Below are 72,089 nucleotides of genomic sequence, written 5' to 3' on the forward strand. Positions count from 1 at the left end.
TATTGGTGAAATGCAGTTCATAGGTGGCAAGACAGGCGATATCTTGTCATCTTGTTGGGCGACTGACATGTCATCCCTACCCCTACCCTGACATCAGTGTCCATGACAATTTCACATCTCTTCTGAGAGTCGGCCAGAGACTCAGTCAGGTTTCACATTATTGAAACCTGACTGAGGTTTCAATCAGTCCTGTTCTTTCACATTATTATATCCTGAACATCAGCACTTTATTCCTAAATTGCACTTCTGGTCAGATGCCAACTGCATCTTGGTGTTAAGTACTTGTACTTGTTCAATGACAGTAAAGTTGAATCTAAATCTAATCTAAAAAAAAAAAAAAAAAAAAAATGGCTGTAACTGTAAAGATGTTTAAATTGCATTTAATGTACTTTCAAAATTTCAAAATCACTAGACACTGGTTTAATTACTGTATTGAAATAGTAATGTGTAATTATTAGCTTTAGCAAAGTAGTTCATTGTTTACTCCTGATGGGCAACATCTGCAGTGTATTTAAAGATTATTTAGTTTAAGCCTGGAGAAATTTGTTGATTGGTTGAGTTGAAGGTTAAGGCAAAAAGATGAGTTTTAAGTTTAGATTTTAAGGGCTCAACAGAGTCAGACTGTCTGATGTCAGCAGGGAGACATACTATTATTAAGTTCATCTAAAAATGAAAACTATTCTTTTCGTCCAGATTCTGTCACATCGACCTGCTTTACTGTGACCTACACTGTGCTTTGTTTCAGAGCAATGACATTCAATCTCCAATCGAATCACTTATTCATTCACTGTATATCTTCATTTATTTCACTAACCTGAAGAAAGAGGACTTCTACTCAGTTTCCTAGAACTGAAACATCAGACAACATTGAGCAGGTAAAGATTGGAATTAAAAAACTGTTACATTAAAAAGCATAGGAGGAGGAAAACCTTTAAGTGCAATGTACTGTAATATAAACAAATATTTTTTTCTCTTGTCTCTTTATCAGCTAAACTCTGGTCCTGTGTATGATGATATATCAGCTCAACCAGCAGAGCAGGATGATCTTCACTATGAAAGAGTTCACTTCCTACAGAAAGACACAGATCTGCTCTCCACCACCGTCCGGCCACATCAGCACCAAGAACAAGAGCATGTCACCTATGCTGTTGTCAACTTTAGATAAAACAGAATCCCTGAGTGAGCGTCTGTTGTCATAACAAATGATTCAAACTCTTTTTAATGACTTTGCTCGTCAAAAAGAAAAGAATATACTGTGTGTCATGGACTGATGGCTTTTGGACTCTTTGTGTTTTGTTCTCTTGGTTTCCTGTGTTATACTTCTGTTGGTCATTTGGTTTTGCTTCTTTATATGATTTGGATTGTAAGATTAAAGGACTGTCTTGCATTATTGGTTAGCTTACAGTGTTGTGCACTTGGGTTTATATCCATGTTTATTCTTGGACAGTTTAATCTATGCTAGGTTGAATTAAGAGTATTGTGTTTTCTGGATTTTGGTTTTCTATTGCTCTGTTTCCCTCCTGTGTTCCTGCACTTCTCCCCAGTTCCTTTTTCCCTCCACACCTGCCCTGCATCAAGTTCGTTAGCCCTGCCCTGTACACCCGCCTTGTATCAGTCTCGGCAGCCCTGCCTTGCTTCCTGTCTTTCCCTCAGCCTATCATCTCCCAGCCTGCCCTTGTGTCCGTAGTCACCTGTTCCCTATTTGCTCATTAGTTCAGTTTGTATTTTAGCCCTGGTTTTCTGTTAAGTCTTTGTTAGATCCTCTTTTCTGTTCTGCTCAGTTTGCACTGCTCTGTTCTGTTTAGTCTGTTCAGTCGGTTCCATTTTTTTGTGCTTGTCCTGTATTCGATTTTTTGCTCAGCTCAGCCAGCTTTTTGTTTTTTGCCCACACATCTCAAGAATAAAGATGATTTCCCATCAGCCTCGCTCAGCCTGCAGTCTCTGCATAACATTACTCATAACACTGTGTTTAACAAAACTGTAATACACTCTTTCTCACATGCTGCACCTGTTATGTACTGGCAGATCATCTTACATTTTTGTACATGTAATATATGCCTCTTGCATGTTACATTAAATTCATTAGTTGTGCTTTAAATGGTCACTATGTCTAACAGCAAAATCTTTTAATATAGAATATAATTTTGTCAGTAATTTTACCTTCATTTAATAGTTGTAAGGTGTACATATTTGTGTTATTTTCATTATTTTACACTGTTATCTTATATTTAATATTTAATACTTGGCTACATAGTATCCAAGGTAACGATGCAGCTATAAAGCCCATCACTGGGGGAACAAGTCAGACCGGGCTTGTATCCCTCAGGTGAGTGTGTGACTATTAAATGGAAACCTGTAAATAATAATGTATCGCTGACCTGAGATAGACTTTATTACTAATTATAATTATATTGTTATTCAGAGTGATTATCTATGTGAACTGATTCATTTGTATCAATAGTGTGTTTGTGTAATCAGTAATATAGTGAGTTTTTGATCCTGGTCAAGGTTGGACCGTTGGCCCTGTAATTTGTTATTTAACGGTTATTAAGCTTCGTCACAGAAATAATTTATTAGTGCTGTAAGTTTCCTTTGATTATGATTTTATTCACAATAGTTTTACTGTGACCGGGCTTGTATCCCCCACATCCCGAAGTGCTTGTAAGCAATAAACAGACATCATTGAATCGACATCGGAGCTGTCTGGGTGTCTTCGTCGGAGTCAACTGATGTTACTAACTGTCAGCCGTTAGTCCACCATCATCATCATCACAACACAACGCAGCTGTCACTACTATCAGCGATATAAAGGAAACTTAACGGGGGCATTATAAACTGTGAGGCTAATATAGTCCCCCTTTACATACAGTTTTCCTTCATTTGATTAAAAAAGTGGAGATCCCCCATCTTAACACATATTTCCCAACACTGGACAATATTATTCACAACCTGAACGGGTGTTGAGAAAAGGTAACCAAATGCCTCAGCTCAAACTGCTCAGCTCATGTTTTGTACAGTAATGATGGCGCCATCAGCTGGACAACTGCAAAAGAGCAGAATGAGAAGCCAGAAATTTCTTTTGCATGTTACATGTTGCATGCATTTTCTTTTGTTCTGTCTATATATATGCAGGTGTGTCACCTGATGTACTTAAGTGCTGATTTCGCAGCTCACATCTGTTGAATGAATGGATAATGTCCAAAGATTTGTTGGTTTAAAGATTTAAAGATTTGTTGGTTTGAAGTTTACACTGAGAGGTCAGGAAGTGTTGTACCTCAAGAGATTTTGGTAGATATTTTTAACGGTCATACTTAATAAGTAAAGTAGTTGAAGCAGAAATTGAAAATAGCAAATTTTAGAAAAATACAATGTAATAAAATTTAACAATCTGGTCAGACGATGAGTTTTTTAGTGGGAAAATCCAAATATCGATTAAATTTTGGTGTCTTTTTTTTACCCCTCCCAGTGAAAAAGAGATGTCATCTCCAGTATTCTAGACAGCAGGGGTATTTTGTGTTTAGAGAAAAGGAAGTCTGCACACTTCACTGAGCTTCACACTCACATTTGCATTCCTTAAATAAAATATTATTGACACAGCACATGACAGAAATACCAACGGTGTTGGTCTGTTTTTTAACTTCAGATTTTTTATCAAATGATGCATCACATCATATCATATGCATATATGGATCATAATCACTTTAACAGTGGTATGAAGAACTTCTACATTTACACAGACTACCTATCTGTCAGAGGGCATGATTGGAACCCAAACATTTGTGCTTACATTATCAGTGTAAGGAAATTCACTGTTTGCATCAGACCACGCTTTCTCTCTCTTGAGTCCAGTCGCTCAAATGTTTTGATAGTGTGACTCACTGCCTCCTAAACACCCACACCTTAAAAACCAGGCAGTGTACATATTACTATAAACCTATACACCTTTTCTTAGATCAAATGTATTCAGAAAATAACTTCAGTGGGTAGATTAGTAGGAATTTGATGTTTCCAGAGAAATGAGAAATCAATGACTTTCCAGCAAGTGATCTGTCTATTTAATCAAGTAAAAGGAGGTTTTAATGACATAAAGCAAGAAATATCAATAATTTATCCTACAGTCTACTGGAAATTATGTATGAAATATTTGTATTTTTTTGTTAAGCAGTTTCACTTAATATCACAGCACTGTTCATTTTACACTGACCAGCAACACTTACACTCAACAGCAGATCGTTCCCATGAATATGTTCTGTGGCATACTAAAATATCTTATCTGCGGATTTCCTCTTCGCTCAAGTTTTTTTTCATGAACCAACCACAGATAACATGTTCTTCTGATTGCCTGATACCCACAGCTCTCACTCTAACGACATGTTGATGAACAGATAATGCAATTTATGTTTCGTGTTGCATGAGGGGCCAATACTCTGAGTAGGAATTTCACAAATAAACAATGATAATTATGACAAAAACATATATGTGATGAAGTGTGCAGTTAAAAGTTAAAGTTTTTTCCTGATGCAAATACAACCTAACTCCTACAGGACATGGATGCTTTACTTGCGGTTTCCTTTTACTGAGAAAAATAACCACATAACGAGGGAGGGAGAATAATTTTTATGTCACACCTACATGCAACCACTCTAACACTGAAGAACAGTCAACTCCTCAATTTAAACTCTGCAAGGACACAGCTGTTGATACTGTATTGACCAGTTGGGTTACAATTTTAACTTTTTGGATAAAGTTTCATGAATGCAGCAAATACTTTTATGCAATCTCCTTTCTGTGTAGAAGATCAGAGATTACAACAGCCATGTTGCTGGCAGAAGCTGGATGTGTGTTCATGGGTTTCATCCTGTACATCTCAGGTATGAATTTATCACAGTTAATACTAATTAACTGTCAATAGTACATGAAATGTTACACATTAAGTGTGTTTTACTGAGTGAATTCTAACTATTGGCTGAACTGATCAAAGAAAAAATGAATAATGACTTGCAAATTGATTTACAGAAAACAAAGGATGTAATGCCTTCCAACTGTCAATGTTTGCTAATGAAAGCTTCTTTTAAAGGGGTTCAGGGACGAGCAAACAGCATCTGTGCCTTAAAAAAATCATCAGTGAATCTGCCCTGCTCAGCTCAACATCCCACTTCAAGCATGAAATGGTTCACTGTACACCGGAATCGCTCAGAGTATGTTCTGAATGAGCTCTCTACAGATGGAAATCGTGTAACATACAACATGTCTGAAGAAAGTAACTACACTCTAACGATCAAAGATCTGAGAGAGAGTGATGCAAAGTTTTACTGCTGCAGCAACACTACAGAGACACCAGAACTCTGCTGGCACAATAGAACTAAGCTCCGTGTTGCAGGTATGGTGGTTTTCACTTAAGTTATACTTTAAGAATGAAATCCGAATATGAATTCTTACGTTATTCACCGTCATTCTCAGACTTGCAGGTGAAGGTGATTCCTGCCACAGAGGGACAGACAGTATCACTGATATGCAAAACCAGTTGTCCTCCGACTGAAAACCCTGCAGCCTACATCTGGTACAAGAACGGAGAGTTACTCTATCAGGACTGGTCTCCCTGGTACCACCAGCTGGTCAGCAGTGAGGAAGCAGTCAGATACTCCTGTGATATCAAAGACTACGAGCATCTCAGAGCTCCTGAAGTCTCAGTGGGTGAGTGGCAACATTCGGCTCCTTTTCATCTTACAAAACTTCAAGTTAAACACTTTCAAGAATATTTTTACTATTTAAGCTTTGCTTTAAATTGTAAAGCCTATGAAATACCGTAACTAAGTGTTTACCATTTAAATCAAGAAAGGCCATTTGTTTTTGTTCAGATTCTGTCACATCGACCTGCTTTACTGTGACCTACGCTAAAGGAAGAATGTGTTCTGAAAAGCAGACATCAGTGAATGAGTCCTGCTCCATCACATATCCCGGAGGTTAACTTTCTCCAAACATCCACAAACATTTACACAAACACCACTCCCACCCCCCACACCTAGAACACCTTTAAAACAATATTTTAAGAACAGACATCTAATTGTCATATATTTGCTTTCTTTCTTTTCTAATTTTACTATGTTACTGACATGCTTACTGCAGTTCTACACATTATTGTTTTTGGCACTAACCACACTTCAATAACTTTTTAATCAATATATAAATACATTAAATAATTTTTATTTAATTCACACATAAACTGTTGGAAAATGTATTTAAAATCTCCTAACAGAAGTAGGTCACCTTTAAAACAATATTTTAAGAACAGACATCTAAATGACCATGAATAATTTATTTTCATGTCAATATTTTCATGTCATATCTTTGCCTTCTTTATTTTCTATTTTTTACTGTTATTGACATGTTCACTACAGTTCCACACATTCTTCTTTTCTGCACTAACCACACTTTAATAATTTTGAAATGACTATATTATTTTTATTTAATTCAACATGACACACATAAACTGTTGAAAAATGTTTTTAACATCTCCTAACAGAAGTAGGTCTACAAAGGACTGCTGAGGTGAATCATACTAGACTGACCTGTAACACCAGCTGTCCACTGGCTGACAACCAAACTGCCTATAGATGGTACAATAACAGCCAATTAATGTCTGAGAAGAAACAGCAGCTTTTAGTTCTCAACTTCTCTGCTGATATCTTCTCCTGTGCTGTCAAAGACCACGAGGATCTGCACTCTGCTGAAGTCTGTGAGTATAAACCAACTTACAGTCTGTTATTACTGTTATATTATAGGATGGCACATTTGTCTTTAGTTTGTATGCTTATTGGGCAACATGAAATATATTTCAGAGTTGTCAATTCAACCTCATTTTGATTTTCTGTGTAGTGTTATTAATCTATTATCTGACTTATGATTTAGTCAGTGATGGAGTTGATCTGCTGGTAACCAGTGTGTCTTATTAAAGACAACATGAACTGCTGATTAGTGTTTGAGTTGATATGACTCACTTGTGAAGCTGTAAATCACAGTCTGTATAATGACAACACATAATAATTACACAATAATTACACATTAGAAATTTAAAAATACTTAACCGTTTCATTTTAGAGATTGTGTCATGAACATATACACATTATTATACTAACCACAAATATCCTGACTTACTATTAAGCCTACAGTAGGCTTAGTATGTATGATGATTGCATGAGATGTAGTGACACTACTCATGCATTATTCACTGCCTGAAAAATCCCCAATCACTATGCTGATGAGGGTCTCTGGGTGTCACAAATAGGCAAATAAACCCAAAGTTGCTCTGGAAAGTAGGGTTGGTCACTCTATTCTGTGATGCAATAATGATCTTGCAGATATTAAAAAGTTGCTTTCACAACCTGTGGACACTAGATGTCCCTGTGCGACCATGTCTGATCAAAGAGTCAATGAGGGGAAACAGGAGCATTTTCTCATCATAAAGCTATTCATAAAACTACAAATTGGACTATATCTATAAATTGATGAAACCATTTCTTTCTACAACACTCAACTGTAAAGAACAGAAAATGTAACTGAATTTACAAATTGCCTTAGACTGTTTTTTCTGTGACTCTGAATGAACAAAGGTGCCTGAGAGGAGTGTGCTCTTGTCAACAGTTACAACTTACTGCACATGCTCACAGTGGAAAAATGCACAAACCTTCAAAACTGAAATAAAATTGTTTTATAATATATGACTTATTTTTTGATAGGGTTTGTGGTCTACCTCAAGATTTTATGTGTTGTTTATTTGCAAAAATAACAAGAATGAAAAAAACATAATGCATTAAAGAAGTAAAAATACATTGTGCTGGTGAGATTTTAAAAAACCCAAAAGGGCTCATAAAGACAGCTCACCAAAATGAAAAAAAACTGCATCTGAAGTTGAAGTTCGAATGAAGAAAAGAAAACATACATACTATAACATATATGTATGTATTCAACATATACTGTACACTTCTTTTTACATTTTCCAAATTGGATAAAATAATTGATTGAAGATATTTAAAGACATTGCAAAAGAATGACAATGGTGGAAACTGAATGAATAGTCATTCGGACATTTAACCTAAAAACTATTGTAAGTCTATTCAGTCTGTTCTGTCTATTTCAGGTGTTGAGGATAAGAACTGCTCGAGTGTGAATTATGTCAGGAGGAGGATCTGTGCTCTGGAAGACTCTTCAGTGAACATTTCAAGTAATTACTCGTATCCTAACAACCAGAGGCCCAAGTCTAAATTATGGTATAAAATAACAGCAGGTGGTGAGGAGGAAGTTGAAAAGGTGAATAAGCTTGCAGGTCGTGTAGAGTATCATGACAGTGTGAATAACCAACACATCCTGAGAATCAAACAGCTGAAGAAGAACGACTCTGCAAAATACATATTCAGATGGGGACAACATCATGGAGGACGGAAACAGCGGTATTTTCCTGGAGTGACTTTGGTTGTCACAGGTAATTCTTACATTTAAATGCTTTGTAATGATGCAGATTGCAGAGTGGGTTTGTCTAAAAAATAGAAATAAGAATGATTGATTGATTACAGTGCTTTTTTGTTTATTTTTCCTTATTGGAATTTTTTTTACCTTATTGGAAAAATAAACAAAAGCTCCAGCTGAAATATCAATTTGTCTAGTTAGGTGATTAAGGTAATTAAATACCAGAGACACAGTATTTTTCTTGCAGTCCAACCACCTTTAATAAATCAGTAAAGCGTTTGCATACGAGCTCCCTGAGCTGTGCAGCAAGAGGAACACCTTGAACAGCTCACACAAACACTTTATACTTTCAGCCTCTGCTCAACACAACTGTTAACACACACATTGTGTGCGTAGTCATACTCCTCTGTCTGCAGACACCTGTTTCCTGTAAGATAATCAATAATAATTCCATATATTGTGTCATGCCTGTCTTGTACAATTTCCAGTTTGCATTTTGTTCATTTTTCTAACTATCACTTCTTAGAATCGGAGTCAATGTGTATCATTCACTTCACATAAACTTTTCTATTTCTTCTTTCCTAACAAACTAGACATTAATTTGCCGACATTAACAAGGTGCGAGACATTTTACTTAAAACAGAACAATGTGATTACGACATATAAACGTCAATATACAAGGTCAAGAGTGCATCATGTTATTTAAAGACAAAATCGATCAGTTGATCACACTTCTACACTGGATTAATGATCATCAAAATACAATAATATAGTAATTTCTCCAACAGTACACTTCTAATATCATTATTTCCTCCACACTTCCTCCACCAATGTTACAGGTTTGACAAATGAGGAATTTGTTCATTTAGGAATAAGGACTCATTATTTAGGTATGATGACTTATGGATATCTTTTTCTTTACATTTACTGACCAATCTAACCATTTTTCAGGCCTGAGAGTGAAGTTGCATCCTGCTGTGGTGGCAGAGGGCCAAAGAGTCACACTGACCTGCATGACCAGTTGTCCTCTGACTGACAACACAACCTACATTTGGTATTTGAACAAACAACCTGTGAACCTGCCGCACAACAAAAGCAAACAACTGGTACTAGACCCAGTCAGAAGTCATCATGCAGGAAACTACTTCTGTGCTGTGACATCTCACAAGACCTTCAACTCCCGTGAAAGGACTCTTACTGTTGAAAGTAAATGCACAGTAGCTGCAGCTGCAGGAGCTGTTGTTGCTCTCCTAGTTATAACACCTCTTTTTGTCTTCTTGTGGATTAGGAGGTAAGCAAAACCCTGCTCTGTTGCAAGAAATTACATTTAATTTCTAACCTGAAATCACTTATTCATGTATATATATTCATTTGTTTCACTATCTAGAAAAAGAATGACTTCAGGTACTGAAGCAACAGTCAACATGGAGCAGGTAAAGAACAGAAATTTCAAAAACATTTTGCACAACGTTTAATTTTTAAAGTCGAAATTACATTAAAATTAATTTTCACAGAGAACTCTGTATATATGTCCTTGGTATTTGTTTTGACTTATATACTTGTGTACTGTAAATACCAAAAAGAAGAAATTCAATTCAATTGTGCCTTAATAGCTCCCCCCACATTAGTGTTCTCCAGCTGACAATGATGGTTTGGTAATTTGATTGGTGCGACATCTGTGTGAGCAGCCACTAAAATGGTTCATACATTGTTAGTCCTTGCTAGTCATTGTTAGCTGTTACTTGGTCCCATCTGTGATTTGAACACTGATTACAGTACGTTACTCAGTGTCCTGATTAAATTCATGGGGGGCTACTGATATTAAAGGACCCATTGCTTTTAGTTTCAACTTATGGTTTTGACAGTCTGGTCATTTTCCATCACCATACTGTATATGGACCTGTGAAAGTGAGACAGCTAACGCTAACTAGACCTCCTCCTTTTAATAATCTGGGACAAACACAGCACTGAGTGTGCAGAATGACTTAGCAGGAGTTGAATAACATGAACAAAAATGACGTCTCGTGGGAATAAGTGCTAACATTAACAAGCTAGTTTACATAGCTCTCACTTTCTGAGTGGAAGCTAGTTAGTCTAGCTTTCTAGTTTCCAGTTTCTGGGTGAAATACAAACTTCACAGCATGATGGGTCCTCCCAAATACTGAATATTGTAAATAGACAGATGTCTTTAATCACTAAGAGGACTTAACCAACACTATGTGAACTTGTTGATAAGGGGAAAAAACATTCTGATACAAGATGTCCTGATACAAGATATTTTTTCCCTTTATCAGCAACATCAGAGGCTATACAGAGTATGACGTGCTCTAGTCAGTTGAGCAGCAGCAAGCTGACAGTGTGTCTCCTTACAACGACAGCATTCAAATGTCAGTCAATTGCTACAAAGGGAAACACCCACCCACAGGCCTGAAGCTAAGACATTGTTTCTGCAAATATGTCCAAAAACAGTTTGATCTTCTTTTGAAACATTGAGAATTATACACGATATCTGCAGTTTCATGATTGTTTATATTTTCTTTCACAAAATGTGGAGAGAATTCAAATTTCAGTTTGACTTTAATGACAAGTCAGTAAGATGTAAAACTCACATTGTAGGTCAATTTTACTTAATTAATTAAAAACACTTCGGGCCTTCATAGACTTTCAAGTAAGAAAGTAGGATTTTTTACCTGAGTGTGCAGGATTTGCGGTTCCTTCTCAAAGAACAGAATATTTTAAATTCTGCTGCATTGGAAAAACATCACCTTCATCTGTCCTGCTTCCCCTCAGATGGGATGATCCTTCAAGTTACACAAAACAACACAGAACTACATTGTACAGTACCATTAGTTTTATGGGTCCAAATTTTGCAACGTAGATGTGCTGTAGAGCTAAAATTTCTTCTACTGCAGTCCACATTACACAGCTACATTAGTCTTCCAACACAAATCAGCCATTTGTAAATCATTGGATATGGATCAATCATTCATTCATTCATTCATTAATCATTTATCATTGATATCATGAAGATTCCTCTGACCTAAAATCTATCTGTAAAAGAAAATAAACATATTTTGGACAAACTAAGTATACCTCTAAGGCTGTGAGGTCAGCAGTTACTCCTTATTATTAAAGGTTTAGTGCCCCACAATGTAAACTAATATTATTTGTCTTGTCTTCTCATCAGTTAAACCCTGGTCCTGTGAATGAAAACATCTCAGCCCAACCAACACAGCAGGATGATCTTCACTATAGCAGAGTCTACTTCTCTAAGACCCAGACACATCCTCTCTACTCCAATGTCCAGCCACACCAGCCTAAAGACCAGGACGACGTCGCTTATGCTGTTGTCAACTTTAGACCCAACAGGACCCCAAAGTGATCAATGATTACAACTGATTCAAGATCCACTTAGTGACCTTGCTCATCTTGAACAGTACTATTTTCAACAACCCTTCAGTACACATATAGTGTTGGGGTGTATCTGACACACCACAGGTCTGATGTTAATAAATCTTGGTGAGATGTTTCGCAGTGGGAAACCTTTCTGCCTGATATATGCCAGACTTCAATGTCACATTTCAAGGTTTCTAATCTCTGGCACCATTACACTCCACTCCATGTTTAGCAGCAGTTACCCAAAAGTACTGAACACTTTGAGACAGCAGATCGAGTGTATCTGAAAACTTTTTCAAATTTGCTAGAAATAAGACAAAACTTGTAATATAGAGAATAATTATTGTGATACATATGTGTTTTGGCTTTTGTCCCTCATCAGTGGAACACAAAGAACATTTAAATGAGATGAAGTATGAAGTATATATTTGGACCACATTTTCTCATGCTGTCTTGCTTTGTGCAGATTTTTAGATTTGTTGTGGATTGTTGACGGACATGTTGCATCATTGAGAACAGAATACTTATAGTAGATCAACCAATGGCATTGCCAGACCACAATGCAATGCCATGTAAGCTTATTGAAGCGTATTGTGTTTTTTTCTGATGTGCTTCATGTTGTATTACTTTGCTTGTTTGATTTGCAGCTATAATTGTAAAAAAAGCTTTTGTAAAACTTATTTTGCTCTCAGAAACATGTTCTACTCTGCATGTTCTGCAGTGTATGATATGATCATAAAAACTATGTCTGCAGCTTCCTCTTCACAAGTGTTTTTTTTTCACCATGAAACAAACACAGACAGCCTCACACCTCTCTGACCAACGCTAACAACTTTGACACCTTTTTATGATGAAAATTTGATGCTATTGAAGTACAATAAAGTAAATATAAATGTTTTCCGTGTCAAAATATGACATCAAATAACTAAACAACTGCTGCACTACATAGATTGTTTATCTGTGGTTTTACTAAGAATTGTAATGAGGAAGGAGGTTTATTTTTGCTATCAGAGCTACATGCAGCATGTCTGCCAGCCGCCCTCACACTGACCAACAGTCCATTCTGGCTTCAGTCATTTGTCTATAAACCTGCTCTTAATTTAGACTCTTCAATAAGGTCAGCAGTTATGATGTAGCAGATACAAACACTGTTATACAATCAATTCATAGACCCAGTATTGGTGGCAACATTAATGTTATTATTTACACCTGTAATTTTTCTGCTTTGTCAATCAAAGTGTTTGCTGTGAAAAAGGTCCACTGATTAGAAGCGAGGGACTAAAACAACCATGTTGTTGGCAGAAGTTGGATGTGTGTTTACTGGTTTCAGCCCCAACATCTCAGGTATAAATGTTTATCCTCTCTGATGTAATGATCATTTACAGTAAACTGTACAAATTTGTAGAAAATTGCAGATTAATTTACAGAAAACAGAAAGGAAGAATAAAAAAACAAAAATGCTATCAAGCTTTCTTCAGATGTCCCTCATGTAAAACATATTATACTATTATTAGTCCTATTCTCCATGCTCTGCAGTGTTTTAAGTTACCATAAACTTCTGCAGTTTCCACCACAGAAACCACCATCACCGTCCATAGACAGCTTCACATCTCTCTGTTCTCACTTCAGCAGTTTTTACAACTTTTCAATGAAAATATAATGCAGTTTAACACTAAAATATCTGGCATGAAGAACCAATACACCATAAAAACTGAAAATAACAATAATAATTGTGATGAGATACAGAGTAAGAATACAATGACATCTATAAATTAAAGTCAATGTTTTCCTTTTCAAATTATGACATCAAATAAATACTGAACTATGTAAGGTAGATTCTCTAATAGAGGTTTGACTAAGAATAACAATGAGGAAGGAAGTGAATTTTAGGTGTCAGAGCTTCATGCTGTACATCTGCCCGCAACTCTCACAATGACCAACAGTCCATTCTGTCCTCTAAAGTCTTTACTCTGCTGTTGATTTTGACCATTTATTTATAGATTTGATGTTTTATGAGCTTTCATAAACACAGCAGGTGTGGTAAGGCCATTAAAAAAATAATATAATCAACTTTATGTTTAGAAGCGGAGGGACTACAACAGCCATGTTGTTGGCAGAAGCTGGCTGTGTGTTTATGGCTTTCATTCTGTGCATCTCAGGTATGAATTATTGTTTATCTATTCTTATAAATGACCGTAAATATGATATATACAATATGAGATTATTAACTGTAATCTGTAGAAAAGATAATGTTTTACTTGATTATAGGAGTTAAAATGTGCACAACTTGAAGAAAACTGCAGATTATACATCAAATGTCCTTCATTTACAATATTTCATACTATCAATATTTAGTGATTAGTACTAGAAGAATGTTATAATTATGAATCAATTCTTCTGTTAAAGGGGTTCAGGGACAAGCCAAAAGCATCTGTGCCTTAAAAGGTTCATCAGTGGATCTGCCCTGCTCAGCTCAACATCCCACTTCAAGAGTGAAATGGTTCACTGTACACCGGAATGGCTTCACAAGGCTTTGAACTTTCAAAGTTATCAGATTGTTTAGTGATATCTTTTGTAGTTTTCAGCAATTTAAGCCCAAAGTCAGGGGTGTTTCAGACTTTTGCAGGTCTCACCAATGTGTCATCTGATCAGGCACAGTGGAGAGCACAGATAATTTTAGACCAGAAATGTTTTTCTAAACTGCTGTCACTCCCACAATTTTATCTCCTCACGCTCATATCTTGCCTCAGTATGTTGCCACAAGCCTCCTCTCTCTCAAAATGTAAATACATTTCACATAGGACTTATAGTTTTTGAGATCTGAACCTTAATTGATAGAGAGTCCCTGTCATGTTCTCATTGACTGCAATACAGTCTGCAGGATGTGTGTCTCCTCTCACTGCAGTTTCTTAAACTTACAGATTCTCTCTTACTTCAAACACTTTTTACACATATCATTCATTCTAATGTTAAACTAGTCTTGCTTTCACTAATGATGTACAAATCTCTGGGCTTCAAGCTCTAGTTTGAGACAAATCCATTTTCATTATCAGAATGGAGATTTTTTTCCTCTCATTACTGGGAATGTCTGTTGGCTCAGTGGTTTAGAACACGGTTCTCATGATCAGCTACCCCTTAGATGACAAGGTTGTGTGTTTGATACCTGCTCACTGCAGTGCTCCTCATAATATTGCTCTCATGTACAAAGTTGCTTTACATCTCTATCATGTATCATGAGTCAATTCCATTTTAGCTTACTTTAAAAAAAAAAAAAAAAAAAATTGGAGATCCCTCATCTTAACACATATTTCCCAACACTGGACAATATTATTCACAACCTGAATGGGTGTTGAGAAAAGGTAACCAAATGCCTCAGCTCAAACTGCTCAGCTCATGTTTTGTACAGTAATGATGGCGCCATCAGCTGGACAACTGCAAAAGAGCAGAATGAGAAGCCAGAAATTTCTTTTGCATGTTATATGTTGCATGCATTTTCTTTTGTTCTGTCTATATATATGCAGGTGTGTCACCTGATGTACTTAAGTGCTGGTTTCGCAGCTCACATCTGTTGAATGAATTGATAATGTCCAAAGATTTGTTGGTTTAAAGACTTAAAGATTTGTTGGTTTGAAGTTTACGCTGAGAGTTCAGGAAGTGTTGTACCTCAAGAGATTTTGGGAGATATTTTTAACTTTAATACTTAATAAGTAAAGTAGTTGAAGCAGAATTGAAAAGAGTACATTGTAGAAAAATACAATGTAATAAAATATAACATTTAATCTAGTCAGACGATGAGGTTTTTAGTGGGAAAATCCAAATACCGATTTAATTTTGGTGTCTTTTTTTACCCCTCCCAGTGAAAAAGAGATGTCATCTCCAGTATTCTAGACAGCAGGGGTATTTTGTGTTTAGAGAAAAGGAAGTCTGCACACTTCACTGAACTTCACACTCACATTTTCATCCCTTAAATAAAATATTATTGACACAGCACATGACAGAAATAGAGACACATATAAAACAAATAATAAACAATACACGCATTCTCCAAGTTCTGTCCTTGTTTTAACATGAGGTAAATATATATATATATATTATATAAAAAGTGGGGCACTCTATGGAGCCTGTCAATAAAATAAATGTTATAATCTAAAAAACTAAGTTTTAATAGACAGCAAGTCTTCAGCTGCACCAACAAAACTTTGGAAAAAACTGGAAGCAAAATACATAAAGACAAAATTAATAATCACTTTCTTCATCTTGATTCAATTCTCATTTTTGCATTCTGAGCAGCAGAATGACCAACACAAACCACGGTGTTGGTCTGTTTTTAAACTTTGGATTTTTTATCAAATGATGCATCACATCATATCATATGCATATATGGATCATAATCACTTTAACAGTGGTATGAAGAGCTTCTACATTTACACAGACTACCTATCTGTCAGAGGGGATGATTGGAACTCAAACATTTGTGCTTACATTATCAGTGTAATGTTGTTGAGTAATGTGTTTAGTTTGTGTAATAAAAAAAAGAAAATTCACTGTTTGCATCAAACCACGCTTTCTCTCTCTGTCTTCATTTCAATCTCACATGACATTTAAGTCCTGAAACAACTACTTGAGAATTGAGTCCAGTCACTCAAATGTTTTGATAGTGTGACTCACTGCCTCCTAAACACCCACACCTTAAAAACCAGGCAGTGTACATATTACTATAAACCTATACACCTTTTCTTAGGTCAAATGTATTCAGAAAATAACGTCAGTGGATAGATTAGGAGGAATTTGATGTTTCCAGAGAAATGAGAAATCAATGACTTTCCAGCAAGTGATCTATCTATTTAACCAAGTAAAGGGAGGTTTTAAAATGACATAAAGCAAGAAATATCAATAATTTATCCTACAGTCTACTGGAAATTATGTATGAAATATTTGCTTTTTTTTATTAAGCAGTTTCACAGCACTGTTCATTTTACACTGACCATATCAACAGCAGATCGTTCCCATGAATATGTTCTGTGACATACTAAAATATCTTATCTGCGGATTTCCGCAGATAAGAGTTTTTTTCATGAACCAACCACAGATAACATGTTCTTCTGATTGCCTGATACCCACAGCTCTCACTCTAACGACATGTTGATGAACAAATAATGCAATTTATGTTTCATGTTGCATGAGGGGCCAATACTCTAAGTAGGAATTTCACAAATAAACAATGGTAACTATGACAAAAACATATGTGTGATGAAGTGTGCAGTTAAAAGTTAAAGTTTTTTCCTGATGCAAATACAACCTAACTCCTACAGGACATGGATGCTTTACTTGCGGTTTCCTTTTACTGGGAAAAATAACCACATAACGAGGGAGGGAGAATAATTTTTATGTCACACCTACATGCAACCACTCTAACACTGAAGAACAGTCAACTCCTCAATTTAAACTCTGCAAGGACACAGCTGTTGATACTGTATTGACCAGTTGGGTTACAATTTTAACTTTTTGGATAAAGTTTCATGAATGCAGCAAATATTTTTATGCAATCTCCTTTCTGTGTAGAAGATCAGAGACTACAACAGCCATGTTGTTGGCAGAAGCTGGATGTGTGTTCATGGGTTTCATCCTGTACATCTCAGGTATGAATTTATCACAGTTAATACTAATTAACTGTCAATAGTACATGAAATGTTACACATTAAATTTGTTTTACTGAGTGAATTGAAACTATTGGCTGAACTGATCAAAGAAAAAATGAATAATGACTTGCAAATTGATTTACAGAAAACAAAGGTTGTAATGCATTCCAACTGTCAATGTTTGCTAATGAAAGCCTCTTTTAAAGGGGTTCAGGGACGAGCAAACAGCATCTGTGCCTTAAAAAAATCATCAGTGGATCTGCCCTGCTCAGCTCAACATCCCACTTCAAGCATGAAATGGTTCACTGTACACCGGAATCGCTCAGAGTATGTTCTGAATGAGCTCTCTACAGATGGAAATCGTGTAACATACAACATGTCTGAAGAAAGTAACTACACTCTAACGATCAAAGATCTGAGAGAGAGTGATGCAAAGTCTTACTGCTGCAGAAAGACTACAGAGACACCAGAACTCTGCTGGCACAGTAGAACTGAGCTCTATGTTTCAGGTACAGTGGTTTTCACTAATGTATTACTTTAAGACTGAAATCAGAATATGAATTCTTACATTATTCACCATCATCTCAGACCTGCAAGTGAAGGTGATTCCTGCCACAGAGGAACAGACAGTATCACTGATATGCAAAACCAGTTGTCCTCCAACTGAAAACCCTGCAGCCTACATCTGGTACAAGAACGGAGAGTTTCCCTATCAGGACTGGTCTCCCTGGTACCACCAGCTGGTCAGCAGTGAGGAAGCAGTCAGATACTCCTGTGCTATCAAAGACTACAAGCATCTCAGAGCTCCTGAAGTCTCAGTGGGTGAGTGACAACATTTGGCTCCTTTTCATGTTACAAAACTTCAAGTTAAACATTTTCAAGAATATTTTTACTATTTAAGCTTTGCCTTAAATTATAAAGCCTATGAAATACTGTAACTAAGTGTTTACCAGTTAAATCAAGAAAGGCCATTTGTTTTTGTTCAGATTCTGTCACATCGACCTGCTTTACTGTGACCTACGCTAAAGGAAGAATGTGTTCTAAAAAGCAGACATCAGTGGATGAGTCCTGCTCCATCACATATCCCAGAGGTTAACTTTCTCCAAACATCCATAAACATTTACACAAACACCACTCCCACCACCCACACCTAGAACACCTTTAAAACAATATTTTAAGAACAGACATCTAACTGACCATGAATCATTTATTTTCATATCAGTATTTTCATGTCATATCTTTGCCTTCTTTATTTTCTAATTTTTACTGTTACTGACATGTTTACTACAGTTCCACACATTCTTCTTTTCTGCATTAACCACACTTTAATAATTTTTTAATCAATATATTATTTTTATTTAATTCAATATGACACACATAAAGTGTTGAAAAATGTTTTTAACATCTCCTAACAGAAGTAGGTCTACAAAGGACTCCTGCAGAGGTGAATCATACTAGACTGACCTGTAACACCAGCTGTCCACTGACTGACATCCAAACTGCCTATAGATGGTACAATAACAGACTCTTAATGTCTGAGAAGACACAGCAGCTTTTAGTTCCCAGCTCCTCTCCTGATATCTTCTCCTGTGCTGTCAAAGACCACGAGGATCTGCACTCTGCTGAAGTCTGTGAGTATAAACCAACTTACAGTCTGTTATTACTGTTATATTATAGGATGGTATATTTGTCTTTAGTTTGTATGCTTATTGGGCAACATGAAATATATTTCAGAGGTGTTGATTCAACCTGATTTTCATTTTCTTTGTAGTGTTATTAATCCATTATCTGACTTATGATTTAGTCAGTGATGGAGGTGATCTGCTGGTAACCAGTGTGTCTTATTAAAGACAACATGAACTGCTGATTAGTGTTTGAGTTGATATGACTCGCTTGTGAAGCTGTAAATCACAGTCTGTATAACGACAACACATAATAATTACACAATAATTACACATTAGAAATTTAAAAATACTTAACCGTTTCATTTTAGAGATTGTGTTATGAACATGTACACATTATTACACTAACCACAAATATCCTGACTTACTATTTAGCCTACAGTAGGCTTAGTATGTATGATGATTCACTTCCTGAAAAATCCCCAATCACTATGCTGATGAGGGTCTCTGGGTGTCACAAATAGGCAAATAAACCAAAAGTTGCTCTGGAAAGTAGGGTCGGTCACTCTACTCTGTGATGCAATAATGATCTTGCAGATATTAAAAAGTTGCTTTCACAACCTGTGGACACTAGATGTCCCTGTGCGACCATGTGTGATCAAAGAGTCAATGAGGGGAAACAGGAGCATTTTCTCATCATAAAGCTATTCATAAAACTACAAATTGGACTACAGCTATAAATTGATGAAACCATTTCTTTCTACAACACTCAACTGTAAAGAACAGAAAATTTAACTGAATTTACAAATTGCCTTAGACTGTTTGTGACTCTGAATGAACAAAGGTGCCTGCGAGGAGTGTGCTCTTGTCAACTTACTGCACATGCTCACAGCGGAAAAATGCACAAACCTTCAAAACTGAAATAAGATTTATTTTATAATATATGACTTATTTTTTGATAGGGTTTGTGGTCCACCTCAAGATTTTAGGTGTAGTTTATTTGCAAAAATAACAAGAATGAAAAAAACATAATGCATTAAAGGAGTAAAAAAAAGATTGTGCTGGTGAGATTTTAAAAAAACCTCAAAAGGGCTTATAAAGGCAACTCACCAAAAATGAAAAAAAAATAGAATAGAAGAATAGAAGAATAAAACAGAATAAAAAAAAACAAAAAACATACATACTATACTATATATACACGTGTTCAACATATACTGTACATTGAACACTGATATACACTATTTTTCTATTCTTGATGGAAAAACAAAAACTTGATCTGTTTTTTTCTTTTTGCATTTTCCAAATTGGATAAAATAATTGATTGAAAATATTTAAAGACATTGCAAAAGAATGACAATGGTGGAAACTGAATGAATAGTCATTTGGACATTTAACCTAAAAACTACTGTAAGTCTATTCAGTCTGTTCTGTCTATTTCAGGTGTTGAGGATAAGAACTGCTGGAGTGTGAATTATGTCAGGAGGAGGATCTGTGCTCTGGAAGGCTCTTCAGTGAACATTTCAAGTAATTACTCGTATCCTAACAACCAGAGGCCCAAGTCTAAATTATGGTATAAAATAACAGCAGGTGGTGAGGAGGAAGTTGAAAAGGTGATTAAGCTTGCAGGTCGTGTAGAGTATCATGACAGTGTGAATAACCAACACATCCTGAGAATCAAACATCTGAAGAAGAACGACTCTGCAGAATACACATTCAGATTGGAACATCATGAAGGACGGAAACAGCCGGATTTTCCTGGAGTGACTTTGGTTGTCACAGGTAATTCTTAAATTTAAATGCTTTGTAATGATGCAGATTGCAGAGTGGGTTTGTCTAAAAAATAGAAACAAGAATGACTGATTGATTACAGTGCTTTTTTGTTTATTTTTCCTTATTGGAAAAATAAACAAAAGCTGCAGCTGAAATATTAATTTGTCTAGTTAGGTGATTAAGGTAAATAAATACCAGAGACAATATTTTTCCTGCAGTCCAACTGCCTTTAATAAATCAGTAAAGCGTTTGCATATGTGCTCCCTGAGCTCTGCAGCAAGAGGAACACCTTGAATAGCTCACACAAACACTTTATACTTTCAGCCTCCACCCAACACAACTGTTAACACACACACATTTTGTGCGTAGTCATACTCCTCTGTCTGCAGACATCTGTTTCCTGTAAGATAATCAATAATAATTCTATATGTTGTGTCATGCCTGTCTTGTACAATTTCCAGTTTGCATTTAGTTCCCTTTTTTAACTATCACTTCTTAGAATCGGAGTCAACGTGTATCATTCACTTCAGATAACCTTTTCTATTTCTTCTTTCCTAACAAACTAGACATTAATTTGCCTACATTAACAAGGTTCAAAGCATCTTTAAAGACAAAATCAATCAGTTGATCACACTTCTACACTGGATTAACGATCATCAAAATATTAATACAATAATATAGTAATTTCTTTCAATTGTTCTCTCTCATTAGCATAAAGGTGGAACAAAAGTAGCAAAACTGCAGAAAGTCTTATTGTAGGGTGGATGGTTGGTCATACAAGGCAGGTTACTGGCAACAAAAATCAGTGTTTGTGTCCCAATCATCATTAGATTCTTTTAATGAGATCTTTCCTCCAACAAAGTAGCCTTAGTTGCCTACATTTAATCAGACCTTGAACCTCAGGGTGGCAGAACAGAAAACGCTCATACGAGTCACTTATGGAACACATGTTACAGGTTTGACAAGTGAGGAATTTGGTCATTTAGGAATAAGGACTTATTATTTAGGTTTGATGACTTATGGATGTCTTTTTTTACATTTACTGACCAATTTAACCATTTTTCAGGCCTGAGAGTGAAGTTGCATCCTGCTGTGGTGGCAGAGGGCCAAAGAGTCACACTGACCTGCATGACCAGTTGTCCTCTGACTGACAACACAACCTACATTTGGTATTTGAACAAACAACCTGTGAACCTGTCACACAACAAAAGCAAACAACTGGTACTAGACCCAGTCAGAAGTCATCATGCAGGAAACTACTCCTGTGCTGTGACATCTCACAAGAACTTCAACTCCAGTGAAAGGACTCTTACTGTTGAAAGTAAATGCACATTTGCTGCAGGAGCTGTTGTTGCTCTCCTAGTTATAACACCTCTTTTTGTCTTCTTGTGGATTAGGAGGTAAGCAAAACCCTGCTCTGTTGCAAGAAATTACATTTAATTTCTAACCTGAAATCACTTATTCATGTATATATATTCATTTGTTTCACTATCTAGGAAAAGAAGGACTTAAGCTACCGAAGCAACAGTCAACATGGAGCAGGTAAAGAACAGAAATTTCAAAAACATTTTGCACAATGTTTAATTTTTAAAGTCAAAATTACGTTAAAATTAATTTTCACAGAGAACTCTGTATATATGTCCTTGGTATTTGTTTTGACTTATATACTTGTGTACTGTAAATACCAAAAAGAAGAAATTCAATTCAATTGTGCCTCAATAGCTCCTCCCACATTAGTGTTCTCCAGCTGACAACGATGGTTTGGTAATTTTATTGGTGCGACATCAGTGTGAGCAGGCACTAAAAATGGTTCATACATTGTTAGTCCTTGCTAGTCATTGTTAGCTGTTACTTGGTCCCATCTGTGATTTGAACACTGATTACAATACGTTACTCACTGATTAAATTCATGGGGAGCTGCTGACATTAAAGGACCCATTGCTGTTAGTTTCAACTTATACTTTTGACAGTCTGATCATTTTCCATCACCATACTGTATATGGACCTGTGAAAAAGAGACATCTAACGCTAACTAGACCTCCTCCTTTTGATAATGTGGGACAAACACAGCACTGAGTGTGCAGAATGACTCAGCAGGAGTTGAATAACGTGAACAAAAATGACGTTTTGTGGGAATCAGTGCTAAAATTAACAAGCTAGTTTACATAGCTCTCACTTTCTGAGTGGAAGCTAGTTAGTCCAGCTTTCTAGTTTCCAGTTTCTGAGTGAAATACAAACTTCACAGCATGATGGGTCCTCCCAAATACTGAATATTGTAAATGGACAGATGTCTTTAATCACTAAGAGGACATAACCAACACTATGTGAACTTGTTGATAAGGGGAAAAAACATCCTGATACAAGATGTTTTTTCCCTTTATCAGCAACATCAGAGGCTATACAGAGTATGACGTGCTCTAGTCAGTTGAGCAGCAGCAAGCTGACAGCGTGTCTCCTTACAACGACAGCATTCAAATGCCTGTCAATCGCTACAAAGGGAAACACCCACCCACACCCACCCTCTTCTTCTACTGCAGTCCACATTACACAGCTACATTAGTCTTCCAACACAAATCAGCCATTTGTAAATCATTGGATAAGGATCAATCATTCATTCATTCATTCATTAATCATTTATCATTGATATCATGAAGATCACTCTGACCTAAAAACTATCTGTAAAAGAGAATAAACATATTTTGGACAAACTAATTATCCTTCTAAGGCTGTGAGGTCAACAGTTACTTATTATTATTAGAGGTTTAATGCCCAACAATGTAAACTAATATTATTTGTCTTGTCTTCTCATCAGTTAAACCCTGGTCCTGTGAATGAAAACATCTCAGCCCAACCAACACAGCAGGATGATCTTCACTGTAGCAGAGTCTACTTCTCTAAGACCCAGACACATCCTCTCTACTCCAACGTCCAGCCACACCAGTCTAAAGAACAGGACGATGTTGCTTGTGCTGTTGTCAACTTTAGACCCAACAGGACCTCAAAGTGATCAATGATTACAACTGATTCAAGATCCACTTAGTGACCTTGCTCATCTTGAACAGTACTATTTTCAACAACCCTTCAATACACATATAGTGTTGGGGTGTATCTGACACACCACAGGTCTGATGTTAATAAATCTTGGTGAGATGTTTCACAGTGGAAAACCTTTCTGCATGATATATGCCAGACTTCAATGTCACATTTCAAGGTTTCTAATCTCTGGCACCATTACACTCCACTCCATGTTTAACAGCAGTTACCCAAAAGTACTGAACACTTTGAGACAGCAGATCGAGTGTATCTGAAGACTTTTTCACATTTGCTAGAAAGAAGACAACACTTGCAATATAGAGAACAATTATTGTGATACATATGTGTTTTGGCTTGTGTCCCTCATCAGTGGAACACACAGAGAACATTTAAATGAGATGAAGTATGATGTATATATTTGGACCACATTTTCACATGCTGTCTTCCTTTTTGCAGATTTTTAGATTTGTTGTGGATTGTTGACGGACATGTTTCATCATTGAGAACAGGATACTTATAGTAGATTAACCAATGGCATTGCCAGACCACAATGCAATGACATGTAAGCTTATGGAAACATTTTGTGTTTTTTTTCTGGTGTGCTTCATGTTGTATTACTGTGCTTTCTGTTTGATTTGCAGTTATAACTGTAAAAATGCTTTCGTAAAACTTATTTTGCTCTCAGAAACATGGTCTGCTCTGCATGTTCTGCAGTGTATGATATGATCATAAAAACTATGTCTGCAGCTTCCTCTTCACAACTGTTTTTTTTCACCATGAAACAAACACAGACAGTCTCACACCTCTCTGACCAACACTAGCAACTTTGACACCTTTTTATGATAACTTGATGCAGCTGTACACTGCTGCATGTTACATGATGAGCCGATACATTACTTAAAAAGAAGAAACAATGACACCTTAAAGTAAATATGAAGGTTTTCCATGTAAAAATATGACATCAAATAACTAAACAACTGCTGCACTACATAGATTGTTTATCTGAGGTTTTACTATAAACTATATACTATTCTCTATAAACCTGCTCTTAATTTAGACTTTTCAATTACATTTTTTATGAGCTTTCATAAAGTCAGCAGTTATGATGCAGCAGATACAAACATTGTTATACAATCAACTTATAGACCCAGTATTGGTGCCAACATTAATGTTGTTATTTACACCTGTACTTTTTCTGCTTTGACAAGTCAAAGTGTTTGCTGTGAAAAAGGTTCACTGATTAGAAGCGAGGGACTAAAACAACCATGTTGTTGGCAGAAATTGGATGTGTGTTTACTGGTTTCAGCCCCAACATCTCAGGTATAAATGTTTATCCTCTCTGATGTAATGAATATTTACTGTAAACTGTAAGACATACACATAACATTTTTAATGGAATTTAAGAGTTATAGTGTGGACAATTTGTAGAACACTGCAGATTGATACAGAAAACAGAAAGGATGAATAAAAAAAGGCTCTCAAGATTTTCACTTCATCTGGCAGAATGAGCTCTTCAGATGTCCTTCATGTACAACATATTATACTATTATAAGTCCTATTCTGCATGCTCTGCAGTGTTTTAAGTTACCATAAACTTCTGCAGTTTCCACCACAGAATCCACCATCACCGTCCATAGACAGCTTCACATCTCTCTGTTCTCACTTCAGTAGTTTTTACAACTTTTCAATGAAAATATAATGCAGTTTAACACTAAAATATCTGGCATGAAGAACCAATACACTATAAAAACAGAAAATAAAAATAATAATTGTGATGAGATACAGAGTAAGAAAAATAATGATATCCATAAGTTTAAGTCAAAGTCTTCTTTCTCAAATTATGACATCAAATAAACACTGCACTATGTAAGGTAGATTCTCTAATACAGGTTTGACTAAGAATAACAATGAGGAAGCAAGTGAATTTTAGGTGTCAGAGTTTCATGCTGTACATCTGCCCGCAACTCTCACATTGACCAACAGTCCATTCTGTCCTCTAAAGTCTTTTCTCTGTAAGAGGACTGTTGTTGATTTTGATGATTTATTTATAGTTTTACAGCTTCACATCTCTCTGTTCTCACTTCAGCAGTTTTTACAACCTTTCAATGAAAATATAATGCAGTTTAACACTAATATATCTGGTATGAAGAACCAATACACTATAAAAACTGAAAATAACAATAATAATTGTGATGAGATACAGAGTAAGAAATATAATGACATCCACAAATTAAAGTCAAAGTTTTCCTTATCAAAATATGACATCAAATAAATACTGAACTATGTAAGGTAGATTCTCTAATACAGGTTTGACTAAGAATAACAATGAGGAAGGAAGTGAATTTTAGGTGTCAGAGCTTCATGCTGTGCATCTGCCCGCAACTCTCACAATGACCAACAGTCCATTCTGTCCTCTTAAGTCTTTACTCTAAGAGGACTGCTGTTGATTTTGACCATTTATTTATAGATTTGATGTTTAATGAGCTTTCATAAACACAGCAGGTGTGGTAAGGCCATTAAAAAAATAATATAATCAACTTTGTGTTTTGAAGCGGAGGGACTACAACAGCCATGTTGTTGGCAGAAGCTGGCTGTGTGTTTATGGCTTTCATTCTGTGCATCTCAGGTATGAATTATTGTTTATCTCTTCTTTTCTCGATATATACAATATGAGATTATTAACTGTAATCTGTAAAGAAAATAATGTTTTACTTGATTATAGGAGTTAAAATGTGCACAACTTGAAGAAAATTGCAGATTATACATCAAATGTCCTTAATGTACAATATTTCATACTATCAATATTTAGTGATTAGTACTAGAAGAATGTTATAATTATGAATCAATGCTTCTGTTAAAGGGGTTCAGGGACAAGCCAAAAGTATCTGTGCCTTAAAAGGTTCATCAGTGGATCTGCCCTGCTCAGCTCAACATCCCACTTCAAGCAGTAAATGGTTCACTGCACACTGGGATGGCTCCAAGTCTGTTCTCAAAGAGCTGTTTCCAGATGGAAATCGTGTAACATACAACATGTCTGAAGAGAGTCATCCAACTCTAACAATAAATGATCTAAGAAAGAGTGATGCAAAGGTTTACTGCTGTAGTGACAATGCAGAAAACCCACAAGACTGCAGGCAAAGTGAATTCTTCCTCCGTGTTGCAGGTACAGTAGTTTTCACTAATGTATTACTTTAAGAATGAAATCAGAATATGAATTCTGACATTATTCATCATCATCTCAGACCTGCAGGTGAAGGTGATTCCTGCCACAGAGGGACAGACAGTATCACTGATATGCAAAACCAGTTGTCCTCTGACTGAAAACCCTGCAGCCTACATCTGGTACAAGAACAGAACATTTCTCTATCAGGACTGGTCTCCCTGGTACCAACAGCTGGTCAGCAGTGAGGAAGCAGTCAGATACTCCTGTGCTATCAAAGACTACAAGCATCTCAGAGCTCCTGAAGTCTCAGTGGGTGAGTGACAACATTTGGCTCCTTTTCATGTTACAAAACTTCAAGTTAAACACTTTCAAGAATATTTTTACTATTTAAGCTTTGCCTTAAATTATAAAGCCTATGAAATACTGTAACTAAGTGTTTACCAGTTAAATCAAGAAAGGCCATTTGTTTTTGTTCAGATTCTGTCACATCGACCAGCTTTACTGTGACCTACGCTAAAGGAAGAATGTGTTCTAAAAAGCAGACATCAGTGGATGAGTCCTGCTCCATCACATATCCCAGAGGTTAACTTTCTCCAAACATCCACAAACATTTACACAAACACCACTCCCACCCCCACACCTAGAACACCTTTAAAACAATATTTTAAGAACAGACATCTAATTGACCATGAACCATTTATTTTCATATCAATATTTTCATGTCATATCTTTGCCTTCTTTATTTTCTAATTTTTACTGTTACTAACATGTTTACTACAGTTCTACACATTCTTCTTTTCTGCACTAACCACACTTTAATACTTTTGTGATCAATATATTATTTTTATTTAATTCAACATGACACACATAAACTGTTGAAAAATGTTTTTAACATCTCCTAACAGAAGTAAGTCTACAAAGGACTCCTGCAGAGGTGAATCATGTTAGACTGACCTGTAACACCAACTGTCCACTGACTGACATCCAAACTGCCTATAGATGGTACAAGAACAGACTCTTAATGTTTGAGAAGAAACAGCAGCTTTCAGTTCCCAGCTCCTCTGCTGATATCTTCTCCTGTGCTGTCAAAGACCACGAGGATCTGCACTCTGCTGAAGTCTGTGAGTATAAACCAACTTACAGTCTGTTATTACTGTTATATTATAGGATGGTACATTTGTCTTTAGTTTGTATGTTTATTGGGCAACATGAAATATATTTCAGAGGTGTCGATTCAACCTCATTTTCATTTTCTTTGTAGTGTTATTAATCCATTATCTGACTTATGATTTAGTCAGTGATGGAGGTGATCTGCTGGTAACCAGTGTGTCTTATTAAAGACAACATGAACTGCTGATTTGTGTTTGAGGTGATATGACTCACTTGTGAAGCTGTAAATCACAGTCTGTATAACGACAACACATAATAATTACACAATAATTACACATTAGAAATTTGAAAATACTTAACCATTTCATTTTAGAGATTGTACCATAAAGAAAAATTAAATGCAAGCTTCAGTATAAATCCAAACAATGTTTCACATTTTTTGTAAAGGAGCCATATAAAGCATTAAAGAGGCGTTTTAGCTGCTTTCACATTGTGTGATATTTCCTGATTTGCAGAAAACATAATTTATAAAAAACACCTGAACTTCTCCCACAGATTTTTTTTTTAAGTATTAGGCAAGGCTACTTTAGCAGTTATTTAGAGTGACCCTATTTTAAGTCTTTAATCTATATTTCAGGTGTTGATGATGAGAACTGCTGGAGTGTAAATTATATCAGAAGGAGAATCTGCGCCCTGGAAGGCTCTTCAGTGGACATATCAAGTGAATATTTGTATCCTGACAACCAGCAGCCTGAGTCTAAAGTTTGGTATAAAATAAAGAGAAATGGTGAGGAGGAAGCTGTGAAGCTGACTGAAGATGCAGTTCGCATGCGGTATCTTGACATGAACAACCAGCACATCCTGAGAATCAAAAACCTGAAGAAGACTGACTCAGCAGAATACATATTCAGACTCCTAAAAGATGATGAAGTACGGAAGGGTGATACACCTGGAGTGACTCTGATTGTCTCAGGTAATTCCTGTCTGTATACTTTTCAATAGAGACTGTGCTGCTCTCTCACCATGTACTAACAGCAGTCAGAAGACTTTATTCTTTAATGCCTACAAGAAGACTAAAGGCTGGTTCATGTTTAATATGATAACACTAACAAAAGAGTAGACAGTCAAAACGTAACTGTAGCTAAATTAAGTGCACACAATAAGCTGTATGCAGGGTTGTGCACCACCTGAAATTCATAACAACAAAGTGTAAAGATTCATCTGTGTTTTGTCAAAATGAGACCAGTGATTTCTTAGATATCACACAATAAATCATTCACAGTGAAGCCATGGTCCAATTATTCACAGTTTTAAGAACTTTAACAGATCAATCTTAATTTCACAACTTTGGCTAAATTAGGAGCCTGTATTCTGTCTACTGCCTCAATGGTCTAATTAAAACATCATGCATATTTAAATGTGTCAAATCATTGTAGAAGTTGTATCTCCACTAAAACAGTGTAGGAGAGAGAGAGAGTTCAACATGCTGCAACTTCAAAAAAATGCATGTAAACAGGCAAATGAAGAAAACATTTTCACCACTTTGGCACACAGTATAAAGAAATGTGCTTCAAATACAGGAAACACAAGCAGATAAAAGGGAAGTTACTGAAATGAAGAAGTGTCTGGGGGACATGAAAAACTGTCAGGATTTGCTTTTTAGTGTTCAAAAATGAGCTAACAATGTTTGTTTCAGTTTCAAATTTCAAAGTTGCAGTGCATTGAGCTCTCTCAGCCACCATAGTTAGAGAGGAGATCAGAATGGATGGATGAGCCTACAAAGGCTGTGACTCTGACACAGGAGTCTGTGCTTCATGTCTCATCTTCTACAAAGCATTTTTTTTAACCATGATGGTGATTTTAACTAGTACAGTAGTTTTAGTTACCTAAACCTGTCTGTACCTTAAACATTGGAGTGGCAGATTAGAAAACACTTACTGTATATGAGTTGTTTTTTTTATCATCATGTCATCTGAGTTGTTTTGAAGGACAGTGACAAATCTAGTTTGTAATTCAGGTATGAGGACTTTTGAGATGATACGTCTCTTTTACATTTACTGACTAATCTAATAATCTTTCAGACTTGGAAGTTAAGTTGCATCCTGCTGTGGTGACAGAGGGCCAGAGAGTCACACTGACCTGCAGTACCAGCTGTCCTCTGACTGACAACACAAACTACATTTGGTACTTGAACAGTCGACCTCTGATGGTGCCAGAGAGCCAAAACAAACACCTGGTTCTAGACTCAGTCAGCATTCAGCATGCAGGAAACTACTCATGTGCTGTCAAAACCCACCAAAACATCAACTCTGGTGAAAAGACTCTCACTGTCCAAAGTATCACAGGAACATCAATAGCAGCAGTTGGAGTTGTTACAGCAACAATTCCTGCAACTGTTGAAGTTGTTACGGCAACAACTCCTGCAACTGTTGGAGTTGTTGCTGCTCTCTTGGTTATAATACCACTTACTGTCTTCTTCTGGATTAGGTGAGAAACACTGAGCTTTGTTTCAGAGTCATGACATTTACACACTAACCTGACATCATCTATTCATTTTTATATTCACTCATTTCACTAAGCAGGAGAAAGAGGTCCTCCAGCCGTTCTCCTAGACTTGAAACATCAGACAATATGGAGCAGGTAAAAACTGTTTTATCATTATTTTCAGTGTTGATAATTCTCTTGGAGAAACCCTAAATGGGGAAAAATATTTTTATTGTTATTCATGAAACTGTAACATATAGATACCAAACGTCTGTTATTACAATCATTTAATATACCTTCCAAAACCATTATCAGTTGTGCTCTACTCGGAATTGTTGCATATTTCTTTGTTATGGAGGATCAGCCAAAACTTTAAATACAACATAGTGTAGTATTATATATTTTGTTTCTTTATCAGCTAAACCCTGGTCCTGTGTATGAAGACATCTCAGCTCAAGCAACAGAGCAGGATGACCTTCACTACAGCAGTATTAACTTCTCTAAGAAACAGACAGATCCGCTCTACACCACCGTCCAGCCACATCAGCCCCAAGAACAGACGCATGTCCTCTATGCTGTTGTCCACTTTAGATCCAACACAACCTCTGAGTAAGCATCTCTTCATTACAACTGATTATATTTGAGGGAAATAAGAATTATGTAGCTTATTACAGGTTGGACTATATGATATCTCAGACTCCACTGGTACTGTTTTGATAAAACTTGTGGGTTAGGTTCTTTCACTGTGGTGTTTAAAGTCTACATTGATGATCACTGAACACACCAATGATCAGATTTTCATGAAACTTGCTTGAAAGGTTACTAGAATGTAGTTAAAGATTGTGAGACGTATGACGAGACTGCATCAACTGAGAAAAATCGCTTTTCTTGTTTATTTATAAATAGCCTATTTTGAAACATAATGAACCCACATTACACTTATTCTTTTCTTTTTTCTTTTTTTTCAGGTAAATGGCCAGATGGTGGATCCCTAAAATTACACAGCAAACAAAAACTTCAAGAGAATGAATGTAACCTTCCTTCATGATGTACAAAGGGATATGTTTTTGGTCTTACATGAGCGAGCACCTCAGGAGCACACTGGCAGTGATGGACATCCATAGAAACAAGGACCTTTTACAAGCCATCCTGTTAAACCATTTTAACTCAATACAGTAATTTCACTATTGCCATGAAATGTTGAGCAGACTTTCATAGTGTCAACATACAAGAGTTGGACTACCTAATGCTCTTCAATACACAGAAAAAAAATCCTTTAACCACTTCTGTAAAACATAATAAGGACACAGTTTTGTAAAGTTATGAAAATATTTCAGTCAGTGCAGTCCAGTAGGACACAATCATACCTGGTAAATATCTTGAAAATTACCAAAAAACACATCTCTGACACTGACAACAAAAATCAAAAATTTTTGCCTCTCTTGCCTTTTATATTTATTCACAAAATGGAAAAATTTGAAGAGCAAGATTCACTGGTAGCCATTATTGGAGAGCCATTGTATTAAATGACTCACGGTAAGCTATTTCATATAAATATGCTAGCTAGCAGTAGCTATGCTAGGTAAAACCAACACACTGAAAAGCTACAGCCTTCTTTGTGTTGCTAAAGCAAATTAGCTACTTTTTCCTGTAAAATTACTTTAACTTACTTGTGCTATTAGTTTGTGTTAAAACTTATATGGGTAACTTTTGCTGTATTTAATATGATAATGTATGGCTCATGAAAAAAAACTCATCCAACATTATTTGTCTGCGTTGATACCTTTGTTGCCAATGAGTCATGCTAATTAGCAAACTTAACTAACATTAGCTTTAGTGGTCATATTTTGTATGTCAGTTTTTGTTTTGTGTTCTCTTGTTTGTTTGTTTCGTTAAGAGCAGCTAAAGGTATATATTTTTCGGACATAACATTACAGCAGTTGCCATGGTGATAGCAGAAATTTTGAAATGGTCACATTATTGATTGAAAGGTAATGTTAATGTCTCGCAACATTTTGATCAAAGTACTATTGTATAATTGCTAAAACACGTGATTATAAAAAAGGATATTGGACTAACCATGAAATGGTTAATAATTCATAATTACAGGTTTCCATTAAAGATGAAAATGAATCAGAATTTCTTTGTTTAACACAATGTGACATTACAATTAAAAAATGGTTTTACTTTCTCTTACAAAGCATCAGAGAATAATTAAAGCTTTTTAGCAGTTGTTGTCTTTAATGCTTTTCTTAAAGGGTCTTTCAACTAAGTTGAATGCAAAAGTTAAATGCAATTGTATGTTTTGAGTTTTGATGGTGGGATGACCCTTTTCTTTACTATAGATTGTACCTTTAAATAAAGTTGACTTACTTTAACTGATGCTCTGAATTGTTCAATGGTCACACAGCATTTAATTCATAAAATAGGGATCTAATCTTACCCGTGCTGAGTTAAATAACATGTCGGCTGAAAATCAAGTGCACAACAAAGAAACAAAACAGTCATGGACACAACTGAAGTCCATATTAATATATTTTATTACCATACCAGTATACACTTTGGTAATTAATCCATATACAAAAAAAGACATATGTAAATAATTTGTTACTTCTAGTTTAGGTTGTACAAACACCAGTGCAGTATTGTTTCTTTGTCTTTCAAGTAAGTTTATAATTCAAGTGTATAATTCCAGTTGTACATGTTAAATATTTGTTCAAGATACCTTTATGAAAGGTTATAACAAGTGTACAGTGTGCAAGCAAGTTAGCAATGGGAGTGAGGTTATGTTTAAAGTCTAAATAACCTATAAAAAGGCATGACAGTGTGATGTGAATGAAAGAAAACAGTACAAATTTGGGCCCCAGACACATAAGGCAGATCTGGTTCATCATCACCATCATCCAAGCTGTGTTACAGTATATTGCAGATTTGTTGCGCTACTGTAGGGTCCTCCTGATATGGCCTTAAGTAATATGTCTGTACATTGTCTTTGCAGCTACTTGGGTAAAAAAAAAAAAAAAGAGGAACAACAAAATGAAGGATGACGAAGGGCGTTATGGTTTTATCATAACCAATGAGAACTGGATTCAAAATCTTCTCAAGCAACAATATGGAGAGGGAGAGGGTGACAATAAACTGACACTATCACAGTCACAGTGTATACTGATCTTAGTATGATTTAGTTGGAACCACTTCCTCCTACAGTTCCCCTGTATTCACATACCAAAGGAGGGAAACTCCACACTCTATATCAGTGGTTTATATACAAACACATTAAACTTGATAAGGTCAGTGATAAGGTCATAAGATGCTACATAACTTGTCTTCCAATAGGCGACATCCTGTCAGTTGTTTTCCTGTTAGATTTCAGTCTCTGCCATGTTTTATACATTTGCTATCGTGTACTGACATTTGAGTGTAAATATGAAAGTCACTGTGGTCACATCGGCTCAAGGGGTTTGTCTTAGAGAAAGAGCACACCGGCACAGACATCATAGTTTCGATTCGAACACATGTCTCACTAATCTTTGTGCGTCATCCAATCACTCTTGTCTTTGACTCCACTCAAAAGACTCTCCTTTGCTCTCCTTTTCTCCATTTTGCTTTCACATTCCTTTCTGCTCTTATAGCCCCATCTTCATAGCCTTTCCTCATGATTTTCTTGTGCTTTCAGTTGTCCATTAGCACTTTTGCCAGGGATTGGAAGACTTCTCTCTTCTCATAAAGGTACATTTGGGTTTCCCACAGCATGTCCACCAGGACTGCGTCACTCACTTCATCCAACATCACCTCTTGAGACAGCTGGGGGCTCAATCTGTACAAAAGACAATAAATAAATAGTTTTAAAGTACATTAGAGATAATAGACCAACCATGAATACTATAAATGCCCATTTGACAAACACAAACAGAAACAAACTTGATCAACATGCATCTCAGGCTGTAACGATGTGGGTCACTCAAGCTGAGCTTCAAGCCAGATGGTGTTGGTTGGTAAAGTAATACTGTCTATGATGTTATAGAGCTGCAGTGATGTCTAGTTTAGGCCAGGAACATAGCAGATAATCATTTACTCTTTGCCAGCTGGAGTTAAAACAGAGAGCAGAGACAGCAGTAAATAAAAAACTGAAGTGCTGCAGATTTATGGTCAGCTGACCTGTGGTAGATGGTGTCGATCATTTCACACCAGGCTCTTGCTCTGTCAACTGCACAGCCATCAGAATCTGTACACTGTCCAGTCAGAGAGAGAGGAAATATTAGAATTAGAGACACTTTCTGAAATGTTATTGATACTGGTTGTCATGTCCAAAATATCAGGAATATTAAAAGGCTTCACAAAAAGTGGAGAACACAACTCTGGCAGGATGAATTAATATGAAAAAACATAATAGTTTCAGCTGTGGATGATGAGCATCCAGCACTCATTGATTTACACAAGGAACAAGGTACATTTAAAAGCAGGTGCTCAAACTATACTCACACAGTCCACCAGCATCTTGCCCAGCTCTTTGGCTCCTACAAAACTCTTGGCCAGCTCCAGAGGGTTAGAAGGCCGGAAAACATCCACAGAGCTCACCACCACCTGAGGAGGTTTACCTGGAGACACACAGGAGCACAGATACTGTACAGCTGGAGGAGCAGGAGGAGTTTCTAAATTTAGTTACTCACTGTGAGTTGTGTAAATGTTTTTTGTTTAGTTCAGTTTGTTTCTTCCTTTCCCCCCCAACAGCAATTGAAAACATCCTTTAATCTATGCAATAATAATAATAATCAATAGTTTTCTTATTGTCAACAAATCTCATGTGCAGAGCCAAACCAACAATGAACTGATCCTACTTACAAGTAATGTGAGTTTATCCAAAGCCTGATATATCGTATTCCTCTGAGCTCCCCTGTTGTCATTAAGAACACTTCATATTGACCTTTCATCTTGACGTGTCATCATCTCTTGACTTTGCACTGAAATTTACAAAGTCAAGAGGTTGTGACATCTAGCACAACAAGCTGGTGAAGCACTGTAAACAGAGGCACCTTAGCACAATGCATTAGCACGCATCACGCTCAGTAGGACCTGCATTACAAGGAACGTCTCTCCTGAGACTGAAAATGTTACTGCTGTTATTAATCTTTGGAGCCATTTCTAAACAAACTACAGTAACTATTGCCTTCGGGGGGAAGGAACATGTCACTCACAGCGGTGTGGCTCATTGACATGTTTTTAATAGTTTTTGGAGAACAACAGAGGTCTATGTCACAGAGGAATATGATATATTAGGCTTTGGATACACAGACAATACTTGTAAGTAGGATAGGTTCGTTGTTGGTTTGACTCTGCACATTAGATTTGTTTACAATAATAAAAATATAGAAAACCACCAGCCTTATACTTTAATAGACTCATGTTGAATAGTGAAGATGGGGTAAGACATAAACTAAGCTAAGTGACCATTGGTTTTGCATGTAGAAAAGTTAGTGTGAATTACATTATTTGCCATTGCAGACACAACTGTGTGGCTTACCAGTTCCAAGGGAGACCACTATACCCAGCTTCTTGACCTCCGTCCCATGGCCCTGAGAGAGAAGAGTTAAAAAGAGAGATGATAGATTATTTGATTTTTTTAAAAATTCATGTTTAAACGTGCAGTTAACAGACGATCAAAGGTGGACTAGATAATTAAGGTGTTAGGTTACCTACCTCTGCTTTTAAGGCTTTGTTGTACTGATGGATTTCTGACATGGCGTCTAGTGTCGGGTTGTTGGCCAATAGCCCTCCGTCCAGAAAGCGGCCCATCGGTCGGAAGTAGCTGGGGGCAGCACCACTGGAGCGGGCAGCTCGCCACACAAGTTGTTCTGATGTAAAGATTTTAAAAAGTCATGAAACAATCAATCTAATCGACTAGTTTATCATTCTGGGTGCAAACTTAAGTACAAAGTGAAATGTGCCAAAATGTCACTGTGTATCAATAACCGAGTTTTAAACAGTGAAGAAGTGAACACATTCATCCATGTTGAAAAGGGTGTGGGGCTGAAACATGTTTTTTGCTGCTTTGCTATTTAAAGTATTCAAAAGCATGTTTTCTGGATAATATTTATACGTGAACAAATGGGAATTTGTGAGGTAATTTTGTGACTGACCAAGTTAAGTTCTTTGTGAACCTGTTCCTTTGTTTTTCACTCACAAACACACCTTCAGCTGTCACCTTCCTACGCTTTCTGGCTGGCTCCACTATCAACACATCCTCATCCTCCCATCCTGTAACAACAACATGGTTGCCACTCAAACAACACAACACAAATGGACTTCTCAGGCTTTGTTTTCTAAATAAATATATAATCCTGAATGAACTGAGTATAATTTACCACCATGTGTAGAGTTAGAAAATACTTGTGTCACCATCTGGTGGCAACATGAGGGAAACTGTGGCAGACAGCAACACACACCACCACCCACCATTCATAAAACATTTGAGCACTAGTGCAGTAGGTCTAGTACCTTGTGGGACAGTGAGAGGCTGGAACGTGGCCGTGGTGGCATACGGGGGCTCTCTGTGGACGGAGGGAGGGTCATAGTTCCTGAAGATGTGCAGTTCTCCTGGATGTCTGTCAGCCAGAACACTGGTCACCATCACCCTGTACAAGAACAAATGTATGAGTGAAAAGATAATAGAGTAAATGTGAGTTTAACATAAAAGGGTGAATTTTTGTCAGATATCTCAGCTTTTGTTCATCATAAAAGTGTTTGACAAGACATTCTGATCTAAACCTGAAAAACCAGCATTTTGACACCAAAATTTGCTCATTTACAGATTCTGGATCCTCTACTACTAGTTTTTAGCCATGCTAGCAGCATTGTTCAAGGGATGGTGAGGTCTGTCAGTCATTCTTTCTTTCTCTCCACTTTGGTCCAGAATGAAATATCTCAATAACTACTGAACAGATTGGCATGACATTTTGAACAGATCTCCATTGTCCCCAGAGGACGCATCCTACTGACTCTGGTGATCGCCTGACTTTTCCTCCAGCGCCACTATGAGGTTGACATTTTTAGCTTTTAGTGAAATGTCTAGTGTCTCTAGTGCCTTTTTACACTTTTCTGCCTATTGCCTAGTGGACACATTTAACCCTAAAATCCCCTTCAAACTTGTTTTAAGACATAAAAATGTGTCTGATATGGTTAGAAATTCTTAAAATGACATCTACTCTTTCTACCTCACTGAAAAATCCAGACTCTATGAATATGCAAATATTTTTTATTTCAAGATGTCTCCTACTTCACTGAAAAGTCCATTCTCACTGTATGTGCACTGAAGGTTTCAAATCTCCTCATCACACTTGTGTAAGTTTCATACTGGACCAGAATTAACTAAATAGTTGTGATGTCACAAATTATGCTCATACGTACACAACTTTTCAATTAACACAGAAGCTTTCCAGCTTCAGCAGTTGAATGTGAAAACAGTCTTCTAGTGTCAAACTCTGCACATACATCGTTCTGTTAAGTGAAGCTCAAACATTCAAGTGAAGTAACAACGACAAAAACATATTTCTTCTAGGATGAAAGGACTTCAATAAGTTTGACATGAACAGTTACCTGGGGTATTGGACGTCTGTCATCTTGGTGTTCTCTCCAAATTCTTTCTTCAGGAAATCCTCCAGTGGTGCTGATTCATAGGGTCGTGACCCTTTGAACACCTGCTCTTTCATCCTGAAGTACAGGCAGCGAAGGTACTCCATGGACTTTCCTACACATTGAAGAGACGCCATTATTGTTTTGATGCTATGGTATGAAAACTCTTGGAAGCAGAAAGAAAAACACACTCACCGTGGATTATAGCGAGGGCCAGAATCCCTCCAGTGCTCGTGCCAGCCACCCAGTCGAAGAGCTCTCTGGTGGGCCGACCGGCCTCTCTCTCCAGAGCGATCAGCATCTGGATCAGCACCAGGCCTTTTATACCTCCACCATCCAGACACAGCAGTCTTTCCATCCTGCAGAGGAGAGGAGATATCACTTTTTTTACACTAGAACTTTTTGTCTCATCTAAGACAGAAAAACATACAAATAACATGTTTTCACGTTAAAGTAATAATAATATATTTAAAAAAAAAAACAACTTTGTTATTATTATTCATTATCCTTTTGCTACCACATAGCCAGATGCGCAGAATTCATGGAAAAAATATGTGACAAACTTTACTTTAAAGCAACATTATACAACTATTTACCTTAAAATAACAGCCTCATAATCATTTTGATGGTACACTGACTTGTAATAGAGAGAATGGCGCCTCTTTCATTCCCACTCCGCTCCCTGAACACCTGTTCTTGCACTATGTAACTTGGGTTGAGCGGGTACGATCCCCCACAAGAAATAGTAGTTACCTGGATGTAACTCCAGTTCTATGAGTATTGGCAGGTGGGTGTTCAGCTAATAAGCGACAGCTGGTGTGCCTGATGAGCCCTTATATGTATTAAGTTACATACTAGCGGCCACCAGACTGTATTTTCCGTGGTGTGTGAAGATGATGTGGATCGCAACATAAGTCGGTCAGTATAACGCTAGCTGTTAGTAGCTACATTTTAGCACACAGCTGCTGTGGGTTCAGACAATCATAGAAATAAGATCAGCCAGAGGCACAGCGAGGGATGTCACAACAGTAACCCCGTGTCTAGACCGCAAGTGTAGCAGCGAGTGCTCCGTCTGTGTGTCTGCACTGGAGACGTTCTGTGTAGACACACAGACGGAGCACTCACTGCTGCTGCTGCTCTGCTAAATGTGCTGCTCATGCCACACTTGCAGTCTAGATACAGCAAGTGTTGAAGTCTGTTCCCCTTCAAATAGTGTTCCCTCATGTTACAATAGTTCGGTATCAATAGTTCAGTATTAACTACCACTTGTGGCAGCAGAGGCTGCTGTTGCTGCTGCTCAGCAGAAGTTACATAGTCTTGCTTTAACCATGAAAAACAGACGGGGAACTGTGGAATTACAAACATACTCACTTCCTTTTCCCCATTTTGGGCCCGTCCACTTCAGATGTGCCTCTGCTCATTGCAGTGACTGCAGCCCCCACGAACATGATGTCCTCAAACCCTGTGAGCCAATCATAACAGCTATTGGTGTGGGACCAACACATGGCAACAGTATTGATCAAATTCATGTACAAAGGATGGAAAAGGAAAGGGGTCACTGGGTTTTCTACAAGCCACAGGGGAGTTATACCAAGAATGTCAAGTAGATATGCGTGCATGTTGCTTTCATGTAAGGATACTTGCTTTATCTTATTTAATTTACAGGAGCTTCTCACTCTCATACTGTCACATTCCTCAGCTCAGATTTCTCAGAAAATTCAGATCTTGTTGGGTCACTTGTGTACTCAAGTCATAATTCAAATCTAGCACTGAAAAAATAACCTCTTTCTGTTAAATACTTTCCACACATTCCTTCTTTTTGTTATTTGGTATTTTAAGGATTAAGGATTATTCGAAAGTTGCACACAACATTTTTTTCACTAATCAGCAAACTAAAAAATGTAAAAAGTTATAGAAAATGTAAAAAAGCTCAAACAGAGACATATTCTGTAGATGAGAGAAACATTCAAACAGAGTGCAGTGAAGGGGAGGCAGAGGATGGGACGTTGGTGTTACCTATGCCTGGAGGTGGGGCCTTGTTGGAGATGGGGGGAGGACTGGCAGGGGAGGGGGGGAGGCACCGCTGGACCCCTACACTACACAGCATGTCCAGCAGTATCTTTCTATTCGGACCTTTCGTTTTAATGAAAAAAACACACACACATGCACGCAAATGGAGTTAGACATGCACAAACACCACAAAAAGCAGAGGAGAAGAGATAGAGGGTGATAGATAAGAGACAGAGAGAGAAAGCAAGAATGTAAGCAGGATGTTAGCAATTATCATGCATTTACAAAAATCAATAAATGACAGCAAACTCCATTTACCATCTTTTCTGCTTCAGAGCATCGAGTATGCGGTTTCATACACATTTGTCTCCATGTGAAAACAACAAATATGCTCATATAATCATCTTGTTTCAATAGGCAGACAGATCCAGTAGAAACAATGCACAGACTTTTATTAGAAATCACTGAAATGTCAAATTGCCTTTTGCATGGCAATGTAAATGTTGCTATGGTAGACATTAAATGTTGCCGAGGAGGTTGAAATTTTTTTTTTTGGACTAAAAAGTCAACATATCAAGAACAGCTCAACAGTTTTCTGACTTTCCACATCCACAACTTTAGGCCTTTACTTTTTGCTTTATATCCTTATATTCTATGCTCATAATACACTGAATTTATTAGAAAACACTCAGTGCACTAAAATGTAATCCAATACAACAGTCATGTAATAAATAGTACATTTGGGATGCTGTTCTTACGCGAGCAGAAATCAGAAATATGTACTGAAGGCCTGATACAAATATCTTGATCGTGGCACTGATGTAAGAGCAAATGTTTTCAGCTTTTGCAACTGAAATGTTTTGTAAGTGCTGCCCTCTGCTGTTGAACAGGTAAAACATGTGCAGATGGAGAAGGAGACTGGAGCTACATCAACTGAGAAGTTTTGGTTCCACAAAATCCCCTTACACATCAGAGAGCGAGCTCTGAAATCACTGAGTAGCTGGAAATGATCAAATCAAAGCTCTATACATATGCTGCAAATGTACAATAGAGTGTGTGGTGTTTTTACATCATCCATGGTAAAGTTGCATGATGCACCTTTAAAAAGAAATGCTGCAAGCTTTGTAACCATGCTGCTTCTAAACAGTCACAAAACAATGAATTAGTAGCAAGAGCGGTACAACTGGTCTTTATATTTAGAGACAAGGCACTAAAGATTGTTTCATTTTATCATAACAACCATTTTCATGCATCGGCTTTACCATCTACATTGGAAAACATGCTGTTAAATGAGACTATGGGTTAACATGTTATAATCTGATTAAACTAGAACAAACAGGCATGTTAGGTCAGTCACATTAAGTTCTATAAATATAACACAGCTTTTCACTGTCCTAACTCAGAATTCCTACTCTGTTCCTTGTTTTCCTGATTCAACTTCTGTATACCTTACAGTTTATATCTCTCTTTCCATCCATCCTGTCTCTCTTACCTTTGCTGGTGCGTGCAGCGATCAGTCCAGATGTTTCTCCCAAGTCGTTGTGGATCTCCACATCAGCACCAAATACAATCAGAGCTTTGATCAACTCCATGTGGTCCATCTAATTAATGAGCACAGTGTCACACAAGTGGTGCATTATTATTATTTAAAAAAAAAAACGGTGCAGCCTGATTTCCCTCTTGTTTGGGATTTTTAGGATAAATCACCTGTAATCTGAGTCGTAGCTCTTAGTGTTTTCCCCTCATACCGATACTGTGTTGCCACCACTTAGCAAAATCACTCCTTGACATTTCTCCTCCCTTTCATGAACACTTTGATTATCAGTTACATTATTGTTTTCACCTGGAAGATAAGAACAAGGCAGGCGTAATATCTCGTACACTCACCTTCATAGCGAGGTGCAGAGCTGTGTTCCCGTCTTGTCCCTTCAGGTTGGCGTTGGCTCCGTGGGTGAGTAACACCATGGCTGCCTCAAAGCGGCCCTTCTTGGTCAGAATGTGGAGGGCGCTCTCCCCGGTCTTACTGAGATAGTTCACCATACAGCCATGCTCCAGCAGCAAACGACACATCTGGCACAAAGAGAGGAAGACTTTATTAAATGAACAGAACAACAGGACTTCTCCTGTTCCTTCTTCCTAAAGCCTAACTTGCATGTCTCGGTGTGGGACGCCTCAATGACAGGCCAGCATTTCTGATTGGAAGCATTGACATAAACTCATACAGGATGAAATTAGTTTTGTAAATGTTGTTCAAACTTGGGCTGCTTGCTCACAGAGGTCATCAAAGGTCATAGATCCATTATTCTCCTATCAAAGCTTCAACACTTTGGTTTCTCTAGAGTCAGGCTACTAATTCTAACTACAAAACACTTGATGTTCCTCACCTCAGCAGTTTTGGCCCAGTGGAGAGGCGTCCCACCATATACAGAATCCTCAGCCTGGAGCTGGCCTGGGTCTGCTTTGAGGATCTCCTCCACACACCTGACAGAAAGACAAAGAGACTTGTCACATGTACTATTAACTTTAAACTATAGACTTTGTATTCTGGGAGTTTAAAACATAAGCTGAAGCACAACATTCAATATCTCTAAAACTGCAAAAAATCCACTTTGTTTTTATTTTGTATGCTGACAATTTTACTGACCTATTTTTTAAAAAACTTAAACTTTGTGTAAGCACAAAGCCTTTATTTCTTCTTATTCTGTGGAAAAAGCAAAAAAAACAACCTCTACAGATTCCCTTCCGACCACATATATTCTGATAACTCGGATACCCAGTAGCACTCCTATATGTTCATTTGATGTAGTGCTTCTGAGATGTAGTCTCCAGCATTATGAAATACGTTTGCTGCTCTTATACCAAAGTCAATACACACTGGTCCTGTATGCATAAGTTCACAAGACTAGGTCAAAACCTGGTATATGACTGGACCGGGTATGAAACGCTAGAGGGATTTTAACTTGTACGTCGCCTGGTTACCATCAGACATGAACATTGCTTTAACTTTATTTATTTGTATTGCACTTTTCATGCAGTAGTTGTAACTCAATGTGCTGTACACATAAAAAAAATATTAAAAATACTTAAATACATTGCACCAGATTTTAGGTGTAGACTATATGGTGCTGGTGTAAGAAGGGTAGAGTTAAGATTATTTTTTATATGTTTTATATGTCATTTCACTTACCCACAACCTAAAATATAGTTTTAATACAGTAACTGTCAAGTTACTCATTAATGCTAAGTGTAAATGACCCTAATACAGTGTGTTTCATGTGTGTAAAGTTTGTATTCATACATTTATTTGTTATATTGCTTTTGTTTTATTTACCATGAACACAGAAATGCTTTATTTCAAAAAACAATGGTGTAACTGTAAGTGACTCAGTGACTCAGTGATGGACAGACGCATTTGAAGTCTGTGAGTATAAACAAACTTACAGTCTGTTATTACTGTTATATTATAGGATGGCACATTTGTCTTTAGTTTGTAAGCTTATTGGGCAACATGAAATATATTTCAGAGGTGTCAATTAAACCTCATTTTCATTTTTTTTTTGTAGTGTTATTAATCCATTATCTGACTTATGATTTAGTCAGTGATGGAGGTGATCTGCTGGTAACCAGTGTGTCTTATTAAAGACAACATGAACTGCTGATTGGTGTTTGAGTTGATATGACTCGCTTGTGAAGCTGTAAATCACAGTCTGTATAACGACAACACATAATAATCACACAATAATTACACATTAGAAATTTAAAAATACTTAACCGTTTCATTTTAGAGATTGTGTCATGAACATATACACATTATTACACTAACCACAAATATCCTGACTTACTATTTAGCCTACAGTAGGCTTAGTATGTATGATGATTCACTTCCTGAAAAATCCCCAATCACTATGCTGATGAGGGTCTCTGGGTGTCACAAATAGGCAAATAAACCAAAAGTTGCTCTGGAAAGTAGGGTTGGTCACTCTACTCTGTGATGCAATAATGATCTTGCAGATATTAAAAAGTTGCTTTCACAACTTGTGGACACTAGATGTCCCTGTGCGACCATGTCTGATCAAAGAGTCAATGAGGGGAAACAGGAGCATTTTCTCATCATAAAGCTATTCATAAAACTACAAATCAGACTACAGCTATAAATTGATGAAACCATTTCTTTCTACAACACTCAACTGTAAAGAACAGAAAATTTAACTGAATTTACAAATTGCCTTAGACTGTTTGTGACTCTGAATGAACAAAGGCGCCTGTGAGGAGTGTGCTCTTGTCAACTTACTGCACATGCTCACAGCGGAAAAATGCACAAACCTTCAAAACTGAAATAAGATTTATTTTATAATATATGACTTATTTTTTGATGGGGTTTGTGGTCCACCTCAAGATTTTATGTGTAGTTTATTTGCAAAAATAACAAGAATGAAAAAAAAAACATTATGCATTAAAGGAGTAAAAATAGATTGTGCTGGTGAGATTTTAAAAAACCCAAAAGGGCCCATAAAGACAACTCACCAAAATGAAAAAAAAACTGCATCTGAAGTTGAAGTTCTGATGAAGAAAAGAAAACATACATACTATAACATATATACATGTATTCAACATATACTGTACATTGAACACTGGTATACACTATATTTTTCTATCTTGATGGAAAAAGAAAAGCTTGATCTGTTTTTTTCTTTTTACATTTTCCAAATTGGATAAAATAATTGAATGAAGATATTTAAAGACATTGCAAAAGAATGACAATGGTGGAAACTGAATGAATAGTCATTCGGACATTTAACCTAAAAACTACTGTAAGTCTATTCAGTCTGTTCTGTCTATTTCAGGTGTTGAGGATAAGAACTGCTGGAGTGTGAATTATGTCAGGAGGAGGATCTGTGCTCTGGAAGGCTCGTCAGTGAACATTTCAAGTAATTACTCGTATCCTAACAACCAGAGGCCCAAGTCTAAATTATGGTATAAAATAACGGCAGGTGGTGAGGAGGAAGTTGAAAAGGTGATTAAGCTTGCAGGTCGTGTAAAGTATCATGACAGTGTGAATAACCAACACATCCTGAGAATCAAACAGCTGAAGAAGAACGACTCTGCAGAGGGCCAAAGAGTCACACTGACCTGCATGACTAGTTGTCCTCTGACTGACAACACAACCTACATTTGGTATTTGAACAAACAACCTGTGAACCTGTCACAAAACAAAAGCAAAAAACTGGTACTAGACTCAGTCAGCAGTCACCATGCAGGAAACTACTCCTGTGCTGTGACATCTCACAAGAACTTCAACTCCAGTGAAAGGACTCTTACTGTTGAAAGTAAATGCACATTTGCTTCACGAGCTGTTGTTGCTCTCCTAGTTATAACACCTCTTTTTGTCTTCTTGTGGATTAGGAGGTAAGCAAAACCCTGCTCTGTTGCAAGAAATTACATTTAATTTCTAACCTGAAATCACTTATTCATGTATATATATTCATTTGTTTCACTATCTAGGAAAAGAAGGACTTCAGGTACCGAAGCAACAGTCAACATGGAGCAGGTAAAGAACAGAAATTTCAAAAACATTTTGCACAACGTTTAATTTTTAAAGTCAAAATTACGTTAAAATTAATTTTCACTGAGAACTCTGTATATATGTCCTTGGTATTTGTTTTGACTTATATACTTGTGTACTGTAAATACCAAAAAGAAGAAATTCGATTCAATTGTGCCTTAATAGTTCCCCCCACATCAGTGTTCTCCAGCTGACAACGATGGTTTGGTAATTTTATTGGTGCAACATCTGTGTGAGCAGGCACTAAAAATGGTTCATACATTGTTAGTCCTTGCTAGTCATTGTTAGCTGTTACTTGGTCCCATTTGTGATTTGAATACTGATTACAATACGTTACTCAGTGTCCTGATTAAATTCATGGGGGGCTGCTGACATTAAAGGACCCATTGCTGTTAGTTTCAACTTATACTTTTGACAGTCTGATCATTTTCCATCATCATACTGTATATGGACCTGTGAAAAAGAGACATCTAATGCTAACTAGACCTCCTCCTTTTAATAATGTGGGACAAACACAGCACTGAGTGTGCAGAATGACTCAGCAGGACTTGAATAACGTGAACAAAAATGACGTTTTGTGGGAATCAGTGCTAACATTAACAAGCTAGTTTACATAGCTCTCACTTTCTGAGTGGAAGCTAGTTAGTCCAGCTTTCTAGTTTCCAGTTTCTGAGTGAAATACAAACTTCACAGCATGATGGGTCCTCCCAAATACTGAATATTGTAAATGGACAGATGTCTTTAATCACTAAGAGGACATAACCAACACTATGTGAACTTGTTGATAAGGGGAAAAAACGTCCCGATACAAGATGTTTTTTCCCTTTATCAGCAACATTAGAGGCTATACAGAGTATGACGTGCTCTAGTCAGTTGAGCAGCAGCAAGCTGACAGCGTGTCTCCTTACAACGACATCATTCAAATGTCAGTCAATTGCTACAAAGGGAAACACCCACCCACAGGCCTGAAGCTAAGACACTGTTTCCACAAATATGTCCAAAAACAGTTTGATCTTCTTGTGAAACATTGAGAATTGTGCACAATATCTGCAGTTTCATGATTGTTTATATTTCCTTTCACAACAAGTGGAGAGAATTCAAATTTCAGTTTGACTTTAATGACAGGTCACTAAGATTTAAAACTCACATTGTAGGTCATTTTTACTTAATAAATTAAAAACACTTTAGATCTTCGTAGACTTTCAAGTAAGAAAGTAGGATTTTTTTACCTGCGTGTGCAGGATTTGTGGTTCCCTCTCAAAGAACAGAATATTTTAAATTCTGCTGCATTGGAAAAACATCACCTTCATCTGTCCTGCTTCCCCTCAGATGGGATGATCCTTCAAGTGACACAAAACAACACAGAACTACATTGTACAGTATCATTAGTTTTATGGGTCCAAATTTTGCAACATTGATGTGCTGTAGAGCTAAAATTTCTTCTACTGCGGTCCACATTACACAGCTACATTAGTCTTCCAACACAAATCAGCCATTTGTAAATCATTTGATATGGATTAATCATTCATTCATTCATTCATTCATTAATCATTTATCATTGATGTCATGAAGATTACTCTGACCTAAAAACTATTTGTAAAAGAAAATATATTTTGGACAAACTAATTATCCTTCTAAGGCTGTAAGGTCAACAGTTACTTATAATTATTAGAGGTTTAGTGCCCCACAATGTAAACTAATATTATTTGTCTTGTCTTCTCATCAGTTAAACCCTGGTCCTGTGAATGAAAACATCTCAGCCCAACCAACACAGCAGGATGATCTTCACTGTAGCAGAGTCTACTTCTCTAAGACCCCGACACATCCTCTCTACGCCAACGTCCAGCCACACCAGTCTAAAGAACAGGACGATGTTGCTTATGCTGTTGTCAACTTTAGACCCAACAGGACCCCAAAGTGATCAATGATTACAACTGATTCAAGATCCACTTAGTGACCTTGCTCATCTTGAACAGTACTATTTTCAACAACCCTTCAATACACATATAGTGTTGGGGTGTATCTGACACACCACAGGTCTGATGTTAATAAATCTTCACTTTGAAACAGCAGATCGAGTGTATCTGAAGACTTTTTCACATTTGCTAGAAAGACCACATTTGTAATATAGAGAACAATTATTGTGATACATATGTGTTTTGGCATGTGTCCCTCATCAGTGGAACACACAGAGAACATTTAAATGAGATGAAGTATGATGTATATATTTGGACCACATTTTCACATGGTGTCTTGCTTTGTGCAGATTTTTAGATTTGTTGTGGATTGTTGACGGACATGTTGCATCATTGAGAACAGGATACTTATAGTAGTGTGCTATGTTGTGTTTCATGTTGTATTACTGTGCTTTCTGTTTGATTTGCAGCTATAACTGTAAAAATGCTTTTGTAAAACTTATTTTGCTCTCGGAAACATGTTCTACTCTGCATGTTCTGTAGTGTATGATACATAAAAACTACTGAACATAAAACATAAAAACTATGTCTGCAGCTTCCTCTTCACAAGTGTTTTTTTTTCCACCATGAAACAAACACAGACAGCCTCACACCTCTCTGACCAACGCTGACAACTTTGACACCTTTTTATGATAACTTGATGCAGCTTTACACTGTTGCACGTTGCATGATGAGCCGATACATTACTTAAAAATGAGAAACAATGACACCTTAAAGTAAATATGAAGGTTCTCCATGTTCAAATATGACATCAAAAACTAAACTACTGCTGCACTACATAAATTGTTTATCTGTGGCTCTGCTAAGAATTATAATGAGGGAGGAGGTTTATTTTTGGTATCAGAGCTACATGCAGCATGTCTGCTAGCCGCCCTCACACTGACCAACAGTCCATTCTGGCTTCAGTCATTTGTCTATAAACCTGCTCTTAATTTAGACTCTTCAGTAAGGTCAGCAGTTATGATGTAGCAGATACAAACACTGTTATACAATCAACTTATAGACCCAGTATTGGTGCCAACATTAATGTTATTATTTACACCTGTACTTTTTCTGCTTTGTCAATCAAAGTGTTTGCTGTGAAAAAGGTCCAATGATTAGAAGCGAGGGACTAAAACAACCATGTTGTTGGCAGAAGTTGGATGTGTTTTTACTGGTTTCACCCCGTACATCTTACATATAAATGTTTATCCTCTCTGATGTAATGATCATTTACTGTTAACTGTAAGAAATACACATAACATGTTTAATGGAGTTTAGGAGTTATGGTGTGAACAATTTGTAGAAAATTGCGGATTGATTGACAGAAAACAAAAAGGAAGTTTAAAAAAAAATGCTCACAAGCTTTCTTCAGATGTCCTTCATGTACAACATATTATACTATTATTTGTCATATTCTGCATGCTCTGCAGTGTTTTAAGTTACCATAAACTTCTGCAGTTTCCACCACAGAAACCACCATCACTGTCAATAGACAGCTTCACATCTCTCTGTTCTCACTTCAGTAGTTTTTACAACTTTTCAATGAAAATATAATGCAGTTTAACACTAAAATATCTGGCATGAAGAACCAATACACCATAAAAACTGAAAATAACAGTAATAATTGTGATGAGATACAGAGTAAGAAAAATAATGGCACCCCCAAGTTAAAGTCAACATTTTCCTTCTCAGAATATGACATCAAATAAATACTGAACTATGTGAGGTAGATTCTGTACTAGAGGAAGAAGCAAGAAGGAAGTGAATTTTAGGTGTCAGAGTTTCATGCTGTGCATCTGCCCGCAACTCTCACAATGACCAACAGTCCATTCTGTCCTCTTAAGTCTTTACTCTGTAAGAGGACTGCTGTTGATTTTGACCATTTATTTATAGATTTTATGTTTTATGAGCTTTCATGAACACAGCAGGTGTGGTAAGGCCATTAAAAAATTAATATAATCAACTTTATGTTTAGAAGCGGAGGGACTACAACAGCCATGTTGTTGGCAGAAGCTGGCTGTGTGTTTATGGCTTTCATTCTGTGCATCTCAGGTATGAATTATTGTTTATCTCTTCTTATATAATGACTATAAACATGATGTATACAATATGAGATTATTAACTGTAATCTATAAAAAAAATAATGTTTTACTTGATTATAGGAGTTAAAGTGCAAGAACTTGAAGAAAATTGCAGATTATACAAATAATGTCCTTCATTTACAATATTTCATACTATCAATTTTTAGTGATTAGTACTAGAAGAATGTTAATATTATGAATTAATGCTTCTGTTAAAGGGGTTCAGGGACAAGCCAAAAGTATCTGTGCCTTAAAGGGTTCATCAGTGGATCTGCCCTGCTCAGCTCAACATCCCACTTCAAGCATGAAATGGTTCACTGTACACTACGCTGGCTCCAAGTTTGTTCTCAATGAGCTGTTTAAAGAAGGAAATTGTGTTACGTACAGCATGTCTGAAGAGAGTCATCCAACTCTAACAATAAATGATCTAAGAGAGAGTGATGCAAAGTCTTACTGCTGCAGCAAAACTACAGAGACACCAACACTCTGCTGGCTCAATAGAACTAAGCTCCGTGTTGCAAGTGTTTGACAAGAAATTCTGATCAAAACCTGAAAAACCAGCACTTTGACATCAAAATTAGTTCATTTACAGATTCTGGATTCTCTACTACTGAACAACAGTCAACTCCTCAAATTAAAGTCTTCAAGGAGACAGCTGTTGATAGTGTATTGACCAGTTGGGTTACAATTTTAATTCTTTGAATGAGGTAGAAGATCAGAGACTACAACAGCCATGTTGTTGGCAGAAGCTGGATGTGTGTTCATGGGTTTCATCCTGTACATCTCAGGTATGAATTTATCACAGTTAATAGCAATTATCTGTCAATGGAAATGTCACACATTCAGTGTGTTTTACTGAGTAAATTCTAACTGTTGGCTGAAATAGTCAAAGAAAAAATGAATAATGACTTGTAAATTGATTTATACAAAAAATAAAAAACAAAAAAAGGATGTAATGCCTTCCAACTGTCAGGTCCAAATGTTTCCTAATGAAAGCTTCTTTTAAAGGGGTTCAGATGAAGCAAACAGCATCTGTGCCTTAAAAGGTTCATCAGTGGATCTGCCCTGCTCACCTGAACATCCCACTTCAATCATAAAATGGTTCACTGGTCACAGATGGAAATCATGTAACATACAACATGTCTGAAGAAAGTGACTACACCCTAACAATCAAAGATCTGAGAAAGGATTAGGAGGTGAGCAACACTGTGCTCTGTTGCAAGAAATTACGTTTCATTTCTAATCTGAAATCACTTATTCATGTATATATATTCATTCATTTCACTATCTAGAAAAACAAGGACTTCAGGTTCAAGATTTTGCACAACATTTAATTTTTAAAGTCAAATTACATTAAAATTCATTTTCGCAGAGAACTCTGTATATATGTCATTGGTATTTGTTTAGACTTATGTACTTGTGTACTATAAATACTAAAAAGAAGAAATTTAAGGGGTTTGTTTTCTGCCTTAATAGCTCCCCCCACATTAGTGTTCTCCAGACGACAACGATGGTTTGGTAATTTTATTGGTGCAACATCTGTGTGAGCAGGCACTAAAAATGGTTCATACATTGTTAGTCCTTGCTAGTCATTGTTAGCTGTAACTTGGTCCCGTCTGTGATTTGAACACTGATTACAGTATGTTACTCAGTGTCCTGATTCAAATCATGGGGTCTGCTGACATTGAAGGACCTATTGCTCTTAGTTTCAACTTATAGTTTTGACAGTCTGATCATTTTCCATCATCATACTCTATATGGACCTGTGAAAGAGAGACAGTTAACGCCAACTAGACCTCCTCCTTTTGATAGTGTGGGACAAACACAGCACTGAGTGTGCAGAATGACTCAGCAGGAGTTGAATAACATGAACAAAAATGACGTCTTGTGGGAATCAGTGCTAACATTAACAAGCAATTTTTCATAGCTCTCACTTTCTGAGTGGAAGCTAGTTAGTCCAGCTTTCTAGTGTCCAGTTTCTGGGTGAAATACAAACTTCACAGCATGATGGGTCCTCCCAAATACTGAATATTGTAAATGGACAGATGTCTTTAATCACTAAGAGGACATAACCAACACTATGTGAACTTGTTGATAAGGGGAAAAAACGTCCCGATACAAGATGTTTTTTCCCTTTATCAGCAACATTAGAGGCTATACAGAGTATGACGTGCTCTAGTCAGTTGAGCAGCAGCGAGCTGACAGCGTGTCTCCTTACAACGACATCATTCAAATGTCAGTCAATTGCTACAAAGGGAAACACCCACCCACAGGCCTGAAGCTAAGACACTGTTTCCACAAATATGTCCAAAAACCGTTTGATCTTCTTTTGAAACACTGAGAATTATGCACAATATCTGCAGTTTCATGATTGTTTATATTTCCTTTCACAAAATGTGGAGAGAATTCAAATTTCAGTTTGGCTTTAATGACAGGTCACTAAGATTTAAAACTCACATTGTAGGTCAATTTTACTTAATTAATTAAAAACACTTCAGACCTTCGTAGACTTTCAAGTAAGAAAGTAGGATTTTTTACCTGCGTGTGCAGGATTTGCGGTTCCTTCTCAAAGAACAGAATATTTTAAATTCTGCTGCATTGGAAAAACATCACCTTTGTCTGTCCTGCTTCCCCTCAGATGGGATGATCCTTCAAGTTACACAAAACAACACAGAACTACATTGTACAGTACCATTAGTTTTATGAGTCCAAATTTTGCAGCGTAGATGTGCTGTAGAGCTAAAATTTCTTCTACTGCAGTCCACATTACACAGCTATATTAGTTTTCCAACACAAATCAGCCATTTGTAAATCATTGGATATGGATCAATCATTCATTCATTCATTCATTAATCATTTATCATTGATATCATGAAGATTACTCTGACCTAAAAACTAACTAAAGAAAATAAACATATTTTGGACAAACTAATTATCCTTCTAAGGCTGTGAGGTCAGCAGTTACTCCTTATTATTAAAGGTTTAGTGCCCCACAATGTAGACTAATATTATTTGTCTTGTCTTCTCATCAGTTAAACCCTGGTCCTGTGAATGAAAACATCTCAGCCCAACCAACACAGCAGGATAATCTTCACTGTAGCAGAGTCCACTTCTCTAAGACCTAGACACATCCTCTCTACTCCAACGTTCAGTCACACAAACACTTTGAAAAAGCAGATCGAGTGTATCTGAAGACTTTTTCACATTTTCTAGAAAGAAGACCACACTTGTAATATAGAGAACAATTATTGTGATACATATGTGTTTTGGCATGTGTCCCTCATCAGTGGAACACACAGAGAACATTTAAATGAGATGAAGTATGATGTATATATTTGGACCACATTTTCACATGCTGCCTTGCTTTGTGCCGATTTTTAGATTTCTTGTGGATTGTTGACGGACATGTTGCATCATTGAGAACAGAATACTTATAGTAGTGTGCTATGGTGTGCTTCATGTTGTATTACTGTGTTTTCTGTTTGATTTGCAGCTATAACTGTAAAAATGCTTTTGTAAAACTTATTTTGCTCTCGGAAACATGTTCTACTCTGCATGTTCTGTAGTGTATGATGTGAACATAAAAACTATGTCTGCAGCTTCCTCTTCACAAGTGTTTTTTTTTTTCACCATGAAACAAACACAGACAGCCTCACACCTCTCTGACCAACGTGACAACTTTGACACCTTTTATGATAACTTGATGCAGCTTTACACTGCTGCATGTTGCATGATGAGCCGATACATTACTTAAAAATGAGAAACAATGACACCTTAAAGTAAATATGAAGGTTTTCCATGTCAAAATATGACATCAAAAACTAAACTACTGCTGCACTACATAAATTGTTTATCTGTGGCTCTGCTAAGAATTATAATGAGGAAGGAGGTGTAATTTTGGTATCAGAGCTACATGCAGCATGTCTGCTAGCCGCCCTCACACTGACCAACAGTCCATTCTGGCTTCAGTCATTTCTCTATAAACCTGCTCTTAATTTAGACTCTTCAGTAAGGTCAGCAGTTATGATGTAGCAGATACAAACACTGTTATACAATCAACTTATAGACCCAGTATTGGTGCCAACATTAATGTTATTATTTACACCTGTACTTTCTCTGCTTTGACAAGTCAAAGTGTTTGCTGTGAAAAAGGTCCAATGATTAGAAGCGAGGGACTAAAACAACCATGTTGTTGGCAGAAGTTGGATGTGTGTTTACTGGTTTCACCCCGTACATCTTACATATAAATGTTTATCCTCTCTGATGTAATGATCATTTACTGTTAACTATAAGAAATACACATAACATGTTTAATGGAGTTTAGGAGTTATGGTGTGAACAATTTGTAGAAAATTGCAGATTGATTGACAGAAAACAGAAAAGAAGAATAAAAAAACAAAAATGCTCTCAAGCTTTCTTCAGATGTCCTTCATGTACAACATATTATACTATTATTAGTCCTATTCTGCATGCTCTGCAGTGTTTTAAGTTACCATAAACTTCTGCAGTTTCCACCACAAATACCACCATCACTGTCAATAGACAGCTTCACATCTCTCTGTTCTCACTTCAGTAGTTTTTTCAACTTTTCAATGAAAATATAATGCAGTTTAACACTAAAATATCTGGCATGAAGAACCAATACACTATAAAAACAGAAAATAACAGTAATAATTGTGATGAGATACAGAGTAAGAAAAATAATGGCACCCCCAAGTTAAAGTCAACATTTTCCTTCTCAGAATATGACATCAAATAAATACTGAACTATGTGAGGTAGATTCTGTACTAGAGGAAGAAGCAGGAAGGAAGTGAATTTCAGGTGTCAGAGTTTCATGCTGTACATCTGCCCGCAACTCTCAAATGACCAACAGTTCATTCTGTCCTCTTAAGTCTTTACTGTGTAAGAGGACGGCTGTTGATTTTGACCATTTATTTATAGATTTGATGTTTTATGAGCTTTCATAAACACAGCAGGTGTGGTAAGGCCATTAAGAAATTAATATAATCAACTTTGTGTTTAGAGGCGGAGGGACTACAACAGCCATGTTGTTGGCAGAAGCTGGCTGTGTGTTTATGGCTTTCATTCTGTGCATCTCAGGTATGAATTATTGTTTATCTCTTCTTATATAATGACTGTTAACATGATATATACAATATGAGATTATTAACTGTAATCTGTAAAAAGAATAATGTTTTACTTGATTATAGGAGTTAAAGTGTGCACAACCTGAAGAAAACTGCAGATTATACATCAAATGTCCTTCATTTACAATATTTCATACTATCAATATTCAGTGATTAGTACTAGAATAATGTTATAATTATGAATCAATGCTTCTGTTAAAGGGGTTCAGGGACAAGCAAACAGCATCTGTGCTTTAAAAGGTTCATCAGTGGATCTGCCCTGCTCAGCTCAACATCCCACTTCAAGCAAGAAATGGTTCACTCTACACTACGCTGGCTCCAAGTTTGTTTACAATGAGGTGCTTGCAGATGGAAATCGTGTAACGTACAACATGTCTGAAGAGAGTCATCCAACTCTAACAATAAATAATCTAAGAGAGAGTGATGCAAAGTCTTACTGCTGTAGAGAGAATGCAGAAAACCGACAAAACTGCATGCAAAGTGTAATCGTCCTCCGTGTTTCAGGTACGGTGGTTTTCACTAATGTATTACTTTAAGAGTGAAATCAGAATCTGAATTCTTACATTGTTCACCATCATCTCAGACCTGCAGGTGAAGGTGATTCCCGCCACAGAGGGACAGACAGTATCACTGATTTGTAGCTCCAGTTGTCCTCTGACTGAAAACCCTGCAGCCTACATCTGGTACAAGAACAGAACGTTTCTCTATCAGGACTGGTCTCCCTGGTACCAACAGCTGGTCAGCAGTGAGGAAGCAGTCAGATACTCCTGTGCTATCAAAGGTTACGAGCATCTCAGAGCTCCTGAAGTCTCAGTGGGTGAGTGACAACATTTGGCTCCTTTTCATGTTACAAAACTTCAAGTTAAACACTTTCAAGAATATTTTTACTATTTAAGCTTTGCCTTAAATTATAAAGCCTATGAAATACTGTAACTAAGTGTTCACCAGTTAAAGTACTAAATGTTGTTTGTTTTTGTTCAGATTCTGTCACATTGACCTGCTTTACTGTGACCTACGCTGAAGGAAGAATGTGTTCTGAAAAGCAGACATCAGTGAATGGGTCCTGCTCCATCACATATCCCAGAGGTTAACACCACTCCCACCCCCCACACCTAGAACACCTTAAAACAATATTTTAAGAACAGACATGTAATTGTCATATCTTTGCTTTCTTTCTTTTCTAATTTTTACTGTTACTGATATTCTGACTACAGTTCTACGCATTCTTCTTTTCTGCACTAACCACACTTTAATAATTTTGTAATCAATATATTATTTTTATTTAATTCAACATGACACACAAACTGTTGAAAAATGTTTTTAACATCTCCTAACAGAAGTAGGTCTACAAAGGACTCCTGCAGATAAGAATCATGTTAGACTGACCTGTAACACCAGCTGTCCACTGACTGACAACCAAACTGCCTATAGATGGTACAATAACAGCCAATTAATGTCTGAGAAGAAACAGCAGCTTTCAGTTTTCACCTCCCCTGTTGATGTCTTCTCCTGTGCTGTCAAAGACCACGAGGATCTGCACTCTGCTGAAGTCTGTGAGTACAAACCAACTTACAGTCTGTTATTACTGTTATATTATAGGATGGCACATTTGTCTTTAGTTTGTATGCTTATTGGGCAACATGAAATATATTTCAGAGGTGTTGATTCAACCTCATTTTCATTTTCTTTGTAGTGATATTAATCTTTTATCTGACTTATGATTTAGTCAGTGATGGAGGTGATCTGCTGGTAACCAGTGTGTCTTATTAAACATGACATGAACTGCTGATTGGTGTTTGAGTTGATATGACTCGCTCGTGAAGCTGTAAATCACAGTCTGTATAATGAAAACACATAATAATTACACAATAATTACACATTAGAAATTTAAAAATTCTCAACCATTTCATTTTAGAGATTTTACCATGAAGAAAAATTAAATGCAAGCTTCAGTATAAATCCAAACAATGTTTTACATTTTTTGCAAAAACACAATATGAGGTGTTTAAAAAGGTGTTTTAGCTGCTTTCACATTGTGTGATATTTCCTGATTTGCAGAAAACATGCTTTATAAAAAACACCTGAACTTCTCCCACAGATTTTTTTATTTAAGTATTAGGCAAGGCTACTTTAGCAGTTATTTAGAGTGACCCTATTTTAAGTCTTTAATCTATATTTCAGGTGTTGATGATGAGAACTGCTGGAGTGTAAATTATATCAGAAGGAGAATCTGCGCCCTGGAAGGCTCTTCAGTGGACATATCAAGTGAATATTTGCATCCTGACAACCAGCAGCCTGTGTCTAAAGTTTGGTATAACATAAAGAGAAGTGGTGAGGAGGAAGCTGTGAAGCAGACTGAGGATGCAGTTCATGTGCAGTATCTTGACAACATGAACAACCAGCATATCCTGAGAATCAAAAACCTGAAGAAGACTGACTCAGCAGAATACACAATCAGACTCCTAAAAGATGATGTAATACGGAGGGCTGATCCACCTGGAGTGACTTTGATTGTCTCAGGTAATTCCTGTCATTATACTTTTTAATAGAAACTGTGCTGCTCCCTCACCATGTACTAACAGCAGTCAGTTGACTTTATTCTTTAATGCCTACAAGAGGACTAACGGCTGGTTCATGCTTAATATGATAACACTAACAAAAGAGTAGACAGTCAAAACGATGTAACTGTAGCTAAATTAAGTGCACACAATAACCTGTATGCAGGGTCATGCACCACCTGAAACTCATAACAACAAAGTGTAAAGATGCATCTGTGTTTTGTCAAAATGAGACCAGTGATTTCTTAAATATCACAAAATAAATCATTCACAGTAAAGCCATGGTCCAATTATTCACCGTTTTAAGAACTTTAACAGATAAATCTTAATTTCCCAACTTTGGCTTAATTAGGAGCCTGTATTCTGTCTACTGTCTCAATGGTCTAATTAAAACATCATGCATATTTAAACGTGTCAAATCATTGTAGAAGTTGTATCTCCACTAAAACAGTGTAGGAGAAAGAGAGAGTTCAACATGCTGAAACTTAAAAAAAATGCATGTAAACATGTTCATCATTTTGACACACAGTATGAAGAAATGTGCTTCAAATATAGGAAACAAGCAAATACAGAAACATTTCAAGTCATACAGAATAAAAGGGAAGTTACTGAAATAAAGAAGTGTCTGGGGGACATGAAAAACTGATGTCAGGATTTGCTTTTTAGTATTCAAAAATGAGCTAACAATGTTTGTTTTAGTTTCAAATTTGATTTTGTGTGTAACCTACAAGCCTATTTACTACTCTGTACAGTTTGCATTGTTTATTTATTTGCAGTGTATTTCTTTATGTCACATATGTGTCAAAAAGACGAAGATCTTCATTTGTTTGTGTTTTAATAAGTTGCAGAGCATTGAGCTCTATCAGCCACCATAGTTAGAGACGAGATCAGAATGGATGGATGAGCCTACAAAGGCTGTGACTCTGACACAGGAGTCTGTGCTTCATGTCTCATCTTCTACAAAGTATTTTTAACCATGATGGTGATTTTAACTAGTACAGTAGTTTTAGTTACCTAAACCTGTCTGTACCTTAAACATAGGAGTGGCAGATTAGAAAACACTTACTGTATATGAGTCATTTTTTTTATCATCATGTCATCTGGGTTGTTTCGAAGGACAGTGACAAACCTAGTTTGTAATTTAGGTATGAGGACTTTTGAGATGATACGTCTCTTTTACATTTACTGACTAATCTAATAATCTTTCAGACTTGGAAGTTCAGTTGCATCCTGCTGTGGTGACAGAGGGCCAGAGAGTCACACTGACCTGCAGTACCAGCTGTCCTCTGACTGACAACACAAACTACATTTGGTACTTGAACAGTCGACCTCTGACGGTGCCAGAGAGCCAAAACAAACACCTGGTTCTAGACCCAGTCAGCATTCAGCATGCAGGAAGCTACTCATGTGCTGTCAAAACCCACAAAAACATCAGCTCTGGTGAAAAGACTCTCACTGTCCAAAGTATCACAGGAACATCAACAGCAGCAGTTGCAGGAGTTGTTGCTGCTCTCCTGGTTATAATACCACTCACTGAGTTCTTCTGGATTAGGTGAGAAACACTGAGCTTTGTTGCAGAGTCATGACATTTACACACTAACCTGACATCATCTATTCATTTTTATATTCACTCATTTCACTAAAAAGGAGAAAGAGGTCCTCCAGCCGTTCTCCTCGACTTGAAACATCAGACAATATAGAGCAGGTAAAATAAAATAATTTAAACAATTCTGCTACATTACACAACATTACTGAAAACAACCCTGTTTAAAGGCTTCTTTTGCAGGTTCTTATTTCTTTACTAAACACTGTTTTATCATTATTTTCAGTGTTGATAATTCTCTTGGAGAAACCCTAAATGGGAAAAAGTATTTTTATTGTTATTCATGAAACTGGAACATAAAGAAACCAAATGTCTGTTGTTACAATCATTTAATATACCTTCCAAAACCATTATCAGTTGTGCTCTACTCGGAATTGTTCCATATTGCTTTTGAGGATCAGCCAAAACTTAAACGTAATGTAAAGTAATATTATTTACTTTCTTTATCAGCTAAACCCTGGTCCTGTGTATGAAGACATCTCAGCTCAAGCAACAGAGCAGGATGACCTTCACTACAGCAGAATTAACTTCTCTAAGAACCAGACAGATCCGCTCTACACCACCGTCCAGCCACATCAGCCCCAAGAACAGACGCATGTCCTCTATGCTGTTGTCTGCTTTAGATCCAACACAACCCCTGAGTAAGCATCTCTTCATTATAACTGATTATATTTGAGGGAAATAAGAATCATGTAGCTTATTACAGGTTGGGCTATATGATATCTCAGACTCCACTGGTACTGTTTTGATGAAACTTGTGGGTTAGGTTCTTTCACTGTGGTGTTTAAAATCTACATTGATAATCACTGAATACACCAATGATCAGATTTTCAGGAATCTTGCTTAAAAGGTTACCAGAATGTAGTTAAAGACTGTGAGACGTATGACGAGACTGCATCAACTGAGAAAAATGTCAGCTGTAGCACCTAATCATTTACTCTTTGACAGCCATATCTGGCTGCTCTGTGTCAGTAAACACTGCAGGAGTTAAAAATGGTGACTTTACTATGTTACCGTCTGGTGGCAACATTAAAGACACTGTGGCAGACAGCAACACACACCACCACCCACCATTCATAAAACATTTGAGGACTCGTGCAGTAGGTCTAGTACCTTGTGGGACAGTGAGAGGCTGGAACGTGGCCGTGGTGCCATACGGGGGCTCTCTGTGGATAGCGGGAGGGTCATAGTTCCTGAATATGTGCAGTTCTCCTGGATGTCTGTCAGCCAGAACACTGGTCACCATCACCATGTACAAGAACAAATGTATGAGTGAAAAGATAATAGAGTAAATGTGAGCTTTAGTTCATATTAAAAGTGTTTGACAAGAAATTCTGATCAAAACCTGAAAAACCAGCACTTTGACATCAAAATTAGCTCATTTACAGATTCTGGATTATCTACTACTGATTTTTAGCCATGCTAGCAGCATTGTTCATGTGATGGTGAGGTCTGTCTGAAATTTTGATGTCAGATCCACATGCACACTGAACAACAGTCAACTCATCCAAATGGTTCATACATTGTTAGTCCTTCCTAGTCATTCTTAGCTGTTACTTGGTCCCATCTGTGATTTGAACACTGCTTACAGTACGATGCTTGGTGTCCTGATTCAAAACATGGGGTCTGCTGACATTGAAGGGCCTATTGCTCTTAGTTTCAACTTATACTTTTGACAGTCTGATCATTTTCCATCACCATACTGTATATGGACCTGTGAAAAAGAGACAGCTAACGCTAACTAGACCTCCTCCTTTTAATAATGTGGGACAAACACAGCACTGAGTCTGCAGAATGACTCAGCAGGAGTTGAATAACGTGAACAAAAATGATGTCTTGTGGGAATCAGTGCTAACATTAACAAGCTAGTTTACATAGCCCTCACTTTCTGAGTGGAAGTTAGTTAGTCCAGCTCTCTAGTTTCCAGTTTCTGAGTGAAATACAAATTTCACAGCATGATGGGTACTCCCAAATACTGAATATTGTAAATGGACAGATGTCTTTAATCACTAAGAGGACATAACCAACACTATGTGAACTTGTTGATAAGGGTAAAGGCCTGAAGCTAAGACACTGTTTCCACAAATATGTCCAAAAATGGTTTGATCTTCTTTTGAAACACTGAGAATTATGCACAATATCTGCAGTTTCATGATTGTTTATATTTCCTTTCATAAAATGTGGAGAGAATTCAAATTTCAGTTTGACTTTAATGACAGGTCACTAAGATTTAAAACTCACATTGTGGGTCAATTTTACTTAAAATAATTAAAAACACTTCGGATCTTCATAGACTTTGAAGTAAGAAAGTAGGATTTTTTACCTGAGTGTGCAGGATTTGCGGTTCCTTCTCAAAGAACAGAATATTTTAAATTCTGCTGCATTAGGAAAACATCACCTTCATCTGTCCTGCTTCCCCTCAGATGGGATGATCCTTCAAGTTACACAAAACAACACAGAACTACATTGTACAGTACCATTAGTTTTATGGGACCAAATTTTGCAACGTAGATGTGCTGTAGAGCTAAAATTTCTTCTACTGCAGTCCACATTACACAGCTACATTAGTCTTCCAACACAAATCAGCCATTTGTAAATCATTGGATATGGATTAATCATTCATTCATTCATTCATTAATCATTTATCATTGATATCATGAAGATTACTCTGACCTAAAAACTATCTGTAAAAGAAAATAAACATATTTTGGACAAACTAATTATCCTTCTAAGGCTGTAAGATCAGCAGTTACTTATTATTATTAGAGGTTTAGTGCCCCACAATGTAAACTAATATTATTTGTCTTGTCTTCTCATCAGTTAAACCCTGGTCCTGTGAATGAAAACATCTCAGCCCAACCAACACAGCAGGATGATCTTCACTGTAGCAGAGTCTACTTCTCTAAGACCCAGAAACATCCTCTCTATTCCAACATCCAGCCACACAAACACTTTGAAACATCAGATCGAGTGTATCTGAAGACTTTTTCACATTTGCTAGAAAGAAGACAAAACTTGTAATATATATAACAATTGCTGTGATACATATGTGTTTTGGCTTGTGTCCCTCATCAGTGGAACACACAGAGAACATTTAAATGAGATGAAGTATGATGTATATATTTGGACCACATTTTCACATGCTGTCTTGCTTTGTGCCGATTTTTAGATTTGTTGTGGATTGTTGACGGACATGTTGCATCATTGAGAACAGAATACTTATAGTAGTGTGCTATGGTGTGCTTCATGTTGTATTACTGTGCTTTCTGTTTGATTAGCAGCTATAACTGTAAAAATGCTTTTGTAAAACTTATTTTGCTCTCGGAGGCATGTTCTACTCTGCATGTTCTGTAGTGTATGATGTGAACATAAAAACTATGTCTGCAGCTTCCTCTTCACAAGTGTTTTTTTTTTTTCACCATGAAACAAACACAGACAGCCTCACACCTCTCTGACCAACGTGACAACGTTGACACCTTTTTATGATAACTTGATGCAGCTAAACACTGCTGCATGTTGCATGATGAGCCGATACATTACTTAAAAATGAGAAACAATGACACCTTAAAGTAAATATGAAGGTTCTCCATGTTAAAATATGACATCAAAAACTAAACTACTGCTGCACTACATAGATTGTTTATCTGTGGCTCTGCTAAGAATTATAATGAGGGAGGAGGTTTATTTTTGGTATCAGAGCTACATGCAGCATGTCTGCCAGCCGCCCTCACACTGACCAACAGTCCATTCTGGCTTCAGTCATTTCTCTATAAACCTGCTCTTAATTTAGACTCTTCAGTAAGGTCAGCAGTTATGATGTAGCAGATACAAACACTGTTATACAATCAACTTATAGACCCAGTATTGGTGCCAACATTGATGTTATTATTTACACCTGTAATTTTTCTGCTTGAAAAAGTCAAAGTGTTTGCTGTGAAAAAGGTCCACTGATTATAAGCGAGGGACTAAAAAAACCATGTTGTTGGCAGAAGTTGGATGTGTGTTTACTGGTTTCACCCCGTACATCTTACATATGAATGTTTATCCTCTCTGATGTAATGATCATTTACTGTTAACTGTAAGAAATACACATAACAGCATGATGGGTCCTCCCAAATACTGAATATTGTAAATGGACAGATGTCTTTAATCACTAAGAGGACATAAACAACACTATGTGAACTTGTTGATCAGGGGAAAAAACGTGCCGATACAAGATGTTTTTTCCCTTTATCAGCAACATTAGAGGCTATACAGAGTATGACGTGCTCTAGTCAGTTGAGCAGCAGCGAGCTGACAGCGTGTCTCCTTACAACGACAGCATTCAAATGTCAGTCAATTGCTACAAAGGGAAACACCCACCCACAGGCCTGAAGCTAAGACACTGTTTCCACAAATATGTCCAAAAACGGTTTGATCTTCTTTTGAAACACTGAGAATTGTGCACAATATCTGCAGTTTCATGATTGTTTATATTTCCTTTCACAAAATGTGGAGAAAATTCAAATTTCAGTTTGGCTTTAATGACAGGTCACTAAGATTTAAAACTCCCATTGTAGGGTCAATTTTACTTAATTAATTAAAAACACTTCAGACCTTCGTAGACTTTCAAGTAAGAAAGTAGGATTTCGTTGCCTGAGTGTGCAGGATTTGCGGTTCCTTCTCAAAGAACAGAATATTTTGAATTCTGCTGCATTGGAAAAACATCACCTTCATCTGTCCTGTTTCCCCTCAGATGGGATGATCCTTCAAGTTACACAAAACAACACAGAACTACATTGTACAGTACCATTAGTTTTATGGGACCAAATTTTGCAACGTAGATGTGCTGTAGAGCTAAAATTTCTTCTACTGCAGTCCACATTACACAGCTACATTAGTCTTCCAACACAAATCAGCCATTTGTAAATCATTGGATATGGATTAATCATTCATTCATTCATTCATTAATCATTTATCATTGATATCATGAAGATTACTCTGACCTAAAAACTATCTGTAAAAGAAAATAAACATATTTTGGACAAACTAATTATCCCTCTAAGGCTGTGAGGTCAGCAGTTACTCCTTATTATTAGAGGTTTAGTGCCCCACAATGTAAACTAATATTATTTGTCTTGTCTTCTCATCAGTTAAACCCTGGTCCTGTGAATGAAAACATCTCAGCCCAACCAACACAGCAGGATGATCTTCACTGTAGCAGAGTCTGCTTCTCTAAGACCTAGACACATCCTCTCTACTCCAACGTTCAGCCACACAAACACTTTGAGACAGCAGATCGAGTGTATTCACATTTGCTAGAAATAAGACAACACTTGTAATATAGAGAACAATTATTGTGATACATATGTGTTTTGGCTTGTGTCCCTCATCAGTGGAACACACAGAGAACATTTAAATGAGATGAAGTATGATGTATATATTTGGACCACATTTTCACATGCTGTCTTGCTTTGTGCAGATTTTTAGATTTGTTGTGGATTGTTGACGGACATGTTGCATCATTGAGAACAGGATACTTATAGAAGTGTGCTATGGTGTGCTTCATGTTGTATTACTGTGCTTTCTGTTTGATTTGCAGCTATAACTGTAAAAATGCTTTTGTAAAACTTATTTTGCTCTCGGAAACATGTTCTACTCTGCATGTTCTGTAGTGTATGATACATAAAAACTATGTCTGCAGCTTCCTCTTCACAAGTGTTTTTTTTCCACCATGAAACAAACACAGACAGCCTCACACCTCTCTGACCAACGCTGACAACTTTGACACCTTTTTATGATAACTTGATGCAGCTAAACACTGCTGCATGTTGCATGATGAGCCGATACATTACTTAAAAATGAGAAACATTGACACCTTAAAGTAAATATGAAGGTTCTCCATGTCAAAATATGACATCAAATAACTAAACAACAGCTGCACTACATAAATTGTTTATCTGTGGTTTTACTAAGAATTATAATGAGGGAGGAGGTTTATTTTTGGTATCAGAGCTACATGCAGCATGTCTGCTAGCTGCCCTCACACTGACCAACAGTCCATTCTGGCTTCAGTCATTTCTCTATAAACCTGCTCTTAATTTAGACTCTTCAATTACATTTTTTATGAGCTTTCATAAAGTCAGCAGTTATGATGTAGCAGATACAAACACTGTTATACAATCAACTTATAGACCCAGTATTGGTGCCAACATTAATGTTATTATTTACACCTGTACTTTTTCTGCTTGAACAAGTCAAAGTGTTTGCTGTGAAAAAGGTCCACTGATTAGAAGCGAGGGACTAAAACAACCATGTTGTTGGCAGAAGTTGGATGTGTGTTTACTGGTTTCAGCCCCAACATCTCAGTTATAAATGTTTATCCTCTCTGATGTAATGACCATTTACTGTTAACTGTAAGACATACACATAACATGTTTAATGGAGTTTAGGAGTTATAGTGTGAACAATTTGTAGAAAATTGCGGATTGATTTACAGAAAACAGAAAAGAAGAATAAATAAACAAAAATGCTCTCAAGCTTTCTTCAGATGTCCTTCATGTACAACATATTATACTATTATTAGTCCTATTCTGCATGCTCTGCAATGTTTTAAGTTACCATAAACTTCTGCAGTTTCTAAAACAGAAACCACCAACACCGTCCATAGACAGCTTCACATCTCTCTGTTCTCACTTCAGTAGTTTTTACAACTTTTCAATGAAAATGTAATGCAGTTGAACACTAAAATATCTGGCATGACGAACCAATACACCATAAAAACAGAAAATAACAGTAATAATTGTGATGAGATACAGAGTAAGAAAAATAATGGCACCCCCAAGTTAAAGTCAGAGTTTTCCTTGTCAGAATATGACATCAAATAAATACTGAACTATGTGAGGTAGATTCTGTACTAGAGGAAGAAGCAGGAAGGAAGTGAATTTCAGGTGTCAGAGTTTCATGCTGTACATCTGCCCACAACTCTCACATTGACCAACAGTTTATTCTGTCCTCTTAAGTCTTTACTCTGTAAGAGGACTGCTGTTGATTTTGATCATTTATTTATAGATTTGATGTTTATGAGCTTTCATAAACACAGCAGGTGTGGTAAGGCCATTAAAAAATTAATATAATCAACTTTGTGTTTAGAAGCGGAGGGACTACAACAGCCATGTTGTTGGCAGAAGCTGGCTGTGTGTTTATGGCTTTCATTCTGTGCATCTCAGGTATGAATTATTGTTTATTTCTTCTTATATAATGACCGTAAACATGATATATACAATATGAGATTATTAACTGTAATCTGTAAAAAAAATAATGTTTTACTTGATTATAGGAGTTAAAGTGTGCACAACTTGAAGAAAACTGCAGATTATACATCAAATGTCCTTCATTTACAATATTTCATACTATCAAAATTTAGTGATTAGTACTAGACGAATGTTATAATTATGAATCAATGCTTCTGTTAAAGGGGTTCAGGTACAAGCCAAAAGCATCTGTGCCTTAAAAGGTTCATCAGTGGATCTGCCCTGCTCAGCTCAACATCCCACTTCAAACAAGAAATGGTTCACTGTACAATACGCTGGCTCCAAGCTTGTTTACAATGAGCTGTTTGCAGATGGAAATCGTGTAACGTACAACATGTCTGGAGAGATTCATCCAACTTTAACAATAAATAATCTAAGAGAGAGTGATGCAAAGTCTTACTGCTGTAGAGAGAGTGCAGAAAACCCACAAGACCGCTGGGAAAGTACAATCTTCCTCCGTGTTGCAGGTACGGTGGTTTTCACTAATGTATTACTTTAAGAATGAAATCAGAATATGAATTCTTACGTTATTCACCATCATCTCAGACCTGCAGGTGAAGGTGATTCCTGCCACAGAGGGACAGACAGCATCACTGATATGCAAAACCAGTTGTCCTCCGATTGAAAACCCTGCAGCCTACATCTGGTACAAGAACGGAGAGTTTCTCTATCAGGACTGGTCTCCCTGGTACCAACAGCTGGTCAGCAGTGAGGAAGCAGTCAGATACTCCTGTGCTATCAAAGGTTATGAGCATATCAGAGCTCCTGACGTCTCAGTGGGTGAGTGACAACATTTGGCTCCTTTTCATGTTACAAAACTTTAAGTTAAACACTTTCAAGAATATCTTTACTATTTAAGCTTTGCCTTAAATTATAAAGCCTATGAAATACTGTAACTAAGTGTTTACCAGTTAAAGTACTAAATGTTATTTGTTTTTGTTCAGATTCTGTCACATCGACCTGCTTTACTGTGACCTACGCTGAAGGAAGAATGTGTTCTTATAAGCAGACATCAATGGATGAGTCCTGCTCCATCACATATCCCAGAGGTTAACTTTCTTAACAATATTTTAAGAACAGACATCTTATTGACCATGAATCATTTATTTTCATATCAATATTTTCATGTCATATCTTTGCTTTCTTTATTTTCTAATTTTTACTGTTACTGACATGTTTACTACAGTTCTTCACATTCTTCTTTTCTGCACTAACCACACTTTAATAATTTTGAAATCAATATATATATATTTTATTTAATTCAACATGACACATAAACTGTTGAAAAATGTTTTTAACATCTCCTAACAGAAGTAGGTCTACAAAGGACTCCTGCAAATGTGAGCCATGTTAGACTGACCTGTAACACCAGCTGTCCACTGATTGACATCCAAACTGCCTATAGATGGTACAAGAACAGACTTTTAATGTCTGAGAAGAAACAGCAGCTTTCAGTTCCCAGCTCCTCTCCTGATATCTTCTCCTGTGCTGTCAAAGACCACGAGGATCTGCACTCTGCTGAAGTCTGTGAGTATAAACCAACTTACAGTCTGTTGTTACTGTTATATTATAGGATGGCACATTTGTCTTTAGTTTGCATGCTTATTGGGCAACATGAAATATATTTCAGAGGTGTTGATTCAACGTGATTTTCATTTTCTTTGTAGTGTTATTAATCCATTATCTGACTTATGATTTAGTCAGTGATGGAGGTGATCTGCTGGTAACCAATGTATCTTATTAAAGACAACATGAACTGCTGATTAGTGTTTGAGTTGATATGACAAATCACAGTCTGTATAATGAAAACACATAATAATTACACAATAATTACACATTACAAATTTAAAAATACTTAACCATTTCATTTTAGAGATTGTACCATCAAGAAAAATTAAATGCAAGCTTCAGCCTAAATCCAAACAATGTTTTACATTTTTTGCAAAAAACTAATATGAGGTGTCTAAAGAGGTGCTTTAGCTGCTTTCACATTGTGTGATATTTCCTGATTTGCAGAAAACATGATTTATAAAAAACACCTGAACTTCTACCACAGATTTTTTTTATTTAAGTATTAGGCAAGGCTACTTTAGCAGTTATTTAGAGTGACTCTATTTTAAGTCCTTAATCTATATTTCAGGTGTTGATTATAATAACTGCTGGAGTGTAAATTATATCAGAAGGAGAATCTGCGCCCTGGAAGGCTCTTCAGTGGACATTTCAAGTGAATATTTGTGTCCTGAAAACCAGAAGCCTAAGTCTAAAGTTTGGTATAAAATAAAAAGAAGTACTGAGGAGGACGCTGCGAAGCCGACTAAGGATCCAGTTCGCGTGCAGTATCTTGACATGAACAACCAGCACATCCTGAGAATCAATAACCTGAAGAAGACTGACTCAGCAGAATACATATTCAGACTCGTAAAAGATGATGAAGTACGGAAGGGTGATACACCTGGAGTGACTCTGATTGTCTCAGGTAATTCCTGTCATTATACTTTTTAATAGAGACTGTGCTGCTCCCTCACCATGTACTAACAGCAGTCAGCAGACTTTATTCTTTAATGCCTACAAGAAGACTAAAGGCTGGTTCATGCTTAATATGAGAACACTAACAAATGACAGTCAAAACGATGTAACTGTAACTAAATTAAGTGCACACATTAAGCTGTATGCAGGGTTGTGCACCACCTGAAATTCATAACAACAAAGTGTAAAGATGCGTCTGTGTTTTGTCAAAATCAGACCAGTGATTTCTTAGATATCACACAATAAATCATTCACAGTGAAGCCATGGTCTAATTATTCACCGTTTTAAGAACTTTAACAGATAAATCTTAATTTCTCAACTTTGGCTAAATTAGGAGCCTGTATTCTGTCTACTGTCTCAATGGTCTAATTAAAACATCATGCATATTTAAATGTGTCAAATCATTGTAGAAGTTGTATCTCCACTAAAACAGTGTAGGAGAGAGAGAGAGTTCAACATGCTGCAACTTAAAAAATGCATGTAAACAGGCAAATGAAGAAAACATTTTCACCACTTTGACACACAGTATAAAGAAATGTGCTTCAAATACAGGAAACACAAGCAGATAAAAGGGAAGTTACTGAAATAAAGAAGTGTCTGGGGGACATGAAAAACTGATGTCAGGATTTGCTTTCTGGTGTTAAAAATGAGCTAACAATGTTTGTTTGAGCTTCAAATTTGATTTTGTGTGTAACCTACAAGCCTATTTACTACTCTGTACAGTTTGCATTGTTTATTTATTTACAGTGTATTTCTTTATGTTACATATGTGTCAAAAAGATGAAGATCTTCATTTGTTTGTGTTTTAATAAGTTGCAGTGCATTGAGCTCTCTCAGCCACCATAGTTAGAGAGGAGATCAGAATGGATGGATGAGCCTACAAAGGCTGTGACTCTGACACAGGAGTCTGTGCTTCATGTCTCATCTTCTACAAAGCATTTTTTTAACCATGATGGTGATTTTAACTAGTACGGTAGTTTTAGTTACCTAAACCTGTCTGTACCTTAAACATAGGAGTGGCAGATTAGAAAACACTTACTGTATATGAGTTGTTTTTTTTATCATCATGTCATCTGAGTTGTTTTGAAGGACAGTGACAAACCTAGTTTGTAATTTAGGTATGAGGACTTTTGAGATGTTACGTCTCGTTTACATTTACTGACTAATCTAATAATCTTTCAGGCTTGGAAGTTAAGTTGTATCCTGCTGTGGTGACAGAGGGCCAGAGAGTCACACTGACCTGCAGTACCAGCTGTCCTCTGACTGACGACACAAACTACATTTGGTACTTGAACAGTCGACTTCTGATGGCGCCAGAGAGCCAAAACAAACACCTGGTTCTAGACCCAGTCAGCATTCAGCATGCAGGAAACTACTCATGTGCTGTCAAAACCCACCAAAACATCAGCTCTGGTGAAAAGACTCTCACTGTCCAAAGTACCACAGGAACATCAACAGCAGCAGTTGGAGTTGTTGCTGCTCTCCTGGTTATAATACCATTCACTGAGTTCTTCTGGATTAGGTGAGAAACAATGAGCTTTGTTTCAGAGTCATGACATTTACACACCAACCTGACATCATCTATTCATTTTTATATTCACTCATTTCACTAAGCAGGAGAAAGAGGTCCTCCAGCCGTTCTCCTAGACTTGAAACATCAGACAATATGGAGCAGGTAAAATAAAATAATTTAAACAATTCTGCGACATAACATAACATTACTGACAACAACCCTGTTTAAATGCTTTTCTTGCAGGTTCTTATTTCTTTACTAAACACTGTTTTATCATTATTTTCAGTGTTGATAATTCTCTTGGAGAAACCTTAAATGGGGAAAAATATTTTTATTGTTATTCATGAAACTGTAACATAAAGAAACCAAATGTCTGTTGTTACACTCATTTAATATCTCTTCCAAAACCATTATCAGTTGTGTTCTACTTGGAATTGTTCCATATTGCTTTGGAGGATCAGCCAAAACTTTAACATAATGTAAAATAATATTATTTACTTTCTTTATCAGCTAAACCCTGGTCCTTTGTATGAAGACATCTCAGCTCAAGCAACAGAGCAGGACGACCTTCACTATAGCAGAGTTTACTTCTCTAAGAACCAGACAGATCCGCTCTACACCACCGTCCAGCCACATCAGCCCCAAGAACAGACGCATGTCCTCTATGCTGTTGTCCACTTTAGATCCAACACAACCCCTGAGTAAGCATCTCTTCATTACAACTGATTATATTTGAGGGAAATAAGAATTATGTAGCTTATTACAGGTCGGGCTTTATGATGTCTCAGACTCCACTGGGACTGTTTTGATAAAACTTGTGGGTTAAGTTCTTTCACTGTGGTGTTTAAAATCTACATTGATAATCATTGAACACACCAATGATCAGATTTTCATGAATCTTGCTTAAAAGATTACCAGAATGTAGTTAAAGATTGTGAGACGTATGACGAGACTACATCAACTGAGAAAAATGTCAGCTATAGCACCTAATCATTTACTCTTTGACAGCCATATCTGGCTGCTCTGTGTCAGTAAACACTGCAGGAGTTAAAAATGGTGACTTTACTATGTTACCGTCTGGTGGCAACATTAAGGACACTGTGGCAGACAGCAACACACATCACCACCCACCATTAATAAAACATTTGAGTACTAGTGCAGTAGGTCTAGTACCTTGTGGGACAGTGAGAGGCTGGTGGCATACGGGGCTCTCTGTGGACGGAGGGAGGGTCATAGTTCCTGAAGATGTGCAGTTCTCCTGGATGTCTGTCAGCCAGAACACTGGTCACCATCACCCTGTACAAGAACAAATGAATGAGTGAAAAGATAATAGAGTAAATGTGAGCTTTAGTTCAAATTAAAAGTGTTTGACAAGAAATTCTGATCAAAACCTGAAAAACCAGCACTTTGACATCAAAATTAGTTCATTTACAGATTCTGGATTCTCTGCTACTGATTTTTAGCCATGCTAGCAGCATTGTTCAAGGGATGGTGAGGTCTGTCTGAAATTTTGATGTCAGATCCACA

The 72,089-nt window shown here is 36.8% G+C and overlaps 4 protein-coding genes and 1 long non-coding RNA gene across 5 annotated transcripts; 4 read left to right on the plus strand and 1 right to left on the minus strand.

Moving 5' to 3' along the window:
- The first annotated feature begins 5,095 nt into the window (after positions 1-5,095).
- LOC122976286 lies at positions 5,096-9,861 on the plus strand. Its single transcript, XM_044344702.1, has 8 exons — positions 5,096-5,380; positions 5,461-5,694; positions 5,859-5,963; positions 6,524-6,736; positions 8,138-8,479; positions 9,415-9,669; positions 9,752-9,754; positions 9,851-9,861. Exons 1-8 carry the CDS (start codon positions 5,164-5,166, stop codon positions 9,859-9,861), a joined length of 1,380 nt encoding a protein of 459 aa, XP_044200637.1. The 5' UTR covers positions 5,096-5,163.
- Positions 9,862-17,322: 7,461 nt separating this feature from the next.
- Positions 17,323-24,566, plus strand: LOC122976309. The gene is made up of 9 exons (XM_044344718.1): positions 17,323-17,498; positions 17,705-18,007; positions 18,087-18,320; positions 18,485-18,589; positions 18,914-19,129; positions 20,561-20,899; positions 21,957-22,290; positions 22,387-22,432; positions 23,703-24,566. Exons 1-8 carry the CDS (start codon positions 17,444-17,446, stop codon positions 22,400-22,402), a joined length of 1,602 nt encoding a protein of 533 aa, XP_044200653.1. The 5' UTR covers positions 17,323-17,443; the 3' UTR covers positions 22,403-22,432; positions 23,703-24,566.
- Positions 24,567-27,998: 3,432 nt separating this feature from the next.
- On the plus strand, positions 27,999-33,013 carry LOC122979863. The gene is made up of 6 exons (XM_044347643.1): positions 27,999-28,207; positions 28,834-29,169; positions 30,278-30,683; positions 30,779-30,836; positions 31,099-31,289; positions 31,649-33,013. The coding sequence occupies exons 1-6, from the start codon at positions 28,108-28,110 to the stop codon at positions 31,650-31,652; spliced, it is 1,095 nt and encodes a 364-aa protein (XP_044203578.1). The 5' UTR covers positions 27,999-28,107; the 3' UTR covers positions 31,653-33,013.
- Positions 33,014-33,636: 623 nt separating this feature from the next.
- LOC122976326 (85/88 kDa calcium-independent phospholipase A2-like) lies at positions 33,637-43,314 on the minus strand. Its single transcript, XM_044344739.1, has 14 exons — positions 43,286-43,314; positions 42,704-42,800; positions 42,207-42,389; positions 41,812-41,920; positions 40,326-40,442; positions 39,681-39,771; positions 38,505-38,668; positions 38,274-38,424; positions 37,176-37,312; positions 36,378-36,532; positions 36,202-36,253; positions 35,163-35,278; positions 34,839-34,912; positions 33,637-34,497 (listed from the first exon to the last, which is right to left on the minus strand). The coding sequence occupies exons 1-14, from the start codon at positions 43,312-43,314 to the stop codon at positions 34,353-34,355; spliced, it is 1,620 nt and encodes a 539-aa protein (XP_044200674.1). The 3' UTR covers positions 33,637-34,352.
- A 2,337-nt stretch (positions 43,315-45,651) lies between these two features.
- LOC122979864 lies at positions 45,652-47,694 on the plus strand. Its single transcript, XR_006402942.1, has 3 exons — positions 45,652-45,725; positions 45,822-45,867; positions 47,609-47,694. It is a non-coding gene; the product is annotated as an uncharacterized LOC122979864 (long non-coding RNA).
- Positions 47,695-72,089: the final 24,395 nt, after the last annotated feature.

Source organism: Thunnus albacares, chromosome 3 (assembly GCF_914725855.1).
Source record: "Thunnus albacares chromosome 3, fThuAlb1.1, whole genome shotgun sequence".
NCBI lineage: Eukaryota > Metazoa > Chordata > Actinopteri > Scombriformes > Scombridae > Thunnus > Thunnus albacares.

Excerpts from the sequence above, each read along its gene's own strand:
- LOC122976286 (XM_044344702.1), top strand. The coding sequence starts at position 5,164 with ATGAAATGGTTCACTGTACACCGGAATCGCTCAGAGTATGTTCTGAAT. Across the intron at positions 5,381-5,460 it reads AACTAAGCTCCGTGTTGCAG|ACTTGCAGGTGAAGGTGATT; the intron begins GTATGGTGGTTT and ends CGTCATTCTCAG. Across the intron at positions 8,480-9,414 it reads AGTGACTTTGGTTGTCACAG|GCCTGAGAGTGAAGTTGCAT; the intron begins GTAATTCTTACA and ends ACCATTTTTCAG.
- LOC122976309 (XM_044344718.1), top strand. The coding sequence starts at position 17,444 with ATGTTGTTGGCAGAAGCTGGATGTGTGTTCATGGGTTTCATCCTGTAC. Across the intron at positions 17,499-17,704 it reads TTTCATCCTGTACATCTCAG|GGGTTCAGGGACGAGCAAAC; the intron begins GTATGAATTTAT and ends CCTCTTTTAAAG. Across the intron at positions 20,900-21,956 it reads AGTGACTTTGGTTGTCACAG|GCCTGAGAGTGAAGTTGCAT; the intron begins GTAATTCTTAAA and ends ACCATTTTTCAG.
- LOC122979863 (XM_044347643.1), top strand. The coding sequence starts at position 28,108 with ATGTTTGAGAAGAAACAGCAGCTTTCAGTTCCCAGCTCCTCTGCTGAT. Across the intron at positions 30,684-30,778 it reads ACTGTCTTCTTCTGGATTAG|GAGAAAGAGGTCCTCCAGCC; the intron begins GTGAGAAACACT and ends TTCACTAAGCAG. Across the intron at positions 30,837-31,098 it reads CATCAGACAATATGGAGCAG|CTAAACCCTGGTCCTGTGTA; the intron begins GTAAAAACTGTT and ends TTTCTTTATCAG.
- LOC122976326 (XM_044344739.1), bottom strand. The coding sequence starts at position 43,314 with ATGTTCATGTCTGATGGTAACCAGGCGAC. Across the intron at positions 38,669-39,680 it reads CCCAAAATGGGGAAAAGGAA|GATGGAAAGACTGCTGTGTC; the intron begins GTGAGTATGTTT and ends TCTCCTCTGCAG. Across the intron at positions 34,498-34,838 it reads ATCGACACCATCTACCACAG|ATTGAGCCCCCAGCTGTCTC; the intron begins GTCAGCTGACCA and ends TCTTTTGTACAG.